This window comes from Vombatus ursinus, unplaced genomic scaffold (genome assembly GCF_900497805.2).
Source record: "Vombatus ursinus unplaced genomic scaffold, bare-nosed wombat genome assembly UNPS02014781.1, whole genome shotgun sequence".
Lineage (NCBI taxonomy): Eukaryota > Metazoa > Chordata > Mammalia > Diprotodontia > Vombatidae > Vombatus > Vombatus ursinus.
This window is the reverse complement of record NW_020954559.1, coordinates 9,200,522-9,266,799: the sequence shown is the minus strand read 5'-3', so window position 1 is coordinate 9,266,799 and position 66,278 is coordinate 9,200,522. Positions and strand designations below refer to the sequence as shown.

The following is a 66,278-nucleotide window of genomic DNA, read 5'->3' as shown; positions in this document are numbered from 1 at the left end:
CCTCTCTCTCTCTCTCTCTCTCTCTCTCTCTCTCTCACACACACACACACACACACACACACACAAACACACACATAAAGTTTAGTGTAGAAATATATTCAATTCAGGGCACCAGTGGGGACAGAGAAACATGAGAAGGGAGACCATGATGGAGGGTAGACCCAGAAGATTATTCATAAGGAAAACAAACTCTAATTATGATTTCTGAGTTTTTTTTTAATTTTTTGTTTGTTCGGGCTTTTTTGTTTTTGTTTTTTTTGTTTTTGGTGAAGCAATCAGGGTGAAGTGACTTGCCCAGCTAGTAAGTGTCAAGTGTCTGAGACTGGATTTGAATTCAGGTCTTCCTGACTCCAAGGCCAGAGCTCTATCCATTGTGCCACCTAAAACTCTAATTTTGGAAGGTGGATCATAAAAGGTGGGGTGAAGGGAGGGATGGTGTTTAAAGAAAAGAAGGGAAAAGACTCTATAATCTAAGGCTGAAACAAGAGAATAGATAAATTGAAATGGAAGTAGATTATATCAAATATAGAACACTTGTTGCACACATTTCTCTCTCACCAGCCTCTTTGCAAAGAATAAGGAGCAAAGAGAAGAAAAAGATAAGATATACAACATAGAAAAGCAAACAAACATAACAATAAAGTAGATAAACCTTAAGTCTCAACAATTTTGGTAAAGCCTATCTGAGAAAACTTCTGGAAGAAAATGGTAAAGCAGTCTGGTAGAAATTGGGTTTAGACAAACACCTTACACCATATACCAAGTCTCCAAATGGATATATGGCCTATATACCATTATATAATGAGCAAATTAGCAAATTTAAGGAGCAAGGAAGGAAATACCTTTCTCAATTATGGCCGGGGGTGGGGGGAACTCATGACTCAATTAAGGGGGCAGAGAAGAATCACAAAATTAAAAAATGCAAATGTTTTATCATTTAAAATTGAAAAAAAACCTGCACAAAGAAAACCAATATAGTTAAATTATAAGTGAAAGTTTACCAGGAAAACATCTTTTCAAAACACTATTCAAATATGTAAGCAGAAGAGCCATTCCCCAATTGTTGCCACTGTTCATCATTTATTTTTGAAGAAGACTTATGATATCATAGGTGATATCTTGACTCCCGTATAAATTGGATTTAAGTAAAGCAGATTTGCATAGTCATCAGCCACACTCTCTCTTCTACGGTTATCAAAGTCCAGTGGCAGGAAAAAAGTCAAGATGACTGGAAATGACCCAGGATGCAATAGATGACCTTAGCACCTTCAATGTTTGACCAACTTCTAAACACTTCATAGAACCTGCTTCCTCACAAAGGACAGTATAGCTAGCACATTCAGAGTACCTGACATGCTGTAGATTTTTAAAATTTCAAGTTTATCTACTTTAATCTTTTAAATTTCTATGTGTATTTTTTGGGGGGTAAACTTAATGATTTTCTGTATTTTATTGAGCATTAAGCTCATTAATCCTTTAATATTCAATTTTGTTAACATGTTTTCAGAAATATAAAATTTCCTCTGTCCAATGATTCTGCTATCTCCTTTATTTAAATTGTGCTATACTGTCTCATTCTTAGCATTTAACATGTGAATTCTTTATCATTTCCAATTTTAAAAATCAATAAAAAGTCTTTTGAATCTGTTCAGCTCAAAATTGTCCTTCTTATTGACCTTCCTGTTATACTTACCCAGATCTGGGGAAAAAAGAGAACTTTAATACATTGTCTAATTATTGTGATATTATTTAATGTCTGTTTGACATTTGGTTAGTTTTTCTATTAAGAAGACAAAGATTGTACATTTTGTGGGTAAGTATTTATTCAGCATTTAATTGTCAAAGGTCTCTAAGTATAATGTGGTAACCTTGTTTGTCTAAGTTACTAATTTTTATTGTCTTTTCTGAAATCATGATCGTGATTATGGATTTTGGGGGAATTTTCTAAGCTACAATAATTTCTGTTCTATTCTTTTATTTTTGACTATGTATGTTTTTAGGTGTTCAATGTGTTCCCTACATTACACACTGTCAGGTTTTATTTTCTCTTCCATCTTGCAATTCCCTTCATTTTAATGGAGAGTTCAATGTATTCACTTTTAAGGCTTTAATTTTTAACTTTGTCATCTTCTCATTAAATTGTTTTTATTAATTTTTTTCTTTTCTTTCAAATTAGCACTTGATCCCTGTACTTTGTTTTGCTTACACTACTTTGATCCAGATATCTTTCCATAGACACCCCTGGTCCTTCCATTTTCTGTTCAAATCTAAATTCATTATCTCTATTGTTAGTTTTTCTCTTCTTTTCTCTCACTCTTGTATCATTTATTTTCTGATCACATATAAAGGATCATATAAAGGTTACATGTCAATACCTAATATATCTAAAGCATTAAAACAATGATTGTATTTATTAGTCTTTCCTTGATAACCATATTTGTTTCCTTTACTTGTTTTTATTTGATGAGGTTGCATGTCAAGAACCTTTTTGCCACATTTAAAAAAAATAAGTGACACAAATTCCTCCCTTTTGCTGAAAAAAAAAATCTTTTCCTTTGGTAATTCAAACCCCAGAATACAATTTCTTAGTTAGATAGCAATCATTTGTGGAAAAGCTTTACTAGTAATAATTTATTCCATCCTTTTCCTTATTCCTTTCTTTTTGTAACATACGAGATATTAGAGTTCAGAAGCAAATTTCCAATTCTTAGATTTTGTACTTACACATTCCTTATTCTCTCTATGACCTTCATAGTAGGCTGGGCTTCTAGGAAACAAACACTTTGCTCCCTCCTTTAGGAAACCCATTAGTAGTATAGTGTATTGTATAGTGTAAGCAATGCAATGAAATGTAGGTTTCTCTCACACCTCCTTTACCTCTTGTTTTGAAATGACATTATTTTGAGGAATCTAACTGATAAAATTATCAGTTTGTTAAGCAGATAGTGTCCTGTGATAAAAGGAACTCTGATTTCAGAGTCACAGGACCCAATTAGAATACAAATATTTTCACCTATCCTCTGCTAATCCTGAAACTTCCATGCCCAACTTTTACAATGGAAGTCCCTTAAGATTCCATTCACTTTTGGGGGAAAGATCTGTGATAGTCCCACAGTGTTCCCTCTCTCTGGGAGAGGGACCTTACTCTAGATCCCTGTCAATGCTAATCTTTCCTCAATGCTTTTTCTTTGCTTTTCTAAAGCCTATACCTATCCTCTTGGTTCGATATAGTCATTTTTCTGCTATGTCTAACTCTTTGTGATCCCATTGCAGATTTTCTTGGCAAAGATACTGAAATGGTTTGCTATTTCCTTCTCCAACTCATTTTACAGATGAAGAAACTGAGGTAAACAGGGTTAAATGACTCACCCAGGGTCACATAACTAGTAAATGTCTGAGGCCAGATTTGAACTCAAAAAGTTGAGTCTTCCTGACTCTACACTCAGCCCTCTATTCACTGCACCAAGTAGCTGCCATTATCCTCTTTATAGAGAAAAATATTAAAAAATTCTACAGTTCTCTCTTTTTTTCTAGGTCTATTTCTATAGGGTATATTGCTATATTTCTCTAGCCCACATCCCTTGCTTTCCTTCCTAACCACCCCCACCACTGGAAATGTTTTCTATATTTTCTGAGCATTCCAAATTTTCTTTAATGAGGGACTATGGATTCTAGTCCAAGAAATATTAATTTAATTCTTGTCCTTTCTTTCTTCATGATTTTGCCACTCCTTTGAAATTTGTTCATAGATATTCTTAGTTGTCTCAATGGCCCTCAAAGAATCTGAGTGTTAGAAAAACACAATACCTAATATGCCTAAAGCATTAAAACAATGATTGCATTTATTAGTCTTTCCTTGATAATCGTATTTGTTTCCTTTACTTGTTTCTACTTGATGAGATTGCATGTCAAGAACCTTTCCGACACATTAAAAAAATAAGTGACACAAATTCCTCCTTTTGCTAAAAAAAAAAAATCTTTTCCTTTGGTAATTAAGCTCATTTTTGCTGCATATGCCATATTGCTGTGCAAGCCAAAGTCTTTTATTTTGGGGAATATTATCTTCCAATTTTTCTTTGATCTTTTCACAAATAAATTGTAATTACATGTGATTCAGACTGATTTGCCTTGGTATATAAAGGACTTTTTTCTAGCTCCCTATAACAGCTGTTATCTGACACTAAAGTTATTTGATATTTAATACTGAAGTTCTGAAATTTGGACATAACACTTCTTGGAGATTTTTAATTTCCCATTTCCTTCTGTCAGGGCACCGTGGATTCTATTTCATCTGTACTTTAACGACACTTCATAGAAATTTTCGTGCATGATTTCCTGAAGAATATAGTCGTTATGCTTTTATTTAAAATTTTTGAAAGTACCACAATCCTCAGATTGTATCTTCAAATCATATCTTAGTTTCCATGCCGTATAAAGATTTATATTCTCTGATTTTGTTAAATTGATCTTTCTTTAATCTCTGTATTTTTGTGTTTTAAATCTACTGTTCTCTTTTTCAGAGCATCTACTGTTTTTAAAAGATCTGATAATTTCCTCTAAATACTCTACTCTATAGTTTAATTTCCTTTGTGCTATCTTTCTCTCTTATTTTAATTTTCTTATTGGTTTTATAAACGATTGTGAAATTTCTTCAAGATATTGTCATCATCTCTCAAGGTTGTATAAAGTTTATTTTAAAATGTTCTCTTTTATAGGAGAATTTTGAGTCATTTTCCTTTGCTCTGTAGTATTATTCACTGTAGTAGATCCTTTTATTGAGTGTTGGCTCATGCTTTTATCATCAATCTGCTGATTTTTGTACAATGTCCTTCCTGTGATAACTTTCCATATCCTCTCTTTGTTGTCTGTTATCATTCCTTTACTCTTTTTTTGGTGCATTTCTTTTTATTTTAGGTTATATATGAGAATAGACTTAGACATAACCCTTAAATTGACTACTTTGCCAGAAGTGACTCAACAGTCTGATTCAGAAATGACTTCAACATTAGTAACCAATCAGTTCTTGTCAGCTAAAATGAAATCAATTTCATTTTTATGGTATCTTGTGTTAGCTAAGTTTACTAATTCCAAACTCTTTTCTTGAAGAATGTTATTTGTGATATATAGACATATGGTGTCTATATGGTCTGAAAGCCTTTTGCCTCTCTTATTTCTTCCTTCTGCATTATGTTTTTCCATTGGTCTTTCACTGCCCTCCCTCTATGCCCACCTTAACACTGAAGTTACATTAAAGTATACATTGACTTAATTTGTATCACCTTATAAAGTTCTTTGTAGAACCTTACCTTTTTCACTCCAATAGATGTTTGTGTATAGATGTTAATTATGCTCATGGTGCATTTTTTTTCACATGCAAGTTGTGAACACTAGGGACTCATGAAATTTTGCTTCTTTTTTACTTTTGGACACATAAAAGAAATGCTGACCTCTTATTTGCCTGACTCTTGAAGAAGAACCTATAAAGTATATTTTCATTGGAATTATTTTGTACCTTCTAGATTCATTAAAATGTTTAGGTTCAAAATAACTCAGTGCTTTTAGTATTATGTTCAATTGCTAGTCACTGGACTTGGATCTTAGACTTAGAGTACCATCAACTAAGGTAATGTTCATAGACTGTCTAAAAAGTGTGATTGTTGTTGCTCTTTTCTCCCTTTTCTACAACTCTATCTACACTGTTGGAGCTGAAGGAAGACAGAAGATTGAAGGCCATTTTATATTTGTCACGTTTCATAAATTATCATGGCCAAGAAATTCATCACCAACTGACCAGCTTACTAGTGATGAGCTTCTCTATACTTAGCTAAAAATGATGTCTTCATAAAGTGAACATGATCTATTGTCAGAATCATACTTGAATATTTCCTACAACTATAAATACTGCCACTACTCGTAGAGGTTTCAAAGAACACAAGCTTTATTTCCATACCATGATGAGCTTTTATAGCTAGAATATCAACAATAACAGCAAATAACATATTTTATAGCACTTTAAGGCAGGAATTGTTAACCTTTTCTATCACAGATCTCTTTTGTAATGTTGTGAAACCTATGGACACATTCTCAAATTAATGTTTAAAAATGCATTAAAAAATACATAGGATTATGATGGAAACCAATTATATTGAAATACAGTCACCAAAATATATTTAAAAACAAGTTCAGGGGCAGCAAGGTGGTGTAGTGGATAGAGAACTGGCCCTGTATCTGAGTCCAAATTCAGCTTCAGACACTTACTACGTGACCCTGAGCAAATCACTTAGCCCTGATGGACTCCAAAAAAAAAAAAGTTCAAAGACCCAAGTGAAGAACCTCACATTAAAAGATTTAAGGTTTCACATACTTTTAAAGCACTTTCCCCATAACAACTCAATGAGATAGGTGAGTATTGTTAGCTTCATGTTATAGATGAGGAAATTTGGGCTCAAAGAAGATATGCTTATGAACAATTCCAGGTTTTCTGACTCTTTATTTTATATACTTTCCAAGAGAACTACAAAAACTTTACCGAAGCCAGCGGAAAAACAAAGAGGGTGAAATGCTAGATATTTTCTTTCCCTTTCCAATCTGTCACAAGATATTTCCTTCTCAGAAAAAATGCAAAAAATAACTGAAGTATTCTACTTAATCTCCATATTTGGTCCCCACCATACTCTACAGAATTGCAAACTACTTGAGTTGAAGGACTATGTATATACAATACATTCTAGTATAACACAACACCTGGAACACAGTAGACACTATGTTATATTTATTAAATGAATGTTAAAAGAGTGAATCATTTGTACTAGAAATCACATCAAGAAACGGTTACTCAGCACATAATATATATAGTTTATCTGGACTGGAAAATATAGTACACATTAAAAGTGAGGTAGCTATTTTGAAGTGTAGTTTATATTATTGCAAAATGAAAGAATGTGCACTTATCATTGGAATTTTTGTTTTAAAAGATTGTTAAAGTCACCTTAATGGCATTTTGTAAAGAAACTTAAAACACTTTGGGATAATCTACTTACGCAGTTACATTTTATGTGGTAACATATAATAATTTATAAAATTCTTTATTTCAGAATCAAGTAATTATATGATCTCCCAATTATTCTTTTTCTAAGTAATATTATTTTAAAACACTTGTTTTTGCATAGACTATCAGAAATGACAATTGTTTAAACCAAATATATTTTAAATGGCTAAATTTTATAACAAAATTATTCTCTTTTTGATGGATTTTAGAAACATAGCAAATTTGGAGCATAGCATCATCATCATAATTATCCTCATCAACAACAAGAAGTATTTATTAAGTATTTACTATGTGTTAAGCTCTGGTAATATAAAGAAAGGCAAAAAGAATCAGCCCCTGAGATTTTATGTCATCAGCAGCAGCACCATCATCAGTACTACATTTAGCATCTCAAAGTTCATGTGTGTGTGTGTGTGTGTGTATACACAATACATATATGTATATAGGCACATATAACATATATATTTAAGTATATACATATAAATACACAATTCACATGTATATGTGTCTATATGCTTATAGATGTGTAAAATTTTATTTGCTCATCACCACACTCATATAAGGTATGCATCTTTGGTGTTATTTTACTGATAGGGAAATTGTGGTTCAAACAGATTAAGTGGTTTGCCTGTAGTTATGCATACATTCAGATACACATAATACACCCATACATGTATGCATGTCATACATGTATAAAAAGAGGTAGATAGATATAGAATAAATAGATAAAACCAAATTTATGCATGACACATACCTCAAAGACAAAGTGAGATTCTACTTACTTGAAATTGAATCCTTAACAAGCCCAAGCAGCTGGGAGGCAGCCACAAATCTAGAAGGAAAAATGGCCTCTGAGTAAGGAAACAAAGTGAATCAAAGGTCTATGTATTTTACTCACACAAAAGTCATAGCATTGCTTTATTCTAGGAAACAATTATATTGAAATAAGGAGGGTTTTCCCTCTCTGTTCATGAATCTTCTGAAATCTATCCATAAATCTCAAGAACTCCTATTCTAGTGAGTATTGATTTAGTATTAACTGTAAAATTATAATTACCAGTTTAAAAGCTTTGCTATTTAGTCATCCTTTCTGTTCTGAACTACAGGGAACAGGGGCTTATCTGGCTTATGTGCACATGAAAACTTCTGGAAGCCAGCTCTTCCAGGAGAGACAACAAACATCACAAAAGATCAACTGAAAAAGAAGAGTTATCTGTATCAAAGAGAAAAAAAATTTGCACAAAGTAGACTATAGTAGCATTCTGTATTATTGAAAATCCAAGTCATCAAGAAAGATAGGAGAGTTTGTTGTTGTGTAAGAGTGGATTTGAAACCATCCCCATTTTCCCATGTAAAACAAAGCTGAAGTGAAATTTTCTTGATTGAATAAAAATTCAGACTTGAGTGGAAACCTGTACATCTCCTTGAATCAATAAAAGCTACTGTGTGAGAATAGATCAGACCTGAACAATTTGCAACAAAAGAGAATGGAAGTGATATTCTGGACCTAATTCTGATGATAAGAACAAATTTTGGATTTTGTTCCTTTTATGGACTATTTTTATGAGTTCATGAAACAAGCACAATTATAAAAAGATATGTTAGGTAAAGTTTCTTTCATCTTTTTAAATTTTGTATGTCAACTGTGAACTTTATATAAAATTTAAAATTGTTCACACAACCAATACAAAAAAAATCAACAAAAACAAAACCCCCAACTGTAACATGAAGGTACTTTAACAAAAGAATCTTCAAGGTATGAGTACATTTCAGTGTGTCTTTATAAAACTAATAAAAAACAAAACAAAAAGTTCAAAATGTTTATTTATTCACTTTTATATAGTTAGTCACACTTATGGAAAGTCTATCTGGACCCTAAGGCCACAGTCTAAATATCACTATCTGTTTGTTGATAGCTCATCAAAATTGCAAGTATGATACTTACTAGAAAAATAAGAGCCTCATAAGCATAAAATAATGGCAAATATTACATAAACATTTGGGATATTTCTTGAGAGGGGGGCAGAAGTTCAGAATTGTCCTACTGAACGGATCACCTCAGGTTTCTTGACATCTATTCTAGTCAATCTAGTACCACCATACTCTCCAAACAGCCACACTGAGTTCCTTTACACCTGTCTCAGCTGATACAATAGAAACCTTGAAAATTATGAACATCAGATGGTTGAGCAGAGGATGAGACAGCAGTTGTCAGGAGAAGGAGGAAAATTTCACTGTCAGACAAAATAGCTGGGAAACTTCACATACTACAATCCAGTAGCAATTCATATAGAAAGGGGATGTACAGTCACAGTGAGCCTTGAATGAATTGCCAAGGTCACCATTCCCATTGCATGGTCAAACTATTATAGAAGATGAGGGTAAGAATCAGAGTCTCAGTAAACCATTTGGGTTTAGCATTTATTGTTCCAATCTAGGTAGAGGACATAGACCAGACGTGGCACTAGGATATGCAAGTTGGAGGTCAGAATACAGAGTTGAAAGTGAAGTCAGAGGGTAAAGGCGTGAAATAACATTGAGAGTTCAAACTGAGCACAATTTTACAAAGCAAAGGACAGTGTTCAAACCAAGATACCATAGAGAGGTGGTCCTCACAGCAAGGTGATCATGGTACAGTGGTTGATTGGTACCACCTAAATTAAAACATCCAATCCCTTGTGATAGAAGATAGACTACTGGAATCCTTGTGATTCAAATTAGAAGTTAAAAAGGATTTGTTGAGTGCTTAATATGTGTCTAGCAGTTAGCCATTTCAGAGATGTAGTGTTAATTTTATTTCTATTTATTGCCTCCAGGCAGTCATGGGAAATATTACAGATAGAAATTGTACCATAAGTACATAGCATTTTAGATATGGAAGAAAGTTTAGAAAGCTCCCACCCTCTTAATGTTATGAATGAAGAAATTGAAACCAACTAGGCTAAATGACTAAGCAAAGTTACTTGAAAAACCAGAACCTAGTATTCGTATCTACCAACTAGTAAGCAGTCTATTTGTTTTTCTACATCCCCATCTCACTTCCTGTTTCCTCTTTTAAAATTTGTTTCCCTTACTCTTCCTTTCCTAATTTCCTGTTGTCCTTCTCTTGCCTACTATCCTTTCCTCAAGTTTTAATAACTCTTATCTTCTGAAGAGTGCTGTAGTCATTCATTCTGATATTTTTAAAAGAAACTTGTTAACATCTTTATTTAATAGGAAAAGTGAAATGAATTCTAAGGAGGAAGCAGTAAACCATAAAGTAGGAAAGGCCAGGGAATCAGAGTATGTTTTTTTGGATAAGAAAGACTGAAAGTATATTACATAAAAGACTAAGAGAAAGTAGTTTCTCCCCAACTACCCTCATAATAAATTGATCTAAGATTAACTGAAGCAGGTATGAGAATCTAACGCTACCTTCCAGTAGGTGATCCTACCCTATCCCTGAATCAGTCCATCCTCTCCTTCCTTCCACTAACTCATTCCAAAAGTTTTAGGTATGAGGCATGGATCAGGGGAGTTTCTGATCAAATTGAGCCTAAATCAACCTGATGAAATAATAGGGTATAAGCAATTGTTAATCATGGTGGATGTTATAAGGAAGAGGAATCCCTTCTCTTCACAAACCTTCAGTGCACTTTAGAAGGAGCAAGGCAAGAGACCAAAAATAAATTCTTAATAGTTAAGCATCCCAAAGAATAAGATGAATTTCTTTTATTTTTATTTCTTTCATTTTTAATTTATGGAATATTTTAGTTTATGTAATAAAACAAGCATTTCTTTTTTTCCTGATTTCATTTTTTAAATTAATTTATTTTGATTTATCAACAATCACTTCCATAAGCTTTTGAGCTTTAAATTTTTCTCCCCCTCCCTCCCTACCTCCTTCCCCAAGATGGCATGCAATCTGATATAGGCTATACATATACATTCCTATTAAACATATTTTCACACTAGTGATGTTGTAAGTGAGAACTAGAACTAATATAGAAGGAACTACCAGAAAAAGGAAACAAAACACAACAGAAGAAAAAAAAAATAACAAATAGTATGCTTTGATCTGCATTCAAACTCCATAGTTATTTCTTTGGATGTGGATAGCATTTTCCATCATGAGGCTTTTGGAGTTGTCTTTGATCCTTGTATTGCTGATAGGGGTTAAGTCTATCAAAGTCAATCATCACTCAGTGTGGTTGTTACTGTGTACAACGTTCTCCTGGTTCTGCTCACTTCACTCATCATCAAACCATCTTTCCTGGTTTCTCTGAAGTCTGCCTGTTCATCATTTCTTACAGCACAGTAGCATTCCATTCCATTCACATATCACATTCACAATTATGGTAACTGTGTCTTTCTCTTCATCCTTCCCCCACCCCAGCTTATGCTTTTCTTTCTCATTTCTTCTTTTCCCTCCTCACTAATGTTTTACTTTTGACCACCGCCTCCCTCAGTCCCACCTCCCTTCTATTATCTCCCCCCCCTTTTCTTTCCCCTTTTCCCTCCTACTGCCTATAGGGCATGTTATATTTCTATATCTAACTGATTATATTATTCCCTTCTTAAGCCAAATCTGATGAGAGTAAGGTTCAAACAATGTTCACATCCCTCCCTTCTTTCCTTCTGCTGTAATAGGTTTTTGTGCCTTTTCCTGTGGTGTAATTTACCCTTGTCTGACTCCTCCTTTCCTTTTCTCTCAGTACATTTTCTTAGTTAGATCAGATTAATTCACTTACATATCCATTTAACCCACTTGATTAGATTTTTTTTCATCATTACATCAGTCAATTTATACCCACACCCTTTATGGACACCCCTTTAACATGGTGTAATAACAATACAGTTCTCAAGAGTTACAAGTGTCCATTTTCCCTTGCAGGGATGTAAAAAGTTTGCCTTAATTAATAACATGTTGTTATTTTCTGTCCCGTTTACCTTTCTATGTCTTTCTTGAGTCTTGTTTTTGAAGATCAAATTTTTTGTTGAGTTCTGGTCTTTTCATCAGGAAGGTATGGAAGTCCCCTATTTCATTGAATATCCATCTCCTCCCCTGAAAGATCATGCTCATTTTCGCTGGGTAGTTGATCCTTGGTTGTAATCCAAGCTCCTTTGCCTTATGGAATATCATATTCCATGCCCTACGGTCTTTAATGTAGAAGCTGCAAGGTCCTGTGTAATCCTGACTGTGGTTCCATATTTAAATTGTTTCTTTCTGGCTGCTTGCAGTATTTGCTCTTTGACCTGGTAATTTTGGAATTTGGCTATTACATTCCTTGGCGTTTTCAATTTGGGATCTCTTTCAGGAGGTGATTGGTGGATTTTTTCTATGACTATTTTACCCTCTGGTTCTAGGACCTCAGGGCAGTTTTCCTTTATGATTTCCTGAAAGATACTGTCCAGCCTCTTTTTTTCATTGTGATTTTCAGGTAGACCAATAATTTTTAAATTGTCTCTCCTGGATCAATTTTCCAGGTCAGTTGTTTTACCAATGAGATATTTTAGATTTTCATCTATTTTTTCATTCTTTTGTTTTTGTTTGACTGATTTTTGCTCTTTCATAGAGTCATTAGCTTCCATTTGCTCAATTCTAATTTTTAACAAATTGTTTTCTTCTATTAGATTTTGTACCTCCTTCCCCATTTGGTCAATTGTATTTTTTAGGGACTTGTTTCCTTCAGTGTACTTTCTTTTTTCCAGTTGGCTAATTGTATATTTTAAGGACTTGTTTTCTACAGTTAATTTTTGTCCTTTCTTTTCCAAGCTATTGACTGTCTCTTGCATACCTCTCCTTTCTTTTCCCATTTTTTCTTCTACCTCTCTCATTTGACTTTTAAAATCCTCCTTGAGCTTTTCTAAGAAGACTTTTGGGGCTTCAGACCAGTTCATATTCCTTTTTGAGGTTCCAAATATGAGTTTGTTGACAATGTTGACCTCTTTAGAATTTCTGCCTTGATCTTCATTCTTCTCATAATAAGAATGTATCATATATTTCTTTTTGCTCATGGTGTTTGCTTATTTTCTGGCCTTTAAAGAGATTGGGCTCTCCTGCTGGGGAGTAGAGGGCACTGACCCAAACTTCTTGTGTTGGGAGCCTAGGTCGCTGGCTTTGTGTGCTGGGGCCTCCAATGTCAGCAGTTGGAGGCTGTAGGATTCTGGCAGCTTACCTGGTGTTGGACTGGAATCAGCAATACTGGAACTATATGGGTAGGATTGGATAGTGTGGCTCCTGGAGATTTCCTGCTCACCCAGGCCTTTTCTTCCTTTTGCTTTCTTCAGCTTTTTCCAGGTGAACGTTGTAGGGTGTTTATCTACCTGGGGCCCCTTGGAGTGCTGCTTCCCTTAGTTTTGCTGAGGCACTGGGAGCAGTTGCTGTAGAACGCCGAGGCACCTGATGGTTTTCTGAGTTGATTTCCACTGGTTCCCCCACCCTCAATGAGGCACTCAGGGTCCAGGTGTTGGTGTTTACCTGCTCCACCATCTGGGCTTGGGGATCTCCTCCTGGTATGCTGAGGTGGGGCTTTCCACTGGCTTGCTGGATGCCTCCAGTGCCATGCTGCTCCCCTTCCTCCAAGGTAAGAGGGGCTTTTCCAGTTAATTCCTCAATCTACCTGGGCTACTGGACTGCTGCACCCCATCTTTCTTCTGGTTCAGCTGTTCCAGGGTTTTTACTAGGGTGATATTTTCTGGCTTTTGGGGGTTAATAAGGGAGGTAAGAGAGACTCATCTCTAACTCCGCCATCTTGGCTCCCAGAAGCCAAAACAAGCATTTCTATAATACAGTATAGTAAAAAAGATGATTGCACATGCAACTGCAAATCTATTATGTACAACTTGCTATTTCTTTTAAATATGTAATAAAATTATCATATACATTTTTCTTTTTTTTCCTTTTTTCTTCTCCCTCCCACTGTAGAGATAGCTACCATTAGACACAAATAGTGTGTGGCCACACACACACAAATTTATTCTATAATATTCTATATATATTCTGTTTATCAGTTCTTTGAATGCAGAAACATCTTTCTTCATATGTCCTTCATGGTTAATTTGGCTATTTATAATAGTCAAAATGACTTATTCACTCAAAGTCATTCTTAAAACAATACTGCTATTATTTATATTATTTATATAATACTGCTATTATTTATATAATGTTCTTTTGGTTCTCCTCATTTAGCTCTTCATTATTTTGTGCAAGTCTTTCCATGTTTTTCTAAGATCCCATCATTTGGGGAATGGTTGAACAAGTTGTGGTAAATGGTTGTGATGGAATACTACTGTGCTACAAGAAATGATGAGTTTCTTTTATAGGCTTCAAAGAAGAGGGGCTGATTCTTCTGTAAGTCAATCTTTAGGAAGTCCTTATGATCCATCAATTTGATTCTTGGTTAATAAATATGTATTAATTGCCTACTATATACCAAGCCCTGTGATAAGTGCTAGGGATACAACCAAAGGAAAACAAAACAAACAAACAAAACAGCTTAGGCTTTCAAGGAACTCAAGAGTGTAATGGGGTAGACAAATTGAAAATAACTATTTGCAAATCAGATATATACAGGATAAATCAGAGATAATCAGCAAAGAGAACACACTTGCATTAAGGGCAAATCAGTAAAGGCTTCTTATAGAAATTAGAATTTTACCTGGGATTTAAAGCAGCCAGGGAGCCAGGACATGGCAATGAAGATGAAGAAAATTCCAGCCATGGAGGACAGCTAAATAAAATGCCTGGAGTCAGGAGATGGAAGTCATGTGCAAGGAACAGCAAAGAGGACAGTGTCACTGGATCACAGAGTAAGTGAGACGGAGTAAGGTATAAGAAGGCTGGAAAGGTAGTAGGGAGGTAGATTGGGATGGACATCGGATGCCAAACGGGATTTTATATGTAATCCTTGATGTGATAAGGAACCACTGGAATTCATTGAATAGAGGAATGTCATGGTCAAAAATTAATTTGACAGCTGAGTGGAGGATAGATTGAAGTAGGGAGAGACTTGAGACAGGTAATATTGAAGTTATAATTGAAGGTAAGATCAACATGAATTGGCTTATGGTGTGTGATAAAGAGTGAGGAGTTGAGGATAATACTTGGGTTCCAAGCCTGCCTGACTGGAAGGATCGTGGTACTCTTGCAGTAATAAGGAAGTTCAGAATGTGGAGGGTTGGGGAGAAAGATGATGAACTCCTGGGGGTGACAGGGAGCCACTTGGATTTATTGAATGGGGTGAGGAGAGGGTGACATGGTAAGGCTTCAGTTGGATTAGGAGATTCTTTCAATTTGTTTAGGGACTAACAATAGCTCATACCTTTTAATTTCATAAGTTGGTTAGTAAACTCATTTTGATCAGGGGCTGCTGTGATATCACCTTACCTACATTCACTTAGTGCCTATACCACTAGATCCTCTCACTAGTGTCTAATAATGGCAGACCTAGTTTTGAATGATTGAGTGTGGGGCCATTTATTCCAACAGTACATCTAAGTTCTCAGTATCTTGTCATCTGCATTATCTTGAATCTTCAGCATTGGTTTTGGCTTTAATAGAATTGTCATGATATAATATTCTCATGGTGACCTGCATTTGGGGATTTGTTTAGCTATGGAGCTTTCATTCTTAAAGTTTAGGGTTTTTTTTAATTGCTGGATACTTGAAAAATGGCTAGATGATTATCCATTCAGAACTTAACATGGTGTTATTTTTGTTTTCAAAAATTCAATAGAGTCAATATAGTATAATGGAAAGAACAGTGAATTTGAAATCAAAGGATCTGCTGCTTATTCCCTCTGTGAACCTGGGTGAATTTAACCTTTATGGGCCTTAGTTTCTTCAATGAGAGGGTTAGTATCAAATTGGTACAGATGACAAAAATATAGTCCAAGTTTGTAGAGCTGAGATTAGATAGGAACACTAATATGCTATCTGGTTAACAGAGAATTAATTCATTTATCTCATAAAACAGCTTGGAATTATATAGGGGGAAAAAGGTGATAAAAGTGACAAAATTGGTTATACCCCTTGATCCAGTAATTTTTCTACTGGGCATATACTTAAATGAGATAACAAATGGAAGAAAAAATATCCTAAAAACACTAACTTATTTATAAAAGGATTTAAGAAGTAGAAACAGTAGAAGCCTATTAACAGAATAGTTGAACAAACTGTATATATGAATTCAAAAGATATTATTGCATGATAAGAAATTAAAAATATGGAAAATTCAGAGAAAAATGAAAAAAATTGTGTAAACTGATAATGAATGAAAAATACAAGAGAACAATATAATGACAACTATAATACAAATGAAAAGAATACTAAATGGCAGCTAAATTCTAAGTAAGTGTGATAATAACCAATTTTGGTTAAAGAGAAGAGAAAATGAAGCAAACCTTTCAACTTTTGGCAGAAGGTAGGTGTTCATGGAGGTCCAAATTTGGGAAGACTGTTAAAGGTACTACTATCTAGGATTAACTCTTTTTATTTTGTTATAAGGGATGTTGTAAAAAAATATATCCCAAAATGCCTGGTATAAAAACAAAAGGCATCAATAAAACAAAAACAAAAACAAATTAAGAAATAACAGAAAGGGGATCGGAAAAGTTTTCTCTAAGGTCCTTTCCAGGTCTCCATCCTATGATTTATCTTCACCAATATCCTTAGGTACAGTTAAAATAAAGCTACGTAGTCCTTGTGCATAAAAAGTGATAAACTAATCCTAGAATTTTGAGAGATGGAAGGCAATGCAGAGAACCCACTAGAGAACCAGTCTTACCCACTTGTTTTGCAAATTTAGGAAACCAAGACTCCCATATGTTATGTGCCACACTAAAAATAAATTAGTTAAATTGGTTAAAGAAGGTCTCCTAATTCTTATTCTAGTGTTCTTTTGATTAAATATTTGCCTATCAGATGGAACAGGTAAACAAGAGGAGCTAAACTATTTTTATTATCTTATAACTAATTAACCAGTAATTATACAATTAATAAATCACAAAAATCCCTTCAGATTCCACAACATAGGTGAAATCAAATATTTTGTTGCATGGGTAGGGATCTGGGTAGGATACACAGCTGAAAAATTTCTTACACTTCTATTTCAGTTCAAAGGTATTATTTTTATTGCATTGTAGTTATAGGTTTTCTGGGTTAATTTTTTAAAGTCCTTATGTAATCTAGGCAACAATTTTTTTCCCTTCAGTTTAAAAATCAACTCTGAAATAAACTGAATGTGATTACTTGGAGTATCTGGTTAAAGCTCATTACCATGAAAGAAAATACAGAGAATTTTTTTTTATTATCTCATTTCCCTGCAAGCAATTAATAAACTAAAAATGTAAGCACCAACTTTTAAGCACTTTTGATCTTTTCAAAATTGATGTCCCTTATTTGTACAATATGTACTTGTGGCATATACATACCTTATTACTACTAAAATGATCTCATTATGTATTATTAAGTTTAAATATGCCAATCTAGTCACAACAAGGGACATTATTTCAGCAAGCAAATCAAGGAAGACATAAAACTATTTTTCCCCTATGGAATTAACTGGAGATTGTAAACATCCTTTCCAACTGAGAGAATTAAGCTCTTACTTTAAGAATGCAGGACAAATGATACCTAATGAAAAGCAGTAACAAAAACCGTATGACAAACACTTTAATTATGTTTTAAGAAACAGAATAAAAAGGAATGGGCTATCAGACAGATGCAATTTTAAAAGATTCTGGTTATTATTATTTTATTTAGCATTTATTAAACACCCACATCAGGTGATGCTAGAGAGGAATAATAGAAGTTATCTTAAAGCCCAGGGAGAATCTATCATCAGTATATTTTCACCATAGATCTTTTCAGATTCATCAGTAAACAAACATCCAATAATTGAAAGAAAGAAAAAACAGGGTAGTGTTCTAATCTGCCTTTGAAAATCAGTAATTATTCTGCTCTCGGGTTTCTCATTTGTTTTCTTTTTTTCCAGAAAGCACAATTTTGCTCAGCAGTAATTCCTACCTAACCAAGATGGACTCATCTCTTGTTTTGTCCCTCACACCTATACTCAGACCATTACCTGGAATTTTCCTGAATATATAATCTGATCTAAATATCTTTTCCTTGCAGAAAGTACCTGGACTTGAGGAGGGAGAAGATTCTCCCTAAACACACAAAAAGGAAGAGGTTCAAAATTGAAAAGAATTTTTTAAATTAAGGAAAACAATTTCCATAAATTTTTCTAAAACTTACAATTTGGAATTCCTTATAAAAATAATACTGTCTGGATGTATTGTTGTAGGGCAACACAGGAAAAAAGCTATTTCTCAAGTATTGCTAGTTTGAGAATGGAATGAAATTAAATGAAAGTTCAGTTTGGAAGCTTATTTAGGTTTTCCCAAAAGGTTGCTTATGTGTTTTCTTTATTTCATTCAGTATATATTTCATGTTCAACAACTGTATAAGCATTTAGTGTTTAAATATTTAATCACCACAAAAATCCCTTAATTTCTTTAAGAGAGAAAACCTACTGAAGTCAAATTGGCAAGAAATGTGGAACTAAAAAAGATATAGATTCTATTTGTGCTATAAAATATAATCTCACCTTTTCTTACAAGGCATATATACCAATAAATAATGCAACCATGCAGTGACTCTAAATGCCAACCACCTGCATAGTAATTTTTACTGTGAGAATTTATGTATCAGATTTGAAATGGTATATACTGTTTTTAAATGTGATATGAATTTTAAATGTGTTGAGGACAACTAAAGTGAAGCCAGAAAAACTTTATAAGGTTCTTAAGGAATAGTTTATTTCAAGTTAATATTTGTCTTTGAAAAGAACCAGGGAAAATATTACATATTAATGATTTTATGACAATTCAAAAGACACTGCAGTGTAAAATGTAATCCAATGTGCTCAATTAATTTAAAAATTGCTTGAATAATTTTTATCAAGAGAGATATCCCTCACAAATAAAAACAAAACCAGCTTAATGCCTAAAGCAGTAAAGAAGGATTAGCAAAATCAAAATTTAGGGTCCTATTATACTGGTCTTTCTTATATGAGGCTTATATGAATTAAGTTCTTCTAATACCTTCAGCTATAAGTGCCTGGCCGCAAATTATACCAATTTCAGGTTCACAAGTTTGTGTGAACATCATGGTTTTGTATTTCTTGAAGAAGTCTAAATTCAGGTTTTTAAATAGATTAAGAAAGTTCCAAAGAAAGTATAAGGCATAAAAAAAACTGCAAAGCAATAATACTCAAATAATTTGGATTCCTAAGTTTGTTACATCATTAGGGTTTTCCCCCATCCTTGGGCTGGATGACATATTTTCTGCTCTCTCTTTTATCCCAATCATCACTTGGTAACAAATTAAACCAAGTTTTTCACTTGGTCCATCATCCTTCATGCACACCCGGATGCAATAGCAGTGATTAAATGGAAGACCTTCATTCTTTGTATTGGTTAATAATTGAAACAAATCCTATTAGGCAAGAGAAAAAGTTTAAGCTCTGCATTTAAAATTGGTTATGTACTCCCTGGGTCTTGGCTATTTTATTTACTCAAAATGTTGGCATGACAATAACCAAGGACCATAGGATACTTGTATTTTACTTGTTTCCTTAAGTTTTTCTTAAGTATTTTCCCAATTAACTCAAAATGTATCTTTTGATTAACTTCAATAATAACTTTGAAATAGGTTTTTTAAAGATTTGATGTCAAAAATACGTCAGGAAATACATAGCAGTATTTTGCTAATCAAACCAGAAACTTATAAAGCTTAATCATGAACATAAGATAAACATGTATATTTATTTCTATTAACACTGAATCCTTAAATTTCACCAAATTTTTCAAAATAAAATTTCTTATGAAGAATATCGATAGTGTTTCATTAGATTTTCCCAAAGAAATCCAGTTTTTCAAGACTATAAATCTTTTTTATGTTACTTTTTTTAAATATAAACACGATTGAAAAGTGTGTATATTAATTCATGAATGATTACTTACAGATTTCCTATATGTCATTTTTTTCCCAGACTACTGTCAGAAAATACTTCTTTTGACTCCATTTGTTTCATGAAAATGTATAAATATTCATTTAACAAACTTTCTGTACTAGAAGCTGCTCTAACAAAAATGCTAGTGCTGAATCTGGCATTGGAAGAAATTTTACCAGTTGGTGGCAGCATTCACAAGAGTGGATTACATTTTCACTGTTATCTTTAGGTTGAATTTCAAAACAACTCTTGAAAACAGTCTCATAAGGCAAGCTTAGAAGAGTACATGAACAACTACAGAAAAGTAAAAGGCTTCCAGTTATAAGACAGTTCAATAATACATTGAAACATTTGTCAAGGAGCTGGGTTGTTCATGTCCTATTCTCTATCTCACGGGCAGTTCATTGAATATAAAATCAGGAAGAACTCTGCCATACACAAAAATAAATTGTGAAATCAAAGACCTATATGCTGATCTTTCCCCTTTAGTAATGTCTGAAATACATTCCACTATACCCTAAATCCTAGATGATCATCATTGCTCACCTCCCCCTCCATTCCTCCTTCTAGAAAATATAGCTGTGTCACTTTGGAGACATATTTCATTTTATCTGCTACTGATGATCTGAAGATTGAGAGGCAGACAATTTTGTTCTGCTCTGACTAGAAAAGAGCCAGTTTTATACCCAGCAGCAGGAGCTACAAACAACAAGCAGTACACAGGGCATCAATTCGGTCACGCAAAATGTGAGCCTATTATATTACAGAGGACATGTATTCAAAGGAAAAGAGATGTTCCAAGGAGAAAACTCCCATGTTATGATGATTCACTAATGTTATTCAGGCTCAAATGTTTAATTTTCACATCAATCACTGAAGGACTTTAGGAAAGCCCTAGAATTGGCTGCTAGCAGTAGTTTTTAAATAATTCTTCTATGACATAAGACTGTTTCCCTCATAGGTTAAGAAATATAAAAAAAAAATTCACCATTTCAGCATTAAGGTGGCCTTTTAATTTCAAACTGCAATTCTTCTTTCACTCAGGTATGTGTTGATATTTATTTAAAATCAATTGCATTCAATATGCTTTTTAGAATAGCCAAAAACACAATAATATTAACAAATCCTTTACTGTAAACTAAATGGGTACCTATAGAAACCTATTTTTGGAGAATGCTACTTATGTAATTCCACCCATTTTCAGAAGAGAGCATTATCTGATGAAGTCATTTCAGCTTGGACAAGCATGTATATACATTAAATACAATAATATTTTATATAAATTCTGGAAATATGAAGTTTTAAAAACCTTTATTTTTTGTTCCACTGTTAAATTCCAAATCTTTACATATATAATCAAATGCCTTAAGTTGTAAATAATCCAAAAGAGCAGTTAATTCTATCATTTAAATTGGACTGTTAAACTTAGACACAGTCAGCATGTTACAAAAGTCTTTCGAAATTTCAGTTGAAATATATTAGCAAATGGAATTTGTAAAGAAAAACTTGCTGTTTAAGTGGACTAGAGCTACATTATGAAAAAGAGGAATAAGCTTTTTTTTTCCTTGCACAGAGTTCATTCAACAGAGAAATGGATATTTAAAAACAAACTACTCTACCAAGCCATTACTCTTATTAAAAGTATAATGGAATGACTACTTTTAAAAAGAATGTTCAAGATAAAAATCTTTGACAATCAAATTTGTCCTAAAATGTCTCCTATGCAATAATTCTAAACACAATCTTAGTATTTATATATTTTAAAACCCTAGCAGGTAGAACATGGTCAACCTACCCTCTATTAAGATTAAAATACAATGAATATTAGAATTCTCAAATTTACTTTCTAACTACCATAAATGCTCTTATGCTCTTTCTACTTCCTTTTCACTCATAAAATAGTAGCTGAAATGACTCAAAGGAGAAAAATAATGTTTCCATTATTTTCTATCCCTTTTTATTTTCCAATATGGATTTCTCTTGATAAGGGTTTATGATGCATATTTACTTGCCTTTAAAAAAAAACAACAATGTAATTACTATAGGAAAAAACCATTGTTCTAGAAAGAGCACTGATTTATTTAAAATAGAAAAATACTTCTAAGATTCATGAAGGTTCCCTTTTGGTAGCAGACATAAGCACTTTATTATCCTACAGAAAGAGGGGAAAAAAAACTGCCAACTAAAGATCTTGGGGCATGAGAAAAATTTTCAACCAGGCTGTGTGCTGGCAGCAAGCCATTCAACAGTTCTCAGTCCTTCAGTTTAAAGCATATTGGTCAGGAGTTAATAGCTGACTTTTGCGGAATGAGAGTATGGGAGAACATTTAGAAAAGAATAAGGTGTAGAACAGATCTTAAATTCGTAAATAAGTATATAATGATATATTCTGTGTGTGTGTGGGAGAGAGAGAGACAGAGAGAGAGAGAGAGAGAGAGAGAGAGAGAGAGAGAGAACCAGGAATTTTCACAGAAAGAAATGAGAATGCACTGACCATAAAAGATGGAAAGAAAAAGCCTTCAGCACATGAGGAAGAAGACTGGAATAATTCTGAGTATAGAAATTCTTGGCTTCAGAATCCTGGAATAAACTTCCTAATGTCAATTAAATATATACCTCCCACATTTTGAGGTTCAAGGGCATCAGGATTAAAACCAGTTTGTTTTTTTTTCTTCTGCAAGAGATTTGCAATCTTGATGGTATAAGACAATGCTAATGACGTACATGATAATTCTCCACCCTTTTTCTCAGTTTGCCTACCCTTAACTTGGTGATCCTGGCAACAGATGGAAGGCAACAGCCAAGCTAAACTTCATGCCTGTCCATAGTAGCTACTGATCCTTAACCAAAAAGAAAAAAAAAAAAGTTGGCATTTAAACTAGAATGGCCCTAAAACAGCAGTCAAGAAACTCTTCTAGATGACACTTGTTAACATCATATGTGTCTAACAGCTGAAGATCCATAAGAATTTTTAATTAATCCTAGTGTAGAGTAAAAATCTGAAGGTGGGGGTGGGTGGGGAGCAATAAAAACACTTGGACCACACATCTCACAGGAAGTTACAGAGTGATGGTTAAGATGTCACCTCCTTAACTCCTAGTAACATCTTCTGTGATCTAAGTGAAATAAGAAAGGGAAAGCAGTCATGTACATGTTTTTTCCTAATGTAATGTGAATTGTTACAAGGCCAATAAAGCGGTATACATTTTCTTCAAACCTCCAGGTAAGACTCCCTCTATGCTTTCCACATAGAGATACACTGAATTGCTAGGCAACATTTGTTGATATAAAAGGCAACAGTATATACAGAAGAAGCAAACAGAAAATCGAACTGAAATGTCCACAGACATTGCCTCCCTCTTCTTTCCCACCAACCCACCAACCCTACACATAAACAAAACAAGAAAACCACATTTAAAGATGGCATGCCTAGTTACACACTATCATGTCTTTATAAAGAGGTCAAGAATTAAGGAATGGGATTTAAATGAATTTACCTCATGGCAATTTTATATCAAAATTTCTTTGCAACACTGATCTTTAATCATAACTCTATGCAAATTATAATGGTGCAAAAATGTTTTAATTTTCAGATCATTTAACATGAAAATGTTTTAAAACTATATAACATTTGATTTTTAAAATGCCATTTAAGATTATTAAGACACAATTAAGATTGTAATATATTTTGAAAATTATTCTTTACAAATTATCAAAGAAATTCAAGTGCATAATTAATATTTAAATAATTTAATAACAATTATTCATTACTTTGATAAATTATTCTCTCATGTGACTTCACACACTCTTAAGAAGTAAAACAAAATAAAAGTTTGTTTTTTAAAGGGCAATTCCATTCTTCATTTTCCACCTATGATCCTATAGCCAAATTAAGCCTACTGTTTGTAACATGAAGAATTTTGGAGAACCTATTTTGTCTCTGAGTATGAAAATCATGAGAGGCAGCCTAGCATAGTGAATAAAGAGCCAACCTGGAAACAGGAAAAGCTGGGTTCAAATACCTCTGGTGATATATACTAGCTATGTGGCCCAGATCAAGTCACTTAAACTCTCAGTACCATCAGGCAACTCTCTGAGACAACAAATAAAAGTATAGTTGTTGATTTGTATTGCCAAAAGAGACTTTCCTAACCAGGAGACATCTACAAAGATGAAATCGCAGGTCCAGACCAAAAAAGGGGGAATATCATCAAAATCCATAAAACCACCCCAAAAATTTGAATCAGGAATTCAAAATTATGTTCAACCTAGGGGGCAGGAGGGATCGGTAGCCGCAAGGTGGGTATGTGCTCTCCTACCCTCTTGTGAGTGCGTGTACGTGTAGGATGGGGTCTGAGCAGGCAAGGAACAAACGGCTGCTGACACAGAGTTTCGCCGATGTTGTTTTCTCGCTGGTGCCCGCCCTATCCCTGCACTATGGAAACTGTATTTTTCTCTGACTGCTGTTGCTTCTCATTCTTTTTCTCCTGTTACATCCAAAACAGATGGGTTCAACTTCATGACAATCTGACAAGTTAATAGGTCCTGATGACATCCCGAAAAGAAAATGCGAAAACAGGGATGTTTGTGCGACCAGTCCCCCCCTCTTCCCTCATCTTGCCCCTACCCCCTGCCACACACATCCGCCCTCCCACCCCTCACCCCTACCTCCACCACCCCCCAAGCATATGTAAAAAAAGAAAGGTCTGAAGCCTGGTCTGGGAGAAAGATTTGTGGCTGATTAAAACCAGCCTAAGCTGGGGGGGTTTCCACTGAGCTTTGCTTTCATCCCAAGACTCATTACTCTTTCCTTTCTGTATTCTGCTTTCCCCTCACCGTTTTTACGCGGCATACCTCACCCTAAGCAATGATTTTCAACACCCTCTCCCTCCCCAGCTCGTATCTCAGGGGCTGCCCTCTTCTTAACAATGAGAATTCTTCTTATCCCCCCACACCCTCCACCCCCCCCTTCTTTCCCGTAAAGGGAATGAAGCTGCTATTGAGCTTCATCTCACCGTGTGACTAATTTTGATGTTCGTAAACAAGCGCCAGCCAGCCTCTCTCTAGGGCCACCCTTTACAGACAAGGGGAAGAGAGACAGAATGTTTAAAAAAAAAAAAACAATTCTGAGAGCTCAACAAAAGTGAGGGCACCCGGACCCCAGAGACCTTCCACCCTAGACCCGTAAACAAACATGAGCTGCGCCACACATTCTCCTTTCCACCAAACGGCTAATCGGCAGCGTAAACTTCTCAGAAATATTAAAGAACGGCTTGCTTTTCCGAAATTGGGGTCGGGGCTGGGGGAGAGTGCCGAGAAAGAAGTCCGAATTCGTCCACACCTCCTTTCTTCCCATACGAAAAGATTCCATGAAGCCAGAGCCGCAGCAGATTTGGAGTGGGGGCGGGGGTAGGGTGTGAGATGCATTGGGGCTTATTCAGGGGGATGCTTCCCGCCCCCCTTTCCCAACCTATTAGCTAGCTGTGTCTGCGCTTTGATCTCCAAAGAGTCCCCCCACCTCCTCCCCATACATGCTTTACAGTATTTCCTTTACAGCGGAAGTGTGGGGATAATTTAATATATTCAATAGCAAGAGTGAAAGGTCCGTCTCGCCCCCCCCACTTCCTCCCCCAGCTCCCCTTTCCCCGCCCCTTCTCCTCTCTCCTTTTTCACGCCCTGGGTGGCATTTCCTTCGCGTGCATCAACAACAAGCCTCTGATTAATGAGGCACTAGAGCTGGCATTTCCCCCGTACCTTACGCCCCCCTTCCCAGTCCCTCCATCTCTTTGCCGTGTGTGCGGGGGAGGGGATAGGCGGGAAAAGAAACAGAAGGAGAAAGGAGGAGAGAGAGGAGGAAGGAGGGAGAGAGAAGGGGGAGAAGGAGGGGTGCTTTAGGGCCCGCCTTCTCTCTCCTCCCTTCTCCCTCCTCCCGCCACCCTCTGGCTCCCCCCCCCCCCCCCCCCCCCCCCCACCTTCCCTCCCCCTCAACTTCCTCTGCTTGGTGCTCAATTGGTGCTCAGGGCCGTCAGTCCCCCGGCGCTGCACCCAATGCGGGGTGCGTGTGGGGGAGGAGTGCGGCTCTCTCGCCCCCTCTTTCCCCCCTCGCCCTGCGCTCGTGTGTGTGCCTGCGTAACGCAGAGTCACATGTTGTTTTGCTCTTTAGTTCAGTCACTCAGTGCGCGATGTGTTACTCACTGTTCAACTGGGACCGAGACAGGCAGGAGTCGCCGTTGGCGGCGGCAGTAGCACCACTAGCAGTAGCAGAGGCAGCAACCCCGAGCCACGCCGAGGGATTCACAGCTCACCGAAACAGCCCAGAGCGCGAAGAGGCAGCGGCAGCTGCGGTGGCGGTGGCGGCGGCGGTGATAGTGGCAGCAGCCCCGGCAGCAGGGACAAGTGCCGCCGCTTAACCCGGAGCAGCGGACAGCCTAAACAGTGAAGGCGTCTGCAATCCAGAGACGGGGTCTACAGTGTGCTTTTTAGGGCAGCCAGAGACACTGGAGTGAGAGGAGCCACGGGAAGTTGGTGAAGGTGGGGGCGAGAGTGGACTGCGATCTGTGCATCATTCGGGCCCGACCACCGGAGATAACCGAGCATCCAAGGGGAGCCGGCTCGGCTCATCTTCCGATCCTTGCTTTTTTTTTTTTTTTTTTTTTTAAACCTTTGGGGAAAGAGACGCTTTCACTTGAGTGAAGGGAAGCCATCCCCAACCTCCCATCCCCAAATCACTCCCCCTCCCCAAATCACCCCTCCCTTTGCCTTCCCCTCCCCCTCCCCCTGTTGCCTTCGCGACTGGATTGGGGAGGTCAGGACTGCACCCTCCCGGGAGGATGGCCAGCCCGCCACTGAACGGGCTCCTGACCCCGGCGAATTCCTCCAACGGAGGAGGAGGCGGCGGCAGTGGCGGCACCAACCTGAACAACAACAACAACAACAACAACCACAGCGTGCGGAAGTGCGGCTACCTGAGGAAGCAAAAACACGGGCATAAACGCTTTTTCGTCCTCCGGGGCCCCGGGGGTGGTGGCGAAGAGCAGGGCGGTGCGGGGCCCGGGGGGCAGCCACCCCTGCCAGCGAGGCTGGAGTACTACGAGAATGAGAAGAAGTGGAAAAACAAGTCGGGGGCCCCGAAAAGGGTGATCGCCTTAGACTCCTGCCTCAACATCAACAAGCGGGCGGACGCCAAGCACAAGTATCTGATCGCCCTCTATACCAAGGACGAGTACTTCGCTGTGGCAGCCGAAAACGAGCAGGAGCAGGAGGGCTGGTACCGGGCGCTCACCGACCTGCTCAATGAGGGCAAAGCCGCCTATGATTCCAGCTCGCTCTACCCGCACTGCCTCTCGTCCGGCGCCTCGTCGGCCGGCGCCTCGTCCTGCAGCGCCTCCCTGCCCGGTTCGGGCGGCAGCGGCTCTTTTGGGGCAGCGGCCGAGGATCTCCACTATGGGCTGATCACCCCGGCCACCGCGGCTTACCGGGAGGTCTGGCAGGTGAACCTGAAGCCCAAAGGGCTGGGACAGAGCAAGAACCTGACCGGGGTATACCGGCTCTGCCTCTCCGCGCGCACCATCGGTTTTGTGAAGCTCAACTGCGAGGTGCCGTCGGTCACTCTGCAGCTTATGAACATCCGACGCTGCGGCCACTCGGACAGCTTCTTCTTCATCGAGGTAGGGCGCTCGGCGTCCACGGGCCCTGGCGAGCTTTGGATGCAGGCAGATGACTCTGTGGTGGCCCAGAACATCCACGAAACCATTCTGGAGGCCATGAAAGCACTGAAGGAGCTGTTCGAATTCCGTCCCCGCAGCAAGAGCCAGTCCTCGGGCTCCTCTTCCACTCACCCCATCAGCGTCCCGGGCACCCGGCGTCACCACCACCATCATTTGGTCAACCTGCCCCCCAGCCAGACCGGGCTCCTTCGCCGATCCCGGACCGACAGCCTGGCTGCCACGCCTCCTGCCGCGGGGGCCCCTATTGCGACCCAGGCCCCTGGAGCTGGGAAGTGCAGCTCTTGCAGGGTACGCACGGCCAGCGAGGGGGACGGCAGCAGTGGGAGCGCAGGAGGGGTGGGCTGCAGGCCAGTTTCAGTGGCCGGCAGCCCCATGAGTCCCGGCCCGGTGAGGACTCCCCTGAGCAGGTCCCATACTCTGAGCAGCAGCTGCAGCGCCTCCATGCGACCTAATAAGATGATGTTAGCCCCTGCAGGGGGCCCTCTGCAACACAGCCGATCCATGTCTATGCCGGTGTCCCATTCTCCTCCGTCTGCCACCAGCCCTGGCAGCCTCTCCTCCAGCAGCGGGCATGGCTCAGCTTCTTACTCCTTGCCTCAAGGACAGCATCCGCATCCACACCACCTTCACCTCCACCAGGGCCAGCGGCCCTCTAGTGGCAGTGCTTCTGCTTCTGGCTCCCCCAGTGACCCAGGCTTCATGTCCTTGGACGAATATGGCTCTAGCCCTGGGGACCTGCGGGCCTTCTGCAGTAACCGAAGCAACACTCCTGAGTCCATAGCTGAGACCCCACCAGCGAGGGATGGCAGTGGGACTGAACTATATGGATACATGACCATGGAGAGACCCCTGAGTCTATGTGGCCGAACCTATCGAAGGGTGTCCGGGGAAGGGGCCCCAGACTTGGACAAAGGTCACAGAAAGAGGACTTACTCTCTGACCACACCTGCTCGCCAACGTGCAGTACCCCAAGTGTCCTCTGCCTCCCTTGATGAATATACTCTGATGCGGGCCAGCTTTGCAGGCAGCTCAAGCCGCCTTTACCCAGCCTCATCTCCCAAAGTGACCTACAACCCATACCCAGAGGACTATGGGGATATTGAGATTGGCTCCCACCGGAGCTCCAGCAGTAACCTTGGAGCAGATGATGGCTATATGCCCATGACTCCTGGAGTGGCCCCACTGGCAGGGGGCAGCATTGGAAGTTGCAAAAGTGACGACTACATGCCCATGAGTCCCACCAGTGTCTCTGCTCCCAAACAGATACTACAGCCACGGATGGCAGCAGCCTCCCTTGCTGCGGGTGCAGCCTCCCAGGCAGCCTCATCAGCAAGTGGTAGAGGCTCTCCACTGAATGGCAGCAGCTGCAAGACCAGTTCTCCAGCTGAAAGCTCTCCTGAGGACAGTGGGTACATGCGGATGTGGTGTGGTTCCAAGCTCTCGGTGGAAAGCTCTGAGGGCAAGCTACTTCCCAATGGGGATTACCTTAACATGTCCCCCAGTGATGCTGGAGCTTCTCTCACCCCACCTGACTTTTTCTATGACTCAGTCCCCTTGCCTGGTGGTGGAGAGCCACCCAAGGGAGTCCCAGGCTGCTGTTACAGCTCACTGCCCCGGTCCTACAAGACTCCCTGTCCTCGAAACGGGGATAGTGACCAGTATGTCTTCATGAATTCTCCAGCAGGGAGGAGGATTGTGGAAGAGGAGCAAGAGCAGCCGAGGCTGCAGCCACTGCCCGCCACGACTACCCCCTGTACCCAGACCACCGGGCCCTTTGCATCTAACGGGGGCAGCCACTCCCAACCGCACCACCTAGTGCCTTCAGCAGTTAGGCAGAGTGGCAGCAGCAGTGACAACAACAGCCGGCCAGAGAGTTTCCTCATTCAGCGTTGCAGAGCAGTCCGGCCAACTCGACTGTCCCTGGAGGGGCTTAGAACCCTACCTAGCATGCATGAGTACCCACTGCCACCTGAGCCTAAAAGCCCAGGTGAGTACATCAACATTGACTTTAGTGAGTCTGGAACCCACCTTTCACCACCTCCACCTCCCCTGCTGACCTCAGCAGCCTCATCGTCATCACTACTCTCAGCTAGCAGCCCCGCCTCTTCAATGGGCTCAGGTACCCCTGGCACCAGTGGTGATAGCCGGAGGCGCTCCCCTCTCTCTGACTATATGAACCTTGGCTTTGGCTCACCCAAGTCACCCAAATCTGGCACTGAGGGTGGTGGCTCTGTGGGATCTTTGGATGCCTTGATGTCTCCTGAGGCCTCCTCACCCTGCCCACCACTGCCAACACCTCCTGCCTCCTCCTCTACTTCTTCCTCACAGCAGCAGCAACTACCACCTCCACCACCACCAGGAGAGCTATACCGCCTGCCTCCAGCTTCTTCTACCTGCCACCCAGCCCCTGTTTCTGCCTCCTCTCCCTCTTGTCCCCCGGAGTCAGGGGATAGTGGTGACTACACCGAGATGGCCTTCGGCATAGCTGCCACTCCACCACAGCCCATTGCAGCACCTCCGAAGCCAGAAAGTGCCCGGGTGACCAGCCCTACATCTGGTGTGAAGAGGCTGAGTTTGATGGAGCAGGTGTCTGGTGTAGAGGCCTTCCTGCTAGCCAGCCCACCCCCAGACCCACACCGGGGTGCCAAGGTCATCCGTGCTGACCCACAGGGTGGCCGCCGACGCCACAGCTCGGAAACCTTTTCCTCGACCACTACTGTGACCCCTGTGTCCCCATCCTTCGCACACAATCCTAAGCGCCACAACTCGGCCTCTGTGGAAAACGTCTCTCTCAGGAAAAGCGGCGAAGGGCCCAGTGGCAGTGGTGGTGAAAGTCTTGGAGGAGGTGAAGAAGAGCCATCTACATCTCCCCACCTTCAGCAGCCTTCACTCCCTCTGCCACCTCAGCCCCAGCAGCCGAGGTGGACACAAAACCAACCTGGAGCATTAGTTGGTTGCCCCGGGAGCAGTAGCTCTCCTATGTGTCGGGAGACATCAGCAGGCTTCCAGAATGGCCTCAACTACATTGCCATTGATGTTAGAGATGAAGCTGGCCTGCTGTTGCAGCAGCAGCAGCAGCAGCAGCAGCAGCAGCAGCAGCAGCAGCAGCAGTCTGGAGATAAGAATACCTGGGCCAGGACCCGTGGCCTCAGTGGGCTCATCAATGGTGGAAATGGCAGCAACACAGGTGGTTGTGTGGGACCAGGCTCTGGACCCTTGCCCACAGCCAACACCTATGCTAGCATTGACTTTATGTCCCATCATCTGAAGGAGGCTACAGCTGTGAAAGGTGAGACCATCTTTGTTTTGTAATTGGGTGCAAAGTGGGGGAAGTAGCATAAGACAGGCATGAGGAACTTGTGCTGCCTGAACTCTACTCTTTCTCATTCTTAATAACTTGACCTAAATGGCAAAAGCCCTGAATTAAGCTTTGTTTATTTTACTTTGGGCTCCTGTATGGGCCTTTCTGCCAAAGTAAGGCCCTCCCAAGAACCAGGAAAACAGTTAATGTGAGGGAGGCTTAAAAACAGGAACACTTTCATTTTTCCATCCAGGTCATTTCTCTCCCTCCCTCCCCACAACACTCCTCCACACAGATTGAAAAACCCAATCTAACACTACAAACCTTTCTTTGAATCAAGCCGAAGAAAGGCAGCTTTAAACAGCACTATTTTTCTTTTTAGTGACTAGAATATTATTTGGAAGGTCTAAATAAGTCTTGCTTAGATTTCCTCCTGTTCTCACCTTCCCCTGGATTGCAGTACTCTAGACCGGATACATGTTAATTTTTTTAAATGTTATTTAAAAGTTTTTTTTTCTTTTTGTTGTTTTGTTTTTGAAAATAAAGTGCAGAGAAAATTCCTTTAGAAAGTTACCAACCAATTTCCCTGGGTGACAGGGTGAATAATTAATTAGCTTATCAAATAACTATTAATTTAATTAAACTCTTATATAGAAACTGAATTATATTTTCCACTAGCCAAATTATTTTTATCTGTTATGGAGGAATTTTAGTGAATCTGCAAGAAGCACAGAATGTGAAACAAAAACATGGGTTTTGTCAGTAATAGTTGTATGAGTGTTCATCATTGTTCTGGGAATTTTCTTCAAAGGCCTGTGAATAGTGCTGTGTAACTGCAGGTGGCAGTTCATTCTAAATATGAAGGCATGGTAATTGGCTTGTGTGTTGGAGTAGAGCTGAAATACACAAAGCTTGAAGACAAAAAGAAAAATTCAAATGTTGGGTTTCTTTTTTGATTCCATAGCTGTTCCTTTGCTGAGGTGCTGGCTTTTAAAGGCATCCTTTAGGGTTAGTTACTCCAACAGGGAATCTTGAACAGGACCAGCTGATTATTATAATTGATGAGCTTTTTAAATTTTGTTTTGTTTTGCTTTTTGAGTAAACAACTAGCAAGCATTGCAACTGGGCGATTAGGCTGGCAGGGGGTCACATTTATCTCTTTCTTTTTTGTCTCTGTAACAAGTATACTTCTAAATCTAGTAGGCATTTTATAAAACAGTAGTAGCATTTTAGAAGATTTAGCTGTAATCATAAAATACTTCCCCCTCTCCCCCCACCCCATATTAGTTTTCCAGAGGAAAAGCTGTTTCCTCTTTCGGAAGTAAGTCCAAAAAGGTGAATGACAGAATAATTGAAAAAGAATAATGACTTTTGGAGACTAATGAAACTCAAATAAAGTTGATGTGTTAGACTTTTTCCTATAATGTCGTTCATTTACTGAAGGTTATTTTGTTGTACTTATTGTACCAAACAAATATTCTAGGTAGTTCTGCCAACTTTCTAAAGGGAGTGAAAGGGTTAGCTGAAAATTTGCATAGAATATATCAATAGACCAACAGAAATAAAGTCCCTGTGTGTCTTAGTAGGTATGTTTTGACACAGCAAACTGTAAAAGTAACAATTTTTGCCCAGATCTGATTCTAGTTAAAAAAAAAACAAAAACAAAAACAAAACACAAACACACACAAACTGAAGAACTGATAGCTTTTACTGTTTCCGGCCTGTCCCTGAAGGGGAGGAGCAGGGTAATAAAAACCTGGACTGGATTCAGGTGAGGCTCTGGCTGTTGGTTTCTGCCTTCTGTTTACAGGAGGTATTAGGGTTGGAGTCTGTTCTTTGAGGGATCTCACTGAAGGTACATGGCTTGAAAGCTGTCTGATGAAGCAAATTTGATTCAAAAAACATGATTCATGTATGATACAGTGCCCTCTTAGGGTTAATAAAAATGGTAAACAGCCTGATACTGTGTGTTTGGGGACCAAGCTTAGCCTATTACGGGTAAAGTTTTCCTCCCAGAATCTCTCTCTCTGTCTCTCTCTGTCTCTCTCTCTCTGTCTCTCTCCCTCTCTCCGTCTCCCTCTCATCGTGAAGAATTTATTGTTTTCAAGTTAAAATGCTATGTATTTTGTATCCTTCATAACTGAACAGTTATTTTGGCTGGCAGTTTTCTTAAGTATGTGTGTATGGGTCTACTTGCATACACCCTGTTTGGAAGCAGGTTAGCTGATTTCAAGATAAATAAAAAAGGAGAGTTTATATTAAATGAATCTATAGTGAATTAACTTGTAACACAAGGAATAGTAGATTAGGAAAGTACTAATGTATCATCTTTCATTATTAATGTAATCCGTAAGTAGTACTCTATTGAGCCAGACCATTAGCATTTACAAATTCACAGAATAATCCTCTGTGTTGATTAGAATTACATATGAAAAGTGTTTCTGGTTCTTTTACATGAAAAGACCATAACAGCAAAAATGCCTTCTAAGAGTGTGATTTATAGAAATGCTGTTGTAGGATTAGGGAAAAAAAAAAGGAATTGATCTTTTACAGTGAACTAAGAGGAAGGAGTGCCCTCGATCATATCTGATTTTAGCCTTAATTCTTGGAAGTGTTTAATATTTGTGCAGAACAACTGTGCTAGATATAGAAAAACAGTATCAATTGAAGAAAAATACCTTGGTGGTAGTTGTATCCTATTTACTGTTTGCATAAGTTGTAGCAGAAAGGGTGTGTGTCATTGTTTGCTTGTGTTTGCAGTGGACTTTTACTGGATCACCAAAGTTCATTGATAAAAGCTTTAGGTAGGCAGTGTTTTAAAAGTGGTATAAATAAAAATAAAAGAACTATGAATTAAAAATAATTATGTAATTGTTTTAAACAAGAAAGAAAATAAAGGTCACCCACCTTGTGTGTGTGTGTGCGCGTAGGAACACTTGTTTTCATTCTGTTATCCATCTGGATTTTTATTGGATCAGAAATTTGTTACTGCTTTTAAAAAACTACTGATTTGTGTAAACTTGACAGCCAAATGTAGCAAAATTTGTACAGTGGCATATACTGGCTATTAAGAAAAATTAGTATTTTAGTTCTTTTTCCAATTCTTGGAGGATTTCTCATTTTAAGGTTTATTTGAATATTCTAAAACAAATTTGACAAGAAATACTGCTTAAAGTAATATTTGGTGTAGATTTTTCAGGTGGATTTGTCTAAAATTTATTTGATAAAGAGTATATCACATGATAATTTTAAAACCAATGGTTGAGTAACTTTGGTATGAAAGAAATGCTTGCAGGGGAACAATAAAGGCACTACTCTATTTACATTTAAGAGGAAGTTGTACTGAAATATCAAAGCACTTGAACACTTTCAGAAGTATAATGAGCTTAGTTGACAAACCAAATAACCTTTTTTTTTTCCCTTGGTTTAGTTGGCTAGCTCTTGTCATAACAAGATAATACTGGTATAGAGTTCCTATCCCGTTCCCAGGAGTAGACAAGTAAGGTGCTAATGAAAACACATACACCCTTTCTTGAATGAAAGTCACATGACTGGTTCTATTTCCTTTATTGAAAGGGAAGCCTTTACAAAAATAGTGCTTCATAGTAGGCACATAATCTGTTCCATAGAAGACTGAATTAGGTATCAGGAAGTCAGGTTTCTAGTTCCTGCTCTGTTACTGAATCACTGTGTGACCTTAGGGAAGCTACTTAATTCTCTTTTTCTCAGTTTCTCCATCTGCAGAATAGGGATAATAACTTCCCTCCCCTCAACTATCTCATAGGCACAGTTGTTAGGGTAAAGGAGATAGATAAAAGATATCAGGGCACTTTAGAGTTCTTTCAAAGAAAGGTGGGACATCAATCCAAGAATTCTGTTGCTACTTCTACTTATTTATACACACACACACACACACACACACACACACACACACACACCCTATCAAGAATTCATAAATAACTGGTACATTTTTTTTAATGAGCACACAATTTCACAGATCTAAAAAATATTTTTAAACCTGTTAAATTGTTTGCTCTTTTAAAAAATGTGCCAGTTTTTGTATAATTATATAAACATATGCATATATGTATATGTGAATATACATATATCTATATATGTATATGTGAATATGCATATATCTACATATGTATATAGATAGATTGCTTATCTTTTGAGTTTTGTGTTTAGTTTTTGAAATGGAGGAGATAATACATGTGTGACAAAGCCATTCATTAAGAAATAGGTGCTCTATTTATTTTAAGGTACCAAACCTCCCAACATTAGTGTTTTTTATTGTTTTTATTTAACTTGAACATTTATTTAAAGATACCATTAATGTTAATGCATTAGTATTCTAAATTACACTTCAAAATAGATCATTAAGAAAACTATTTCCCTACTCTTGGAGCTACCTAAAGATTTAATTTTTATTTCAATTACCCTTTATAATTACTTCATATTTAAAGAGGAGCTTTCCAGATGAGCACGTATGTTAAATCCTACATTGTTTTAGTAGTGACAGTTTGTGTTTAGGAAAAATATACATTTGTTTTACTAGTGATAGTCCAAGCTGTTATTATGAGATACATTACAACAACAATAACCAATCCCTCAGACTTTCCATTGCCTCCATCATTCTTTGTTCACTTTGGTATTTCATTCTTTTGGGCTGATTAAATGAGATTGGTCCCTCAGTGCACCGTGTTTTGACTCGTAATGCTGTGCTCTTTGGTTTTGCAACAATGTAGGAATATATCTACATTTTAACATCACCTTCTATCCAAATTCTGTTTTAATTGAAAATTGAGTCTTCAAAAACATTTTATTAACATTAATCCAGACTTTGTTGTTGTTTTTAAGAAAAACCTAAAACAAGGTCACAGTTTTCCAGCCATACCAAAGCATAATGGTTTTTCTGTTAAAATACCCACTAATGCATTTTCCACAGAAACATAGTTCCAAGAATTAGTTAACTTTTGGTATCAGATTTGGCAACTAAAGGGAGTTTTTGCCTTTTTTTGGTAGCACAGAATCAAGTGTTCCAGTTTCACCTTAAACTTAGGGGAAAATGTAACTTTAGTCTTTTATCTACATTACCAAGTAGAGTTTGGAGAAAAAAAAATCATTCAGGGTAAAATAAGCTTTTGTGGGCCCACCCTCCTAGGCAAATTTCTCCAGTTAGGTCCTAGTCAGTCCACAAACTGAGTTCTCTGAAGAATTTCTGTAGTATAGACAGGACTAAAAATAACTTGTGCTTCTAATTGAAATTAATATAAAGTATTTGAAGTTAAAAGTGCCATGAATTGTGTAACCTGACATCTTCAAAAGCAAAATTTAACTCAAAATATAAAAGAAATACAACATTTTGCAGGGGGAAAACCCTAAACATTTTCCATTTTGAGCTTTAATTTACATGTTATTAAAAAAATAAAATCAATGCCATCTAAAATGCAAAGCGGTATAGAGGGTGCTGGACATCAGTGTTCTTTTTTTTTTTTGTATTTTAAGTTACATTTAGTTTGAATGTCCATTTGAAGACTGTCATAGTAACTCTGAACCACTGAAGATAAATTATTGTAGACAAAGTTGAAGGGTAGGTTTGTTCTAAAGTGAACCAGCAGAGTCATTGCTCAAGGCAGAGGAAATGGTTAGGTTGATGGCTGCTTCTGATTACTTGATTTCTTTCAAGATAGCTACAGAGAGTAACATTGACTCGGCTCTAAGTAAAATACGTATGGGAATGTATGTTTAAACAGAGAAAAGATTTGGAGCATATTTTATGCACTAGGCTTTCCCTCCCACCATCCATAAGAGAAAATAATGTTAGATAGAGCTTGCCATACTTATTAACTTAGAGAATTTCATTACATTAGAATGCTGCAGGAAAATTCGGCTGAAACTAGTATGTTGTGTTCTTACCCACCTCGTGTTCAATTTGATCATTCTGATTTGTTTTATTAACTTGGGGAGATGTTATTTTGTATAATCTAGGTGCTTACTATGGGAATTAGAATGAGTGATAATTTTTGACTGGCAAATAAATCCTTTAAATTTTGATTTATTAAGTTTTAGAATACTGTGAGCTGTGCAACACGAATGCTTTTGTGTATATTTTAGTTAATCATAAACTTTTAAAAGTGAGCTACATTTATTTTGCCATTCTGTCAGTTTTAGTTAAGTTGGATAAGATATAATTCTTCAAAATTCATTTCTCAGGCAAATAATTACTTTTACTGTCATTTGCAAATGTAGCATCTTCCAAATGGTCTATATCAATATGGAATAGTTTAGAAAGGGCTAGGGAATTGACCTGTAATTTTATTTATATAGAGAACATCCAGATAAGGAAACTACTGCTTACATTGCAGTTTGGTACCTACTCTTCAGTTCATAGCCTTAGGGATTGTCCAGAATACAAACAGGTTAAATGACTTGCCCAGGGTCACATAGCAGTTGTGAATCAGAAGCTGGACTTGAACCCAGGTCTTTCTGACTTTAAGACCAGCTTTATTGACTGCATTCACTGCCCTTAAGCCACTGATTTATTTAAGGATTTTAAATTAACCAAATTATTTATAAATTTTCCAGAAACTGTATTTTTAGATTGATATTTACATATACTTATCCTCATTTGAACACACATTTAAATTTAAAAAGCAACCCCACAGGAAGAGAAGTAGTTTTTGCTTTGTTCTAAATATAAATTCAAAGTGATAACTTGATCAAAGATGTAAATAAAAATGCTCAAATTGGCATAGATTATTTTCTAAACTTGAGATTTTATTTTGTGGCAAAGGTTCCTGTCATGATAATCTGTTTCATCATCACATTAACAGTTATCCCAAAGTTTGTGCAATAATCAATTATATTCCAATGTTTTATTGCATAACCCTAAAGTTTCTGTATGGGAAAATATGTTCTCTCTTGTAGTGCATCAAATAAACTGTTCGTATCTATCTACAAATATGCCCCCAAATGACAGAGGTTTAAAAACAATCCAACAACCTTTTGGAGAATGTCTTTTGTTTCTGAAGGAATGCTATTGAGTTTAGCTGTAATGAAAGATTTACTGATTTCTGCTCACAAACCTCAGATTTTTTCTATTTTTTTTAGCAAAAGAACTATTAATGATACTTCTAAATTTTACATTAATAAGTAACTGTTCAATAGCAATAACTTGACAATCATCAAGTAGTTTGGAATTATTTACTACATTAGTTATATGGAGTTATTTACTACATTATATTTAGAATTATCTACTACATTAGCTGTATTGGAGTTATTAACTACATTAACTTGTAGTAAAACACTGAACAACTCTGAGTAGTAAGGATGGCAGGTATCCTTCTACATATTTTATAGATGTGTAGACTGAGGTTCAGGGAGAATGACAGACTAGTAATGGAGATAGGATTGGAGTCTCAGTCTTCAAACTTTTAGTCCACTTCTCCTTCTACAGTATCTTGCTCCCCTATTTGTGCTTGTGTATGAAGACATAAAGATTCAGGGGAGAAAGATGAGAAATTTCTAGAACCTTTGGAAGATTTTAAATAGGTTATTCAGTTTGAAGAACTTGCTTTAATGTTTCTAGGATTTCATCAAGGCATGGAATTTTAGACATGGAAAGAAAGACTTGTCATGTAGTCAGTGCCATTTTACATAGTAGAAAACTATGACCCAGAGTTTATGTGACTTGCCCAAGTTAGTGGCAGGAAAAATGGTACACATTAAAGAGAGTGCATTGCACTGTCTTATAATGACTAATAGTTTCTTAATTTTTTTCAGAGTAGACTTTGGAGTAAGTCAGGCATTTGTGGAAGCTCCTTTAAGACCCCTCAGTCTACTAGAATTACTTCTTGGGCTGAATAGAAGGTACCTTCTTAATTAACCCAGAGGAGGTCAAGTAAAGGGGCAAGTTTTTGCACAGAAAGTCTCTGGCTAATTTTGATAGTGCCCACATAACACAAAAATGAAATGGAGATTTGTCAAACATCTAAGTAATTTACTCAATGTGGACAGCCAAATATTAGGGATAATTCAGTTCTAAGAACCTACTTAGAATAGGACTAGGTAGACTTAATAGCTTAGGTTATAAATGCAATAACTGGTAAGCTGTGCTCAGTGTTCAGTTGGATTTTTTGTTTGGAGTTTTTCATGTTTTTCAAGGCTAATTTATTATTTAAAATGAAATACTTTATACCCCTCATTATGTCTAACTCCTCTAACAGGTTCCTAAGACATGAGTCATTAACCCATTCAGTGATGGGTTATTTGAAAACTAACCAATTTAGAAATTGCCTGAGGATAGATAAATAACCTATCAATAACTACTTTATCTATTTGTGAGTTGATAATTCTACCAAAACTTTTATTTTTCTTAAGAAAATAAAGAGAAATTGTTAGTCAAGTTGAATATAGGAATTTAGCATGAAAACCAATCTGTAATAATAATAGTCATTATGATAATAATAATATTCCTTTTAGAAATACATGTTTTTGCCAAAGCATAGATACCCAAATAAATGAATAAAAATTCATGTTGTATCTATGGAGAAAAGTGCCTAGAAGTCTCCTATATGAACTCTGGTTATTATAGATGACTCAGTGTTTTGTTTACATTAGCTGTCAGTCTCTTCAGCATCCTAGAAGAGAATACTTCCTTCCTAGCAGATGGCAGCCCCAGGGCCATGCACCTGCCATTACAAGCAATACACACTAGTAATCTACCCCAGCATCGCTGTTGACAACAGGCTAATGATTGGAGACTGTCTGCCTCACAGGGTAAACAAAATAGGGGGATTCTTTTCCTCTTCAGTAAAAGTGATTAAGGTAGTGGTAAAACTTTTCCTTTGTTGGAAAAAAAAGGAAATTTCTCATAGTAGTGGATTTGTTTACTTTTGAAGTTGAATAAAAGCAAATTAAAGGAAATAAAAATGTGCAGTAAGTACACATGCACCCAGGTCTCTTACCACATGACACAGTTTATTGATGTGCAATCTTGCTATCTCCAGAGTGAGGGATAGGGTTTGTGGAGTTACACACACTGCCTGGTGTTGTGATATAGGGTCATTCTAGAAGAGGGACTGAAATCTATTTCATCATCACAAATTCCCTGCTCTGTTGTTGAAGAATCCTTCAGTAAACCTAGTTCTGAGTTACACTGCCATCTGTTACTGCCATGCCAAGGGACCAGCTTATATTAATGTGGGACTCCCTGGCTTTTATTTCTTTCAAGTTTTCAAAAGGCACTGATAGATTATATTGGGGGTTAGGGGGATGCAGAGTGGTGGGAGAAAAGGTCTTTGAAATAGGCCAGGATGTTCTTGCTAAATTTAAAAACTACCCAAATATTACCCGGAGTTTTTAGAGTATTAAGCAGAATTAGGTGATGTGTGGATTAAATGTTGTGTTGAGCAGCTTGTTTTTGTTTAGAGGAGTTAGAAATGGAGACACTAGGGCTCTCGTCTTTTGCCCCAATCACAAAGTTGCTGAGACCAGATTTAGCAGAAATTCCTTAGAAAAGCAGACCCTAATAGTCAATTTCCCATCCCACAGGCCCCCAGGCATTTTTGATAGTAGTATCAGCATTACTAATAAAATATCATCTGGCAAATGCTCATTGTAGTACTTATATCTTATTTTTGTCTTTTTAAAATTCATCTAGATGTGACCTAAGGTAAATGCAGAAGTATAGAGATTACTACTGCAAACACATCAGAAAGCTATTCTAGTGGTAATCTTACAAATTGGGTCAATCAGAAATTCTACACTTAAAACCTTCTAGAGAGATTTAAAATAAATACATAATTTCATTTAAAACTTATTTAGGTATTCAATGAAAAAGTAATTTGCTAAAAAGGAAAATAGTTTATTTTTACCTTTTTTCTGGGAGGTGGGGGTGGGTAGGATTAGGCTTCACAAAGGTACCTATGTACAAGTCTATATCCCATGAAAATTCTTGACAACTTAATATTGTCTTCTTGTGAATATGAGAAAATCAAATAGAAGTAATGTATAATTCGCTATTTATTATAAACAAATGGAAACTCTGTCACTTTGCTATTTGAAGCCTAAAAAATCCAGTGATGGCCTTTTTAAAATCAAAAGCTTTAGTTTTTTCACAATTTATGCAAATCTGTAAAAAGCCGACCTTTTTTTGGATAAAGCTTGGTTTTCTTTCAAAGCTAAGGACATTTAAAAGTTCTAGTCATGTCAAAGGATTTTAATATTGATGTTAAAAAGCCCTAGAATGCTTAGACTCACTTTCAGCCTTACTTCTGAAGCACTTTGTATTAAGGAGTTGAGTTTGTCAAAGTTCATTAGAATATTTTTTCCATCTTCCTATCCTTTATTTTTAATTAATTTTTTTAGCATTCTTTTTAAAGTTTATTTTTAAATTTTGAGTTCTAAATTCTCTCCCTTCTTCATACTCCCACTCACTGAGAAAGCAAGCGGTATACTATAGATTATCCATGTGAAGTCATGCAGGACATATTTCCATATTAGCCATGTTGCAAAAACAAACAAACAATAAAAAGCAAGAAAGTAAATAAAGGGGAAAAAAAAGTATGCTTCAACTGCATTCAAAGTTCCTAAGTTCTCTATCTGGAGGTAGATAGCATTTTTCATGTTGGGTACTTTGGGTCATTGTTTTCACAGTTGATCAGTTGAATATTGTTATTATTGTGTATAGTGTTATTCTGGTTCTGATCACTTCACTTTGCATCAGTTCATATATGTCTTCCCAGTATTTTTCAGGAGCTTGTCATTTCTTACAAAACAGTATTCCATCACAATCCACAACTTGTTTAGCCATTCTCCAATTGAAACACATTCCCTCAATTTCCAATTTTTTCCCACCTCAAGAGTTGCTATAAATATTCTTGTATATATAGATCCTTTTTCCTTTTATTTGATCTCTTTAAGATAAAGACCTAATAGTGATAGTGCAGAGTCAAAGGGTATGCAGTTTTATAACTCTTTGGACATAGTTCCAAACTGTTCTCCAGAATGTTTGGATCAGTTAACAACCTACCAGTAGATGTATTAATGTATCTATTTTTCCATATCCCCTCCAGCATTTATCTTTTTCTTTTTCTTTCATGTTAGCCAATCTGATAGATGCAAGTTTGTACTTTTAGAGTTGTTTTGATTTGCATTTCTGTCATCAATAGTGATTTAGAGCATTTTTTATGTGACTATTGATCACTTAGATTTCTTCTTCTGAAAACTGCCTTTTCATATCCTTTGACCATTTATCAACTGGGGAATGGCTCTTATTTTTATGAATTTATATTCAATTTGAGGATTTTTACGTTTGCAGGTATTGGAAACCTTAGACCCTCAGTAAGGGTGGAACTCTGTTCATATGAACCTGTTACTTAGTCAACAAATATTATTATTAACTCTGATATTTCACACGCCAACTTATTTTTCAGTGTTGATAAGGAAGTCCTGCAAAGTCGTATGAATGTGCATGCATGGAGGCTTCTGATCCCTCAATGATAATAATTATATGCCTAAGTATAGTAATGGGAAATAATAACCTTTTACCTTATAATAACAACGTAAAACCAGCTATGTTGTTCAGTCATTTTTCAGTCATGTCTACCTCTTTGTGATCCCAGTTGGGGTTTTCTTGGCAAAGATACTGGAGTGATTTGCCATTTCCTTCTCCAGCTCATTTTACAAGTGAGGAAACTGAGGCAAACAGAGTTAAGTGACTTGCCCAGGGCTATACATCTAGAAAGTGTCTGAAGTTAGATTTGAACTCAGGAAGATGGTTCCAAGCTCTGCACTCTACCCATTGTACCACCTAGCTGCCCAAAACTATCTATAAGGGATGCCTATAGCACATAGAACACTTTTTTTTCTCTTGTCATCCATTTTTTCAGAATTCATTTCATTTTGTGGAAAATATTAACAAAATCACAACTGAATTAATACTCTGATTCTAATTAGTACTCACTCTACTGTGATGTATAAAACATTGATTTTTCTATTATCTGATGATGCTGATTGTTCTATTCTTTTAGCAGACTTATATGTGTTTATATGTCTATATGGACACATACATGTGCATATAGGCATACATATACATATATACACATAACATCCCTCTTCTCATTCTGAGTTCCATATGGCAGCGCTTCTATGTAGTCACATATTTTCCTAGACAAATAAAACGAGAAGGAATCTCAGAGATGTTAAACCTCTTCTTTTTTAATATGGGGAAACTGAGGCAAAAGAAGGTACATGATTTTTCCAGGTCAGTCTCCACCTCATTCTGCTCTCTTGCCTTGCTATTTTTACTTTAGCACTGCAACTTCTCTTAGCTTCATGCCCCTAGTCCCTTATCCTTGCCTATCCACTAATACCCATGTGGAAGTGGGGTGTGTGTGTGTGTGTATGTTTGTGTGTGTGAACAAGCCCTAGAAATTTTTACCCATACATTGCTTCATTTTTAGCAATCATGAGTTTTTTCTTTCCTGAGGAGGTGATTTTCTTTTCTCTTTTCCATATAACTGTATCAAGGAATACCCATGTGGTGTCAGTACTTTAAAATTCTTATTTAATCCTAAAGCAACTCTTCTAGTGGTTAGATGATTTAGTCTGTTTATTATTAGTCATTTCAATCCTGTTTGACTCCTCCTGCCTCCAGGGCTGGAACTCTATCCACTGCACCACCTAGTTTCCCTAGTTAGATGATGAGGTTGTGTTTTTATGTAGGCACTTGAAAAACATCAGTAATGATGTAGGGGCTTTTTAAAAAGCATTTGTCCCATCCTTTTCACAGACATCTTGAAATATCCAGTAAAGCCTCCTTTCCTTCTTGTGCAAAGAAGGTTATGCTCCCACCATAAGTCCCTATTGCTTATAGTGCTTCCTTCATTGAAAAATCACTGCCACTCAGCCCAGTTCCTTCAACTACTGTGACAGTAGTTGGAGTAGGGAAATCTGATTTGACCGGACAACCCTGAATCATGAACCCATAGGGGAATCAGCTGCAGGTGAGTTTCCTGTCGTTCTTGCCTTTTTCCCTTTCTTTTATAACCCTCTGTCACTATTCTTTACAAAAGTAACGACAGGAACTTCACTTAAAGGCTGCCTTGGTAGGGGGAGTGAGAGATGGGGGAGTGTAGGGAGGGCAGAAAAATATATAGTACCTCATAGAGTATCAAATTTTGGAGTTGAAAAGGACCTTAAGATAATTTACCAGATGAGGAAGCTGAATCATAGTTCTGGCCTAAGACTACACACCTAGACTCTGGTAGAGGCAAAATAAGACTCTTCATCTCCTGTTTCAGAACAACTATACCTGGGCATCAGGAATATAAACAGCACCATAATACACTGCCTGTCAACCTCAACCATTTAGAACTCATCTTTCAACCAAGAAGTCAAGAAGACCTCTGAGTCGAGTTGGAAAATAGTTGTCATAAAGCCCATGCACTTAGGGTGCTCATTTAAAGCTTGGTTATTTACAGATGAGAAACATTAAAGGGGGTTGCTAGGATTTGACACCATTTGGGAACAGTGAAAAGTTGGGAAGGATACAGTTTTGAAAAGCAGGAAAAACTATAAAAGCTTAGCATTCTGGAGCTGTTTAGCATAAGAGCCAAGAGCCCCACATAATTCAACAGCTTTTGAGGGAACTACTGTATTAGGAATGTAGTGCAGTAATTAATTTTTATACTGATGGCTGCCCCTGAAATAGGTAGATTTTGATAAGTGTATACTGTTTGTAAGACAAGGAAATGTGGAACACATTTTTGAAAAAATTTCTTTCAAAAATATCTTCTTTAAGAAGTGTTGGCACTTTTTTAAACATTCATTTTATCATCAGCCACAGGCAAGCCATATGATAAGTGTTGGCACTTTTAAAGGATTAAGCCTTAGGTGTCTGGAGTTCAGATAAATGGAATACTTCATTCTACAAGAATGCCAATTAAAGGAAACATTACTTTAAACACATTCATTTTTACAGTTAAGTTCTAAGAGGACAATTAAGTGAGGTGTGTGGGTACATGTACAGTGTTTTTTAACCATCTGTAAACCTGTTCCTGCATTAATTTAGCATAGTATATCTCTAGATGAAAAAGTAAACTGAGTCTGCTGCAGTTTCACAATTACATTAATGATTTAGAGAGAGAGGAAGAGGGAGGAATTTAGGAACAGCATGATAAATTTTATTTTAAAACTTTATTTTTAGGCTTCCTTTGCATTGTATATGTGTAGCTGATTACTTATCTTAAAACTAAATTTAAAATTGAAGTCTGATTTTCTTGGAGCCTCTTTATCGAAACCATATATCCACCAATTTTATTTTAAAAATTAAAATAAAAGTAGGTAACTTAATTTGTATGTTGTTAAAATGGCCTTATCTCCTGAATATATGTTCTCTAGATTGTTTTTAAAAGACATTTTAAAGACATCCAAATACTCCGTTTGAAAGAAGCTTACCGCTGAGGCATTTTTCAAAGTTCAGAAAGCAGAGATTTTGTTATTAAATTGTGTAAAAGAGAAACACTGAATTGTCTACAAGTTTTCCATTCCTAAAACTTCCATTTAATAGGAGAGTATATTTAAACTTCACTAAAGTAAGTTGACCACTGTCAGCTACTATGTCAAAGGCAGGCTATTCACAGAAAAGTATGGTAGCTTTGGAGAAATCTGTAAAATCCTTTGATGTTGGATGGTCATGGCTTTTCTCATCCCTTCATTCTGTTCATGGTGGCCCTTGTGATATTTCAACACACAGTGAGGTAAATGTCAACTCTTGCATTTCTTTATAAAATATTTTATATACAATTTTAAATCTTGAGAGGCAGCATGAAGTAAGTAGACTATAGAGAGAATTGGCCTTGGAATCAGAAAGACCTGAGTCCAGTTTCTGCCCCTGAAACATACTATCAGGTCTCTTAATCCTGCCAAATTCTTTAACTTCTCAATGCTCTTGAAACTCTTTAAAACGGTAAGTCTCAGAGAAAGTGCTGACTTGTATTGGAAGAGGGAGTTTCCTCACTGGGCACTCTCTTTGCCAATGAAATCACTGTCCTTTAAAAAAATCTTCTTTGCCTTTCAGTAGAATGAAGAGCAGGTAAAAGAACTGGTAGATCCTTTAAAGCAGCCCCATCCAAAGTTCTTCTGTTATTAGCAATTAGTCATTGAATTATGAACTCTGTTTAGTTAATGTATTCTTTCTGTTGTGTTGTATTTGCACTACGGCACTGTCTCCTGGGTTCAATGTCTGGGATTGCCTGAAATGTGAAACTGCCTTAAGTCTTTCAAACAACTAATTACTTGAAGTATATTCATTAATAAGCTGCCTTATATTGCATTATCCTTTAGAGTACATTTCCCACTGTATTTGCTTTCATTTAAAAATTTTTACCTTAAAATCACAAAGTGAAGGTTTTAATCCTTGACTCACTTCATTAATTTGGGAACCAAAATGTTAGTAATGATATCTTGCAGATTCATAAGGGATAAATGGTAGAGAGTTGACTGTTAATTTGGTATAGGCAACCCCTTGGATGACAGAAATTCCTTCCACCAGTGCAGGTCAACATTTCTGTGTAACGTAGAGTCTGAAAGAGTTGTCTGGAACACTGAGTGGTGATGTGATCTACCCAGGGTAACACAACCAATACGTGTCATAGGCCAGATCTTTCCATTTTTATCCACTGTCTTACTGTCTCTCAGTATTTGTAAAGTACTTTAAAATTTGCAAATTGCATTGGCACTCTTTATCTCATTTGATTTTCACAACAATCCTATGTCTTAACTGAACTACCTATCTAATGAGGAACAGCAATGTTCAGTTGACTTGCCAGAGGTCACACACCTCTAAATTTTTAGCAGTAAGGTTTTTAACCTTGGTTTTCTGTCTTGGTCTCTTTATGTTGTACAGCACACTACCTTATAGTTATACTGTCCTGCCTCCTAAATAGATTGAGTCAGTCAGTCTATCATCCCATAGAGAAACAGTGTGGCATCCTAGATAGAAGACTGGAGTTGGAGTCAGGTACACCTAGGGTGAAAATCTTGCCTCTGACCCTCCACAGACATGGACAAGGCTTGGATTTATCATCTATGAAATGGGAATAATAATAACTTTATAGACCTTAAATGAAGTAGTGTCAACCACATACCTAATAAGCCTTAAAACACCATTATAAGGGTTAGCTGGACTATTTATGTCCAGCCTAGAGCCCTCTGAGCTCATATTGGTCTGATCAACCACGATTTGATACACTGTACCTTGACCCCAGTGTAGTGATGTTATTTTCATCCTCTCAGGTGTCAACTGTCATTATCCCATGTCTTCCATAGCCTTTGTACCAGTGGAAAGAAAATGTAGAACTGGTGATGTAAAAAATTGTGGAAACATTAATAAGCTATAATGAAGCATGATGCCTTCCCACCCCTTTGACTTACTGGAGTTGGAGACCATGTAGAGGCAGTGTGATATAGTGGGGGAAAAAAACTGAACTAGTAGTAAGGGGGCCTGAATTCAAATCCTGACTCTGCTATTTACTAGCTCTGTGACTTTCAGCACATCATTTAAATTATCTGGCCTTTATAAAATGAGAGTAATGGACTAGGGGATTTCTAGGATTCCTTCTTGCTCTGAATGCTTTGACCTTTCATGTAATTCAATTAGCTTGATAAACTTTTCACAATTATTTACATTTGAGCATATTTTAAAAAAAACTTGATAAATGCTTTTACCAACTCTCTTTTCTTTTAGGATCCAGGCTCAGTTCTACATGTTGGTTTTCCTAGAATAAGAATATCATCCTCATTAATCATTATTGACATATAAGGAGCCCCTATAAAGATGAGAATCATATTTTACAAATTAAAATGAATGAAAATTAAAACACATGATCTGTCAAAGAATATCCTGATTGCAAAACTATTGCAGTGTATGTAAAAATACATTTCCTCCTTTAAATCTGTACTCTCCTCTGCTATTACAATGTGTGGTTGCTATACCTGTAAAATGTTATCCTTCATTAATCAGAGGTGAGGGAGGAAAAGGACAAAACCCTTCCATTTAATTCTTTGTTGTATCTGCATAATTAAATATTCCTTCTCAGGCATTATTGTTTTTTTTCTTTCAAGTCAGAAATCCCAAATTAAATTTTTTACTGTCACATGGGTTCTAGAAAGCAGCATTATATATCCAGATCCTTTTGACAGCATCTGTTTTCATAAGGTAAATCTTAGAAGATTTCCTTAAAGGGGGTAATGAAAGTAGAAACAGCAGATGAAAGGAAGCAGCTGTTTTTGCATTGTTGGGAATATAAACAAAGGGAGGGTTGTGACAAGCAGTAGTGCTTGTGGTGAACCCTGGTGCCCTTTGCAGCAATTATGAAAAGAGCATAGGACATTCCTGCTCAGTCTCTCTGCAGATAATATGTAAAGCCTGATTTTTAGGGAAAAAAATCATCAACATATTTATAAATCATTTGATTGGTTTACAGTCTTTAATTTGTTGAAACTCGCTTATGTTTTGGTAAAGTTAGCCTTTTTGTTTTTATTACACATTCCGTTTCTTAGTTAATTTTTTGGATCTTTGTGTCATGTCTTACATTTTCATTGCAGAAGTAGGCTTCATTCATTTATGTTTAGTTGAATTAAAAGTTGGAAATACCCTTTAGGAAATAGGAATGAAATACAATGGTGTTTTTAAAGTGATCTACTTGCTGTCTTTTTAAGAGACGTGGGTTCTAGTCTCAGCTCTGCTGCTTACTTTCCAGGTGGCCTTGGGTAACTTGAATTGCAGTTTTCTCATCTGTAAAATAAAGGGGTTGAAACAGATGATCTCTTAAATCGCTTCCAGCCCCAACATTTTGTGATTCTGTCAAGTTGAGAAATTGTCAAGTAATCTTCCATATACTTACAAACATACACACATGTATGTATATGCAGAATCTCTCTCTCTCTCTCTCTCTCTCTGTCAATATAATCCTATGGCATGTAGATATATATATATATAGATATATATATATGGATATATATATATGGATATATATATATACACACACATACATACACATATATATGATTTCATTGGAATAGTGAACTCTTAATGAGGAAACTCCTTTTACAAATGCAGATTGTCACTGTTTTGCAACTTAAAGTCATAGTTGTCTGGAGGCACTGAGAGATTAAAGGATATATTTAAGGTCACACATCATGTCAAAGATAGAACTTGAACCAGATATTTTCCTGACTCTGAGGCCAATTCTCTATCTACTATGTCACATGCTTTTCATTATCCACATATTAAGCCATATAAAATGAGTATCACAAAATTAAGTTAACCAAAAACACCCAAGTGTACTGATTGATATTTATTTGGGGGGATAGCATCTCCCATCTTTGAGTGATTGGGCTGCAGGAAAAATAATAATAAAACATAAAAATAATAATGACAAAAAAGGACAATCTAGGCTGTCTCATTGTCAGAATATCATAGACAAGGTAGGGATTCTCCAGAAAGAACCTTAGAAGTCATCTAGTCCAACCTTTTCTATTATGTATCTATTAATTTAGAGCTTTAAATTTTGATTTTAAATAACTAAGTAAATCAGTTTAAAGACATTATGTTGCATATGTGGAAAATGTTGGCAGTACTGTATTGCTTTGGGGAAAAAAATCTTATAATTGAGAACATATGTATTTGCTTACATCCTTTATCTCCAGTTTCAGTGAGTAGATTCTTTGGATGGTGATTTTGTACTGTAGACATTTTGGGAACTTTTATGTAGATAAGAATTTTACTTGTAATCCTTCTGTCATTTGGGTGTTTAATGAGGGAAGCATCACCAGAAATGCTTATAATCACGTGTCATAAACAGCATCATTGCCTTCCAGTCCAGAAGAGATGAAGCGGATGTGTCTGTCATTGACCTTGAACCTCTCTTTTGCTACTTTCTCTAATTCAGAGAAGCAGTTTGTGTTTCTTAGACTTGCCATTAGGTGTTCTAGAAATTGTATCTGAAGAAGGGTGCAGGCAGATTGTCTTAAGAAGACTTTGTTTCTCTTTTTAAATCAACAATTCATCTGGAGACATTTTGGGAGTTGGGAGCCAGATGTGATGAAATCTTCACCGAAATTTGTTTTCCCCTCATATACAACGCCTTTAAAATGTCAGTGGGTTAGAAGTGATTCTATTCAGATTCCTGATAAACTACCATCTCATTTATCTACAACTTAATCTTTCTTGTGACAGAAAAGAAACAATATGGTACATTGTAAACAGCTCTGGGTTTGGAGTCAGAAGAAATTATTTTGAAACCTGGCTCTGCTGTTTGCCTCCTGGGTGATGTTGGGCAAATTAGTTCACCTCCCTCAGTTTATCTGTCAAATGAATGGAGTTAGATTAGAACTGAATTACATTCTAACTTTTAATTCTAGCATCCTCTGTTCCTGAGATGTGACTGTACAAATCCTTCCTGAAGCCCACATTTAAAAAAAATAGGTATAAATAAATCTGTATGGAGCACAGCATACACACATATATGTGTGTGTATATACATGTGCATATGTATGTATTTGAAAAGAAATGTTATATGTAGAGCTTTGAGGACCTGAGGGTGCTGTAGTGACTCCTGGAGACAGTAGGAATGCCTGAAGTTTGCAATCATATGGACAACCCATATACCCTCTTACCAAATTAAGATGATGGAGACCATTATTTTTCTTTTCCATACGTAACACTCAGGCTTCCTTCTTAAGATGTTCTTCCTTTGAAGGGTTCTCTTGAGGTTCCATTTAATAAATGTTGGATGGTAAGAGCGCACAGAGTATGACTCAGTGAAAGCCTGGATTCACCGCCTTCATCATGGTTGTGGGTCCTGTATTTGTCCCCGGCATGAAGGGCCTAGCTCTCTGGTCCCTCTTATGTAAATTAACTGTATAATGATAATTTGTTACTTGGTGTTTGGTCTTTTTCAGTAGTGAAATCTAAATAATGGGTGATTTGAATGTAAATCATTTTTCTTGGCCTGCAGGACTTACATGTAGATCTACCAATTGGTGCATATTTTTATCAGCTAGAGAAACCCAAATTGCTATTGCTGCATGGCCTCGACTAGACTCGTATCTAGTTAGTTTATGATGTATTGTCCTTGCTCAGTACATGTGAAATTAGAAAGGATTTTGGCATTCTCTAGCTACGCAGCTGCCTATCCTATTGGCTGCACTCTCTTTCAGTGCGTTTGCCTGCCATTCACAATGCATTGAAAAAGCAGCTCTGTCATGCTCTGAGCCCTTTGCAATATTTTGAAGAACTTTAAGCTTTTCAGAGGCCTATAGCTAGTTCTTGGAAAAACAACTCCAATCTTATTTGGTTTCTAAACAATTTAAGCAAATATATTTGTTTTACTTGAAAGGTTATTTTTTCATTGGTTTTAAGTATTAAAGTGTTAAATATTTTAAATAATATTAAGTATTTTCAGTTCTTTGCTGGGTGAAGTATCCTTATAAAGTGATTTTTATAGCAACTGGCAGTGTTGTTTTTCACAAATATAATTTGGGATGAGGAAAAGCAGTAAAGGCATATTGTTGTATTGTATTAAGAGAACATGACTTCATTAGCAGGAACAACATGAGACAGGAGTGATAGGAGGGATTACTTTATTTTATTTTTTCCTGAAAACATATTTGTTTTAAAAAGTTTTTTTGATGTTGTTTTAAAAATTGATGACACAGTTATGGAAGAACTTTAAAAATAATCTGTTCTAACCCCTTCATTTTACAGATGAAGTCATTGAGGCCCAGAGAGATGAAGGGATTTGACCAATCTCCCACAAGGAGAAGTTACAGAGCTAAGATTAAAACCTAGATCCTCTACTTCCAAATTTAGTACTTTTTCTGCAATACTATACACAAATGAGGCAGAATCCATCTTTCCTCTGTCCAAGAAAGATTTGGTGTACACACACACACACACACACACACTCTTTCTCAAGATGGATCACTTGGCAGTTTATATTTACATTCTTTCACTACCTTTGAGAAAGCAAAACTTTGTTTCCTCATTTGTTGTGCAGGACTGATGAATACAAGTTTACTTGTATACTATCTAGATAAAAGGATGCTAGATGTACGAAGGCCACCTAGTAGTAACCTAATTTATTTAGCACAACTTGTATACTATGTGAGAAAAGCAAAATGGAATGTCCATAAGACAGAGGTGGATTCATCCAAATGTTTCTTGGCTTCATAAATTATTTTATGACTGGCTTCCTCGTTTTCCGTTGGCTCTGTAATAGGATAGCGTGGTTTTTAGGGGATAGTATTGCATTTGTAAAGTAAGCAAGCTTGCTGGTGATTTTCAAAGGGAGTATCAGTTGGTCTCCAGGTGTAACACACAGATGGAAATTTATTGTGTTATTGTGACAAAACTGCCCTCCTTTTTTCCTCACTCTTTTCTTTAACAAAATAAAAGTTGCTATGTATTTTCCTTGGAGCCACACCATCATAGGTAAACTGTAAAAAGGGATCTTTCCCTGCTGTGTTTACAGCTAGCTGGGATGAATAGCCGTGTTGGCCATTTTTCTTGTGTGTGTGTGTGTGTGTGTGTGTGTGTGTGTGTGTGTTATGTTTTTGAATTCCTTTGAGTAAGTAACAGTATTCTATTGGAAAGGAAAAATGTGGAAGGAATATGAGAAATCATCATCTGAGAGGGCCTTCTGAAGGGATAGTTCTGTTATGAAATTTTTAATTATGTCAACATCAAAAGTATTTATTAAGGTCCAGGGGATCCCTTACAGAGAGGCTACCTGCAATATGGTGGAGTGAAAGCAGTGACTTGCTTGAGCTCTCCCCTAAACCCCTCCAAATACCTGTAAAAAAATGGCTCTAAACAGAGAGGCTGCCTGGCATAGTACACAGAGGTTCAGCCCTAGGTTCAGGAAGGTCTGGATTCAAATTTTGCCTTTTGTCATATAGCTGCTGTTTAACCATGGATAAGTCACTTATCTTGTGAGTACTTCAGGCAATTTTAAAAGACCTTAAATTATTGCCAAATTGTATCAGTGAAGTTTGTGCTTTGGGATTTCTCCCATACTGATTAAATCACTTGTCTAGACCAAAGTAAAATGATTCCTTACATTTAAGTTCTAGGTATCTAAGCAAAAATTTCAGAAAGGTGCTTTTTATCCTCTTTTTCATTTGTTAAAGAAACATACCTAAAGTAACCATTACTTTGTGACATATTGAAACGATGACCAGATTCAGTCAGGAAGGTCTGCTTGAAGTCTTTGGTCTGCCACTAATTAGATGTATGATCTTTTAATCTCACTGGACCTCAGTTTACCTATCTGTAAAGTTAGGGAGTTCAACTAAATTATTTCCTACACTCTTTACTTTCTGGGATTCTGTAAAGATAAGGCCTCTCTTTTGTGGACTCCACTGAAATCCGGGGTATGGTTGGGTAGTATCTTTATGTCAAGTAATTATTTTACTTGTCCTTTTATACTAGATGGTGGTGCAATAATTTTTATATTAGAGGCTGTACACTAACCACTGTTTTGTGTACAGATGTGGCTGAAAAGACTTAAGGGTTCCACAGTGGGCTGAGATAAGTTGATGCCTGTTTTTTGATTTGTGACCAAAAAGCAAAAAAAAAAAGGCAAAGATAAAGCAAAGTGTTTAATTATTGAACATACAGTGTGCTTGGCCTCATGCTAGAACTCAGTATTGGATTTAGCACAGGTTGTCTTGGACTAAATTGTGAACACAAAGATATATTTTGAACTATGTGTTTACTAACAGTGAGTAGAATGAGTTGGTAGGGACTGGGTTTTGAATGGTTTACATAGTTTTTAGTTGGTGGAAAAACAGGAGTTGGAGAAGGGAAGCTAGTCTTTTTTGTTTTGTTTTGTTCTTAGCAATAAGGTCTTTATAAAAACTAAATTGTCTCATCCTTGTGGAGTGGCATTAACATCAAGTTACAACTTGATTAGAAGTGAATACTTTAATAACAAAGGATCAGAAAGGAATGATGGTTCAAATTGTAAGTGGGAGTAATGAGCTAATGTAAAAGAAGTTATGAATTCATCTCATGAAAGATTAAGAGATATCCAGAATTGTTTTCTTCAGCCTGAGAAGCTTTACTTTCCTATAAATTTACTTTAACAAACAAAAAAATTAAAAAAAAAAACTTTCCCCTGCATTTATTCCCTTACATAACTCAAGAAATGCCAACTTGCCATTCTGGATATATTCTTGAAATGTCTTGCTTTGATTTTAATAAAGGAATGCATAGCAGTCAGGTTTATTTTCCCAAGAATTTTTGTTGTTACTAAAAGCTATACTTTCCTTTTGTAATACTATATTTTAATTCAGGAATAAAATTCTGTCCTGGAAGTTTGGTAGTAGTGTCAACTGTAATGACTTTAAGATGGTCATTTTATCTGTCTGGACCTCAGTTTCCTCATCTATTCAGTGAGGGGAGCAGACCTAGATAGTAATTTGTTTGGATTTATTAGAAAATAATTTCATTAATCCATGATGCTAATTATTAAAAAAAAGTCAAATTTCCATTTCAAAATGTGATTTGCTTTTGTAATTCAATATTAAGAATGGTCTTAACTCTTAAGTTGAAAATGTTAAAATACATTTTCCCTCACCCCATAAATTGTCAGCAGCTTTTTGTGCCTTTGCTTCTTCTACAGACATTTCCCCTACCCCGTTCTTCCATATTGCTTTCTATTGAGAGAAAAAGAACAGTTCAGAGATCTCCCTTTTGAGGTATCTGTTCTGTGTTTTCGTGTAAGTTTCTGTAACATGAGGACAAGAGAAAGCAAGGATAGTGTTGAAGCCAAAAGTCCGCCACAGTTATGAATGTTCATTAAAGCCTAACCAAAAGGATACAGTTTAGAACTTATTCAATTTTATTTTTAATCCTCTACCTTTACCTAAACTTTGGATTTTCTTTACTTAATTCTTAGATTGTACTTTAAGTCCCATTCATATCAGTTAATTCTTTAACCAGTTCTTAAAGAATCCTAGAAATTATGCATAACTTTACATTTTTAAAATGTAAGTTGAAAATTATGTTATCTAGATGAAGTGACATATAGAATAACCATCTCATATTTGGTGGAATTTTGAAAAGTAGGGACAAAGCAACTTTTCTTATTCTTTCTTTTGTGTATACACCCTCTAAAGGAACATAGCCAGTACATATAATTCAGTAACCACAGCATTTTCCCAAAATTATGTACCTCCTAATAATTAGGTTCTCCCTTGCAGTTATACTTAGTGTAATTCAAGTGCCATTCAGCTTAGAAAATATACAAAGTAGAATGAGCATAAAATTAATGCCTTACCCCCCAAAAGGGATAGTTTCTTGACTCTTTTTATTATTAAGTAGGAAATAAAATCACTTTTAAGCAACAAAGGAACTAACATAAATAATCTTGCTAGAATAATCTTAGTAATAGCAAAGATAATTTTTAAAAAAAAAACTTGAAAATAAAGGATTAGTTCTGTGAAGGGACATTGTTCGCCAAAGTGGTGGTGGTATGGTTGTTGTTGTTTTATTTGGTTTTAGTTTTATTAGACTGGCTCTCTCTCTTTGATTCAGGCTTGTAAGTACAGTGGATGCTCATGGTCCAGTCCCACTACTGATAGTCACAAGAGCTTTTACTTGCTTCATTTCCATCATGGGATGGCTTTGCCTCTCCTTAGGCATTTTAGTTGCTGCCTGCTCCCAGTAGCTCGCCGTATTGGTGCTAGACCTAGGGAAACCCAATCAGCTTAGCCTACTGAATGAAACTTTATGGCTCCCAAGCTCAAGGAATTCACTATTCCTAGCCACCACAGTAGCAAGCATTATAGCCATCCACACCAGCCCATTTTATCATTTTAAACCAAAGCATTAGTGTATTTATGTCCCCCAATTCCACTGTATGCAGGAATACTTCATTGTTCTTGCTTTCCTCCTTCGGTCTTTCTGGGAATGAGGAAGTGACATTGTGGAGTGAGAGCTTGTCAGTGGCAGTAACTCAGTAACAACAACCAGAAGCACACCATCGTCATTTTGCTTTCTCACGTTTAAATGCTGTGTTGCTGAAATGCAGAGGATGGTTGCCTGTCTGCCATGTGTTAATCATTTAAGCGGCATGTTTCCTGTGAAGTTTCTACCTCCCATTTTTCTTTGTTGAGTCAGTCCTCTATCATTGCTGATCTCAATTCAAGGTCTCCCTTGCATGTAGATTCTTAGAAGCATAGCATATTGGAGATGAAAGGAACTTTGGAAATCCTCTCTTCCAGCCTTATATTACAGATCGTGAAGCCAACGCCACAAATGGGAAGTGACTTGCTTGAGCTGACTCACACAGATAAAAAATGTGCAATTAAAGAAATGAGCTTCTGTCAATAACATTTCCAAAATAAATAGTTGAAAATGAATTCCTAAAATTGGCACAGCTTTTAAACTTGCATTATCACAGACCCTCCAAAGATTTGCTCCAGCCTCTAAGTTCAATATTATCTCATGCTCGGGGCAGCTAGGGATAGATCTCTAGGTGGTACAGTGGATGGAGCACCAGCCCTGGAGTCAGGAGGACCTGAGTTCAAATCCGGCCCCAGGCACGTAACAGTCACTAGCTGTGTGACTGTAGGCAAGTCACTTAACCCCACTTGCCTCACCAAAATACACACACACACACACACACACACACACACACACACACACACACACATATATATAATCTCATGCTACTCCCCATCATGCATTCTGTGTTCATCCAGGATGGATTGTAGATCCTTTCTAGCTCTTGTCCAGTATCAGTGCCTTTGTTCACTGATCCTCTATGTCTTTAGTGGACTTACCTTGCTCCATCTCTATTTGTTGAAGTTTCCCTCTTTTTTCAAGACACAGTGCAGTTTCTGCCTCCATAGAAATTTTGTTGTTCTTCCCTTACCCTGAAGTAAAAATAATCCCTCCTTCAAATTTGTTATAGCACTTGGCTGAGATCTTTCCATTTTACTTTTCTCACACCCCATACCAAACTTGTGTGTATGCCCTTTCTCTCTTTATATTGCAAGCTTAAGAATAAGAGCTACTGTATTTTTTCTTTGTTTCCTAGTGCCTAGCTTTATGCCTTGGAATAGTTGCAGCTTAATAAGTATTTGTTGAATTGAAGTGAGCTCAGAGATTTCAATTGATCATACATTTATTTATTAGAGCATCTTCCATATGGACAATACTGTATTTGGGGGTAGAGAATGCAAAGGTAAATGAAATAGCCCCTTAACCCAAAATGCTTACAGTCTCAATTATGACAAGTTAAAGAATAATAAATGAGAATAGAGAAAATACATAGGAGGGATATAGATCATTTATGAGAGACATAAGGAATTAAGAGATTATTTCCAGCTGACGGGATCGGGCAAGCTTGTGAAAAGAGGTAACACCTAAATTTGGCCTTAATCAAGGAAGGATTTCAAATCAAGCAACAAAGATCCAGGAAGGAAGGGCTTCTTTCCAGGCACAGGGAAAAGGATAACCAAAAGCATTAAAGAGATTTGGAAGGAGGGACATATTGAAGTATCTCTGGGGTTTAATAAATAAGCTTCCATACTTCCTAAATCCTCATGTTAGATTTCAGGAAACGAAGAGTCATCTTTATCAGAATTGAAATCTATCTTCAGCCATTCAATTTCTACCCTTCATCTCTCTCTGTTAACAAGTATTGTTTCTGATGGCAAACTCTGTTGATGTTTCGTGAGTATCAGTAAGCATTCTCAAGCTGGCTACTTCTATCAGTAGTGCCATCGTAGAGAGGGTTTGCTAACGCTTGTTTTGGTATCAAGCCAGTAATAAGCCAGTTTGGTTTGAAGAAGGCACGGCACACTGATTGGTAGAAACATGGATTTCTAAAGAACATGAGATCTAATAGATTTGATCTCTATCTCTGAAGCAACAGTAGAGTTGGTTGTTTTTTCTCACTTTTATTTTTTATTTGTCAGGAAACAAAAGTCACATTTCCACTTTGGAGTCTGCTTTACTAGATAAACAAAGTTTTCAAATGTCTTTCTAACTTTTTCAGTTGTATCTGACCTTTCATGACCCCATTTGTGGTTTTCTTGGCAGAGATACTAGAGTGGTTTGACATTTCTTTTTCCAGGTCATTTTACAGATGAGGAAAGTGAGGCAGAGAGCATTGAATGACTTGTCCAGGGTCACACAGTTAGTAAGTGTCTGGGGCCAGATTTGAATGCAGGTCTAGAGCTGACTCCAGACCTAATACTCTATCTATGGAGCCACCTAGCTATCTTTCTAAAATATCTGCTAACTTGTCTCTTTTATCTCTAGTTTCTCACCCCTTCATTCTTTCCTACACACATTGCTCAATTAATCTTCCTTTAATGCTGTTTTTACCATGCTGCTCACCTGCACAAAAATCTTCAGTGGCTCCCATTTGCCAACAGGATAAATTCCAACCTCCTTAATCAAGGTCCTTCATAATCTGTTATTAGCCTGCTCCCTTTCTTTTTCTCCACATCGTGTCATTCATGTTTGAAACTCCTTTTTCCTGAAACTTAGAGTCTAAGAGAGTTGCCTAGGTCACTATGAGGTTGTGACTTGTCAAGGTGATTTCAAGGTTGACTCTGTCTACTATGCCAGTGTGCCTCTGAGCTGTCTCTAAGATGACCAAAATCAAAACTTTTTAAAAAGTCCACAAAAGAACACGTCAAAAAGAAATAACTAGTTTCTCTGATAAAATACCTGCTAACATGGTCAGATACTAGCCTTCTATTAGTCCTATTTCCCATTGAGCAGCTGGTGGCACAGCAGATAGATTGCTGGGCCAGGAGTCAGGAAGACCCATTTTCCTGAGTTCAAATTTAACCTCAGACACTCACTAGCTGTGTAACCCTGAGCAAGTCACTGAACCCTCTTTGTCTCAGTTTCTTTATCTGTAAAAGGGCTAAAGAAGGAAATGGCAAACCACTCCAGTGTCTTCGCCAAGAAAATCCCAAACAGGGTTGCAAAGAATTGGACACAAATGAAAAAGACTGGCCAACAATAAACCTACCTTCCGTTATTCTCATTCACCAGCTTTCTGTTGGAGAACAGTTATTCCTCCTACTGTCCCTAGAAAGTACCTGCTTTATTGTTTTCTGTGTCTGTTCCTTTCTTCATACTGCTCCCCTAACTTGGAACTGTCTTTATCTTCTTGCCTATCCCAATCCTGTCTATTCTCTAAGACCCTTCTCCAATCCCAGATACCCTCTGTAAAACCTTCCTCTGACCACCTCCAGCTGAAGTCATCTGTCTGTCCTCTAGACTGCAATAGCAATTTTTGTCAGTACAATTTGGGTCATTAATCATGACCTGCCTTGTGACATTCTTCCATTGTTGTCTTGAACTGCTGTTTAAATCTTTTATTATCGTTTCACTTTTGAGGCACTTATATAGGGTCTCTAAGTCGACTCATTAGCCCCATTTCTCTTCTCTTCTGAAACCTTCATTAATTCTTCTTTCTGCTCTTTGTTTTTTCCCCCCACCAAGGACATATAATGTGTATTTCTTGTCTTCCCTACTCTTTGAAATTAAGGAGTTTTTAATCTACTGATTACTACTGGGAAATAAAAGAGTTTAACATAACAAAAGCAAAGGTTACAAAAATTACTAGGATGTTTAAAGCTAACCCTGCTTTTATCCAGGCTTTTAGGAAGAGGTAGGCCCTAGTTTGTCTTAGCCAGAGGTGTCAAAGGTGGCCCACAACACTCCTGAGTACAGCTGAACCAAATTAAAATGTAATTGGGAAATATTTAACAAAGTAAATATAAATAAAATAAAATATTGATAATGTTACATTTCAAAACAAAGTAAAATGTGGCCCTCAGGGATTCTTTTATGTACAGATTAGTGCCTTGGAAAAGGTTCCCAGCTTGTTGAACTGCTTTTCCTGTTTGGAATTAATGAACTCAGGTTGACTTTCCCTGAAGTTCTGGTTACCAATTTCTTTTCTAGCCTAATCTTGGACTTTATTGGCCTAGTTGAAGTAGCAGGTTGGTCCTTCATTAAGGGCATGAATTTGTCTCTATCAACCACTTCTACCAACTTCATAATGTTTTCATATGAAGAACTACTTCTCAGACTCCCCACCCTTCAGAAGAATAAGTTTTCTAAGATTAGGTTGATGGTAGGAAAAAAAAATACTTTGAACATTAAGTGATTAATCACTGACAGTTCCTTCCTCACTCTCCAAACAAAGGCAACAGAATCAAGGCTCTATACTTTCTGATTAGATGATAAGCTCCTTGAGGCCAGAAACCTTATTTACATGTCTTTCTACTTCATTTCCTGGCACAAGTTAAACTTTTAATTTGGTTTCAGTAGAAAAAGGCAGTGAGAACATTAGCGTGAGCCCAAGGGGTAATGCAACTTGACATCCTGGAGGTAGACATAAAACTGTGAAATCAAATTCTCTGTGATCTTGCCTTCCCTACCTCAACCCTGAGCTCCACACTCTTCTAGCCTCCTTGGAATGGAAATTTGGGGTTAGTTCTTTCCTGGGCTATCTTATCAGGATGGAGACACTTACAGGACTGTGATAACCTTATAACCTATACATAGTCCATTAGGAATTTGGCATGGCCTGAGTGTGTCCCAGGAAGCTTCTTAAGTTTTATTTTTAAATAAACAGGACCCATGGTATCCATTTTTGTGATCCAGAGAAGGCATTTCATGAGAATTTTTAAACAATTAAAATGTGACATTAAAGAGCATCAGGAAGGTATAATACACATGTAAAAATATGAGTTGGAAGCTTAAGTTATGTGTCCAATTCATTGTAAAAAAGTTAGAGGAGGGTATAAAGCCAAAATTTTATTAAGGCCTGGGGAGAAAAAAAGACATGCAAAACCATTAAAGAACTAAGATAAAGCAAGTGTGGAAAGGGAGGAAACTTAGTGAAAAGAAATTGAATCTTAATTGTCTGGATATCTCCATCTCCACCTAGGAAAGAACAAGAAATAAAGTGTAGTATTTGGAATTTACAGAGATAGACAAAATATGCAAATGATGGTTAATGTCATTGGTGTGTATTACTGATTCTTTTTTTTATCAAAGTTTTTTTTTTTTTTCCTAGTGGTCTTTAGGAATGGAGGCAGTATAGTATTTAGGGCAAAGAGAACTGAGCTTGGAGTCAGAAGAACTAGTTTCCAGTCCTGGCTTTAGTATTTTCTTAACTCTATGGCCACTGACAAGTCACTCCATCCCTTTTCATCACAGTTACCGATAGAGCAGAGATAATAAATTCTTGTGCCTATCTCACCAAGGTTCTTGGAAGAAGCCAATGAGGCAACATACCAAAGCACGTTGCAGACTTGACATATCAGTGGTTTTTTTCCCCATTGAATTTGCTTTTATAAAATTTAACACATTTTGTAAAATTTTATAAATTAATTTTTATGAAATTGTATAGTCATTTGTAAAATTTGCCCTGTAAATATGTTGATAATTACATGAAACTGAATTCCATAGAACCTAATGACAATATAAGAAAATATTCGACTGTGAGCTCATTGAGATCAAGCACAATGTCAGGCATATAGTAGGCACTTGATAAATGCTTTTTGACATGCCTTTCTGTGGAGCCATTAAAAATCTGCCTTCTTTTTTCATGGGGTGATCATTACTCACTTTTATTTATTTATTTTTTCTTTTCAGAGTGAAAAATCTGGCTAGATCACCATGACCTCATATACCGGAGTATAACATTAACAACACAAACTGCTCAGCATTTGTCATTTCTTAATCTGAAGCTGCTTATGGTTTACTTTTCTTTTTTGATCTGGGCAGTTACTTCACTTTTGAGATGATAATGGACTACATTAAGACAAGGAATCATCAAAGAAAGGAAAATGACCTGCCTCATTTGTTTCCTGTTTTTGGCATCTATCATCATGCTACTGCTTGAGAAAGTTAATTGAAGAAGCTATTCTATAGAAATCTCGACCTTTTTAGCAGGCTACCTGAAGTGGTGGCCAATGCCTTCGTTTTCTTCTCCCCTTCCTCCTCATTTCTTTTCTCTCCCCTCCCCATCCTTATAAAGACAAACTGTATTTATCCCTTAGCATGCTAGGAGATTCTGTTAACACCCACTAAAGCAGTAAAATCTGGTATTTACTGGTATACTCTCAAAACTACCACAGTCCTACCTCAGTTCAAAGTAAAGCCGGATTTGTATTGTTGGGGTACGGCAGGACCTCCTTTCTATCTCTATGCTGAATGTTTCTGAAGAATGGTCATCAGCCTTATTGAACTTATTCAAGTATGTAGCAGCTTGCTGGATCTCAGTTCACTAGCTGTAGGGTTTATTTAGAGACAGAGAGCCTGATATGGAAATGAACAGTCTCAATAAATGAAAACTTTATGTTGGACTTTGAAGATGGATGCAGAATAGTTATAATGTGTAACTAAAGCAACCTAAGTTAAAAATCATAAAACTCTATAGGGGTTGAAGTAGGGGTGGGATGGGGTGGGAAGGGATTTGGGGAGGGGATGAGTATCTCTTTTTACCTTTGACAGACTTGTTTAATCCTCTCTATGTAGATGTTTATGTAGGTACTTCGAATTGCAAAAGCCTTTTATCCTATTTACAAGCTCAAACTTCTCTGCTACCCCTAATATTGAGCTTGCATTTCTTATAACCAAAAATCCACATAGGCATGCTAGCAATGCAAGGGTGGTCATGGGTGTTTGGCAGATAAAAAATGTTATCTCTAATATAATGCTATCATGCCAGCCAATATGGCTGCTTTGTACAAAAAGAAAAATGAGGCATTCCAGCCACAGACGTTAAGGGAAAAAGGAGAAAAAATTGCAGTACTTGTCAGTTGTCTAAAAGTCTTGACAAGACTACCCATGTTTTATGTTTTCAGTGTTCTGAAAATACCAGTATTGTGGCAAATATCCCAGACGTCACATAGAACTGCTGACCCAGACCAGCAGAATCTTAGTCGTCTTGCTGCTCCTTTGAGAAATTGGATTGGAGAATTCACATGCTTTTTTTCTCCATGGGTACAATCCCATTGTCTGCCTTCTGATAGTCATGTATGTATTACACTAATTCAGTGTAGATGTGAAACGTTTGAAAAGTTTCATGCTATGGGAAAAAAATAAATATATATTATTACATCACTGTAAAAGAATGCATTAATCAAATGAGGTTTATTTGAGGAAGACCAAAAAATTAAATGTCTTACAAATCCAGTTAACGGCAATGCAAAAAGTCTTCCTCCTTCCATGCTGAACTTTTAGAACAGAGGATTGTATTACAAGACAAAGATGAATGTAAAGTAATCCCCCTGAACATTTTTAAGGTTTTAATTTTCTGGGATTTCACAATGCAGCACTGCATAGGCCATACAATACTAGTTTGAAGGTCAATTTCCGTGTATAATATGCTTTATTAAAAGGGTATAAAATGTTCTAAAATTTTTATTTAGTTTCGGAAATAAGATGATGGGTGATATTTGCTATATAATTCCCCAACTAAAATAGCACTGAATGTGGAACCTGCTGAATACAATAGTGTATTGACTTATATTTTGAAGTAGTCCTCTGTACTTACAGTAAAGTCATGCCACTATAGGAAATGGTTCATATTCACACTGCAACTTTAAAAACAAACAAACAAAACAAAAAAACAAAAAAACAAAAAAAAAGTTGACAATGTACTAAATTTTCCTCTATCCTGTACATTTCACAAAAGGCATATGCAATATTTACATTTTAATTTAGTTTACAGAATGGAACCAAAATGTATAAATGTTATGTTTGCTAAAACTTCACAATGTATATTGGGTCTTTGTACATTTTGCCTGACTTACCTTAAATTTAAACTATTTTTTGCTATATAAACTTTAACAGTTATTAAACAGTGTTTTCTTTTTGGGTACGTATTGTTTCTGGATATCAAGATGTTAAATATATTTCTTGCTATTGTGATATGACAAGAGACTTAACTTATCTTGCTCTGTCTTCCAATGTACACGCTGTATATAAGGATAAATGTGATGCTGCTGGAGACAAGAATTAATGGAACTAGAATAGTGCATTGTATTTAGTCTGTATTGATCATGGATGCTCTCCTTAATAGCCATATGCAATAAAATAAAATGCATTATTTATGAAATGAAGTCTTTGAGGACCTGCTTTCTGTAGGGTTTCTGAGTTGTGACATAAAACCACTTTACTCTTGCTCTTTTTAGGTAAATGAATAAATATTAACATTCTGAAAATATTGCATGCTTTTCCTATTTTAATTCTAATGAGAAATTTCAAAAATATTCTTTTCTTAGATGTTTTCTTCAAAATTGTCACAATATTAAATTTGTAAGAAATAAAAAGTGACCCCCCCAATAAATTAGGAAAACCAGTTCCAAAAATATATATGTAACTTCAGAAAAAAAACAAAACAAAACATCAAATAACAATTCCTTTTGACTTGTCAAAGCCAAATGGAAATACTAATGAAAATCTTGCTGCCCTGTTAAATAGAAATATTTAGCAATGATTTATGGAAAACAAAGGCCTTTAGATTTTTATTCTTGTCCCATTTTCACTTTAACTAAAATCATGTGATCCAGGCATCTGCAAATCATGAAACCATTGTGGCTGCCACAGGTTTGTAAAAGGTACAATAAAATAAGACAGAGAAAAAAATCCTTGAAAATGTAAAAGAACATTTTTTTTAAGATTACTGGGGACTGGTCACATGTATATTAAGGCATCTGGGAAATTGGCTAATAGCATTTGTGGGTCACTCAGACATTGTCTGCATACTCATTGATTATGGTAACTGCCTCATGATTGATAATTGTCGGTCAAACTGATCAACTAATCCAATCTACATTGATTGATTTGACCTCAAGCCACTGTCAGAATGGTTCCTGAAACCATTCTGTGAAGAAAGATAATCTTGGCTTGTCATTTTTAAGAACTCATAGAGGACAGGGAAGGGTCATGTAGAATGCATTCACCTTTAAGAAAGGACAAAAAGAACAACTAGATAGAGAATGAAGGAGTTTATCCAGATACTGGTTAAGATAGTGGAACTATTCATTTAAAAGTCAATTTGCAAATCCTTAGAAGATCTCAGAGTGCTAGATAGTAACTCACATGGATCAGGAAAGAACCAATTCAGTCAGGTTATCTATTATATCAGTTTTAATAAGACTTTGATTCTGACCCAGGTGATGGGCTCATCAATCAACTAGGGAGACTGGTCTGGATTGGGCCACTACCTTTAGGAAGAGGGTGATTGCACCAGGAGTATAATAACTCAGAGTCAACTTGAGAGAGACCAAGCTAGTGGTCCCCAGAAGAGTCATTCTTAGTTCTCATATTATTTAATATCTTTAGCATTGATGTGGGTGATGGGCTAGGCAGGATACTCATTGATTCCATGAAAAAAACATGAGTTGAACAGGCTTGCTTACAGTATTGTAGTGGAAAAAAACAAAACAAAAAAAAAACACCCTAGGACTAGGAGTTCTAGTTCAGAGCTGGATTCTGGTGCCAGTTCTGCCAGTAAACTACATACCTAGCTGTGTGGTCTTAGTTAAGTCCTTTAGAATGTAAGCTCCTTGAGGGCAAGAACTGTTTTGTTTTTTGTCTTTGTATGCCCAAATCCTAGCACAGTGTCTTGTACCTAGTAGCCACTAAATAAATGTTTGTTGAATTGATGTCACTCACTGCTGAGCCTCAGTGTCTTCATCCATGAAAATGAGAGCTTACTATCGGAATTTCTCAACTCTTTGTGTGTGTGTGTGTGTGTGTGTGTGTGTGTGTGTGTGTTGTGGATCTTGGCAATCTGGTGAAGCCTGTGGGCCTCTTCTCAGAATAATGTTTTTAAATGCATAAAATAAAATACATAGTATCATAAAGGAAACTAATTACATTGAAATACACTTATCAATTTTTTTAAGTTGACAGGACCCTAGGTGAAGAACCCCTACACTACATGGTGGTCATCTTAATGAGGTCAGGGGCCATGTCTCATTCATTTTTGCAAAGCCTAACAGGGGTGGGGAACCTGTGGCCTTAAGGCCACATGCAGCATTCTAGGTTGTCAGGTGTGGCTTTTTGATGGAGGCCAAGTTTTACAGAACAAGTGCTTTTGTTAAGAGGATTTGTTCTGTAAAGTTTGGATTCA

The 66,278-nt window shown here is 37.1% G+C and overlaps 1 protein-coding gene across 1 annotated transcript; it reads left to right on the top strand.

Moving 5' to 3' along the window:
- Positions 1 to 26,731: 26,731 nt before the first annotated feature.
- On the top strand, positions 26,732 to 62,581 carry LOC114046185 (insulin receptor substrate 2-like). Its single transcript, XM_027866416.1, has 2 exons — positions 26,732 to 31,062; positions 61,787 to 62,581. The coding sequence occupies exons 1-2, from the start codon at positions 26,877 to 26,879 to the stop codon at positions 61,789 to 61,791; spliced, it is 4,191 nt and encodes a 1,396-aa protein (XP_027722217.1). The 5' UTR covers positions 26,732 to 26,876; the 3' UTR covers positions 61,792 to 62,581.
- Positions 62,582 to 66,278: the final 3,697 nt, after the last annotated feature.

Bases quoted from the DNA above. Each gene is read 5' to 3' on its own strand.
- LOC114046185 (XM_027866416.1), top strand. From the start codon at position 26,877: ATGGCCAGCCCGCCACTGAACGGGCTCCTGACCCCGGCGAATTCCTCC.